This window comes from Schistocerca nitens, chromosome 2 (genome assembly GCF_023898315.1).
Source record: "Schistocerca nitens isolate TAMUIC-IGC-003100 chromosome 2, iqSchNite1.1, whole genome shotgun sequence".
Classification (NCBI taxonomy): Eukaryota; Metazoa; Arthropoda; class Insecta; order Orthoptera; family Acrididae; genus Schistocerca; species Schistocerca nitens.
The window spans coordinates 216,489,493-216,561,581 of record NC_064615.1 but is presented as its reverse complement, the minus strand read 5'-3'; the positions used below and the strand labels follow the sequence as shown (position 1 = coordinate 216,561,581).

At 44.4% G+C, this 72,089-nt stretch overlaps 1 protein-coding gene across 1 annotated transcript; it reads right to left on the bottom strand.

The window, feature by feature from the left end:
* Window positions 1-30,324: 30,324 nt before the first annotated feature.
* On the bottom strand, window positions 30,325-49,777 carry LOC126234934 (uncharacterized). Its single transcript, XM_049943673.1, has 3 exons — window positions 49,729-49,777; window positions 34,734-35,172; window positions 30,325-30,409 (listed from the first exon to the last, which is right to left on the bottom strand). The coding sequence occupies exons 1-3, from the start codon at window positions 49,775-49,777 to the stop codon at window positions 30,325-30,327; spliced, it is 573 nt and encodes a 190-aa protein (XP_049799630.1).
* Between the last annotated feature and the right edge of the window lie 22,312 nt (window positions 49,778-72,089).

The following is a 72,089-nucleotide window of genomic DNA, read 5'->3' as shown; positions in this document are numbered from 1 at the left end:
TATTCAGTGACTCGTTACGGAGTAGCACTGTAATTATGCTCCATTCGGCGTGTACATCAAATTACAACTGTGTCTATGAAAATATATTCATAGTCAGGTAAAGGCCTGTAATATTCCATCGCCGAAACGTACGACACAAAGGAAAAACGGCTGTGTATAGACGCGAAAGCAGTATCATGTTGCTGTCGCCGCTGAGGGAACAGCTCCGCATAGCATCTTTGTGACGTTCTTCCATTACGTTCAGTGAAGTCGTACATGAGGTGCAGAAAATTGTTCAGTACTGTATCACTATCAACGTACAACTGGGAGTGGCGTACAGAAGGTATCGAAATCGAAATCACAGTGATATTTAGATGAAGTTCTACACAGATGTGTTCGACAGTGCCTCTAGTACGCCCGTCGATCACGTCACGTCGCTCATTGCAGTTCTGAGCACACAGAGAGCACGTAAAGATGTCTAGAAAATAGTGTCTATGGTTGGCTGCCGAGAGATTTCGCCTGATGTCATGCAACCCACATGACATATCTGTCATGGATTTCCTTCTTCATGACAATTCACGGCCGTACACTGTAGTGGCAATGAGGACGTTTCTGCAGCGTTTTCGATGATAAGTGTTTGATCACCATCATACAGCCCGTATTTGACTCCCTCTGACTTTCACCTATGATCACATGAACCGCTAGCTATGAAGACGGCAAGCACAGGCGGCTGCCGTCTACGACGAGGGTATTAGAAAGCTGGTGCAACACTACGACAGATGTCTAAGGATGTGGCTAAGTGTTACAAACAAAGCATTTCTGATTTTGGCTATGGTTTCCATTTCACGATCGGAACTTGCTGTCTGAAGACCCCTCGTAATACCGACGGGAAAACAAACTTAAAACAGAACCGAGCAGTACAAAGATAAATATGGGTAAGATATCAAATTAAATGCAATTACTCTGTAAGGAACCGCCGGAGAATACGGCACGCTATCCCAAAATACTCAAAAAATGTTCGTGAACAACCGCCGAAATTTTGTCGGTGGAGTTCGGGCTTACTCTGTATAATCAGTTAACGTCATTAGTAAAATGTTCAAAGGTGTGTGAATTCCTAAGGGACCAAACTGCTGAGGTCATCGGTCCCTAGACTTACACACTACTTAAACTAACTTATGCTAAGAACAACATACACATCCATGCCCGAGGGAGGACTCGAACCTCCGGCGGGAGGGGCCTCGCAGTCCGTGACATGAAGCCTCAAACAGCGCGGCCACTCCGCGCGGCTTAACGTTATTAGTACGACAGCTACTCGCATCCACAGCAAAAGCCACCCGTTAGTTTATTTTTCCTGAATAACCAGATCGCTGAGATAGACGGAGCTGATAATGGTAAGCATCTGTTTGTGACAGCGACTCACTAACAACGGAAACTCCCCATCGTGACGCCCCCCCTCAGTTTTAGCAGTAAGATGGCTCAATGGATAGCCCGTTAAAAACTGAACACAAATCACACATGAAACCAAGAAGGAGATTACTGAAGTGTGGAAAAACAGCAAAATACACTCCTGGAAATTGAAATAAGAACACCGTGAATTCATTGTCCCAGGAAGGGGAAACTTTATTGACACATTCCTGGGGTCAGATACATCACATGATCACACTGACAGAACCACAGGCACATAGACACAGGCAACAGAGCATGCACAATGTCGGCACTAGTACAGTGTATATCCACCTTTCGCAGCAATGCAGGCTGCTATTCTCCCATGGAGACGATCGTAGAGACGCTGGATGTAGTCCTGTGGAACGGCTTGCCATGCCATTTCCACCTGGCGCCTCAGTTGGACCAGCGTTCGTGCCGGACGTGCAGACCGCGTGAGACGACGCTTCATCCAGTCCCAAACATGCTCAATGGGGGACAGATCCGGAGATCTTGCTGGCCAGGGTAGTTGACTTACACCTTCTAGAGCACGTTGGGTGGCACGGGATACATGCGGACGTGCATTGTCCTGTTGGAACAGCAAGTTCCTTTGCCGGTCTAGGAATGGTAGAACGATGGGGTCGATGACGGTTTGGATGTACCGTGCACTATTCAGTGTCCCCTCGACGATCACCAGTGGTGTACGGCCAATGTAGGAGATCGCTCCCCACACCATGATGCCGGGTGTTGGCCCTGTGTGCCTCGGTCGTATGCAGTCCTGAGTGTGGCGCTCACCTGCACGGCGCCAAACACGCATACGACCATCATTGGCACCAAGGCAGAAGCGACTCTCATCGCTGAAGACGACACGTCTCCATTCGTCCCTCCATTCACGCCTGTCGCGACACCACTGGAGGCGGGCTGCACGATGTTGGGGCGTGAGCGGAAGACGGCCTAACGGTGTGCGGGACCGTAGCCCAGCTTCATGGAGACGGTTACGAATGGTCCTCGCCGATACCCCAGGAGCAACAGTGTCCCTAATTTGCTGGGAAGTGGCGGTGCGGTCCCCTACGGCACTGCGTAGGATCCTACGGTCTTGGCGTGCATCCGTGCGTCGCTGCGGTCCGGTCCCAGGTCGACGGGCACGTGCACCTTCCGCCGACCACTGGCGACAACATCGATGTACTGTGGAGGCCTCACGCCCCACGTGTTGAGCAATTCGGCGGTACGTCCACCCGGCCTCCCGCATGCCCACTATACGCCCTCGCTCAAAGTCCGTCAACTGCACATACGGTTCACGTCCACGCTGTCGCGGCATGCTACCAGTGTGAAAGACTGCGATGGAGCTCCGTATGCCACGGCAAACTGGCTGACACTGACGGCGGCGGTGCACAAATGCTGCGCAGCTAGCGCCATTCGACGGCCAACACCGCGGTTCCTGGTGTGTCCGCTGTGCCGTGCGTGTGATCATTGCTTGTACAGCCCTCTCGCAGTGTCCGGAGCAAGTATGGTGGGTCTGACACACCGGTGTCAATGTGTTCTTTTTTCCATTTCCAGGAGTGTAGAAACAGAGCACGGTCCATTCTCAAGATGTACAACATCGAGCGACCTGCAAGAATCACGGCGTCGTGGTTGTGTGGTCACAGTGTTGGATTGCAAAGCGCGACATCCGTATTCAAATCTCCCTCGTGCCCTATATTTTTTCACAAGTCTGTCAAAGCTCTGTCCATCATTGATGTGTCTGTTCTTCTCCTGTAGTCTTGACAATGGTCGCACTATACACTGGTTGTAGAATGTGAGTCATGTGGTAAGAATAGATTACCGTCGCAAGTAAATATGATGAGAAATGAGAACAGACGAGATGCCTCTTAGAAGTCTGACAGAAACCAAAGCAAACGGGTGTGAACTACGTTACAACGAAGTAATTCCAGAGTCAAATTTCCAAAACTGGACGCAAGATGCATAACACGTGGAACTTGTGTAGAATAAGTCTGTGTTGCCAACCGCGACAGAGACACAAATTTCAGTTCAGCGAACAGATACGTCAACGACCGCACGGACCACATTTTTGTGAAAAAAAGTGGCGATTGAGGTAGATTTTAACCCGGATCTCCACCTTCGCTGCCCAACACCGTGACCATATGACCACGACACTATGGTCATTCAAAGTCGCTCTATGATGCACATGCTGATGTTTGACTATGGTCATTCAAAGTCGCTCTATGATGCGCATCCTGATGTTTGACCGTTCATTGTTCCTATTTTGCTTCTTGTTTTCCACAATTAAGTACACATTTTACTTGTTTTCATGCCTGATCTGTGTTCAGTTTTTGTCGGGCTATCGAATGGGCCATCTTACCACTGAATCTGAGGGAGGGTGTGATCGGGAGTTTCGCTTGTAAGGAATACCCGGTCTGTTCGTAACTGCCAACATTAAGCCATCCGACGAAGATCGCACGGTGCTATCACTGCAGTTGCGGTGGTACACCCTCGCCCCCTGACAATTCTTCTAACAAATGTACCCCAAAGAAAGTGATATCGCATCCTCCGTGACCTGAGAAGTGTCTGACTCGATCCTACTTACAGGTATTAATCGAGGATTGAATTTGTACACAGATCAATAAAAGTTTATCATAGAAAGAATAAAGTACAAAATTGTCCACGGAGATTCAGGAATAATAAACGTAAGCGAATTAGGAATGTAATGAACAAGAAGTGCCGGGCAGCTAAGGCGAAATGGCTGCATGGAAAATCTCAAGAAATCAAAAAACGAATGACTATCGGAAGGACTGACTCAACATATAGAAAAATCAAAACAATCTTCGGTGAAATTAAAAGAAAGGATGGTAACATAAGGGATTACATTGGAAATCCTACTGTTCAGCGAGAGAGCGAATGGATGGAAAGAGTGCATTGAAGGCCTCCCTGAGAGGAAAGACTTCTCTGACGAGGTGTTACAAGAAGAAACAGGAGTCGGTCGGAAAACATACGAGATAAAGCACAAGACTCAGAAATCAAAAGAGCTTTGGAAGACTTAAGATCAAATAGGGCATAAAGGATAGATAACATTGCATCAGCATTCCTAAAATTATTGGGGAAAGTGGCAACAAAAAGACTATTATCGTTGGTGTAACTGACTTTCGGAATAATATAATCTAAACAATTCCGAAAACTGCAACAGCTGACAAGTCCGAGAAGTATCGCTCAGTCAGCTCAACAGCTCATGCATTCAAGCTGACAAGAATAATATAGTTTGGCTTTAGGAAAGGTAAAGGCACCGGAGAGGCAATTCTGGCATTGCGTTGATAATGGAAGCGAAACTAAGGAAAAATCAAGACACGTTCATAGGATTTGTCGACCTTGAAGAAGCGTTCGACAATTTAAAATAGTGCAAGACGTTCGAAATTCTGAGAACAATTTGGGTAAACTGTAGGTGGAGACGGGTAATATATGAGGGGTCGTTCAATAAGTAATGCCCCACATTTTTTCTCAGAACATATTTATTATTAAGAGTCAGACTTTGGTGACAATATACATTAACATGTCTTGTCAATGTCTTATTTTTCTACATAGTCTCAATCACGATTCAGCATGTCGGGAGCAGTGGCTGTGACAGGACGTCCCGAGCTCTGCTGATCATGGTGCTTTTTTTCTGCATTTCCTGAGGCTGTAACTTTCTTTACCCATCGCGCAACTGTACTCCTATCAACTGCAGCTCCGCCATACGCTTCACACAAACGTTTATGGATGTTCACCGCGGTTTCTTTTTCTGTACGCAAAAATTCAATAACAGCACGGTGTTTGTAACGTGAGTCGTATGTAGACGTCATTTTGACGCTGTACTACGGCTCTGCCATCTGCTAGAACGGTTCGAAACTTCACAGGCGCACAGAACAAACACCAAACGTAAATCACGAACAAGGACGTTTATATATTTATATTAATGGCTTTTTTTAAAAAGAAATGTAGGGCATTACTTATTTAAGGACCCTTGTATAATGTGTACAAGAGCCATGTGGGAATAATGAGAGAGATCAAGAATGAAGTGCTCGGATTAAAAATGGTGTAAGGTAGGGATGTAATCTTTCGCCCCTGCTGTAAAGTCTGTAATTCGAAGAAGCAATGATGGAAATAAAAGAAAGGTTCAGGAGTGGAATTAAAATTTATGGTGAAAGGATGTTAATGATACGATTCGCTGATGACATTGCTATCCTGAGTGAAAGGGGAGAACAATTACGTGATATGCTGAATGTAATGAACAATATAATGAGTACAGAATATTGATTGGGCGTAAATCAAAGAAAGACGAAAGTAATGAGAAGTAGCAGAAATCAGAACAATGAGAAACTTAACATTAGGATTGATGGTCTCGACAGACTAGCACTGGCAAGAAGAGCATTCGTAGCCGAGAGATATCTATCCGTATCAATCATATCTCTTAATTTTAAGAAGAAATTTGTGAGAATGTACATTTGTAGCACAGCACTGTGTGGCAGTGAAACATGGACTGTGGGGAAACCGGAACAGAAGAGAGTAGAAGCATTTGAGATGTGGTGCCACAGACGGATGTTGAAAATTAGATGGACTGATCAGGTAAGGAAAGGAATGTGGAGCTTCTCCTCAGAATCGGCGAGGAAAGGAATGTAAGGAAAACACTGAGAAGAAGAAAGGACAGTTGTAAAGACATCATGGAATAACCTACGTGGTACTAGAGGGAGCTGTAGAGGGTAAAGTTATAGAGGAAGACAGAGATTGGGATATATCCAGCAAATAATTGAGGACGTAGGTTGTTAGTGCTAGTCTGAGATGAAAAGGCTGGCAGAGGTGGGAAATTTCGAGAGGGCTGATGACTCAAACAAAGAAAAATGAAGGGGATGTAGACGAGCTGGAAGGGCTGTACGATAGTCACAACAACCCCGGAGGCGCCTAAATTTGGCTCGTTAATTCTTGATATAGTCTGTTTTTAAGATTTGTAAGGAAATAGAAAAACGAAATATAAGCACCGAAATCTGGAGGAAAGAGGGTACCAGTTTTACTGTCATGTTTCATGTATGATGAAGCACTAGTGACAATTAAGTTACCAAAAGATGTCAAAGAAGCCACGATACGCTAGACGAGGAGTAACAGCGGAGCATGAAGGCGCGTTGCCTGGCCTGTAGGCGGTAACAGCTTGCCATGTTATGCAGCCGATGGGCGTCTGTTGTCTTCCGATCGCCAGATCATATAAATCTTACGAATAATGAACGACATACTCGATTTCCAAAGGTTGTCAGTGCTTCCAAAGTGCCGGATGTCTTAAAACTATACATTCACCAACATAGCAGCTACCACGTGATCCTTTGTGATAGGCACTTCGTGGACGCTAAGTGGTTACTGTTCCAGGACAACGATGAAAGTGAGGCTGAGTTACCTAGCCAGGTCCTGTTTTAAAACTCCGTCCCAGCGATGAAACAGCGCAGTGAGAGGCCCCAGTTCACCAGCAGGACAGGACAGATAGTTTAAATTGTGGAAAGGGGGCCAAAGCAAGGGGCTGTCAGTTACACTCGAACATACAACTTTATTATTTGATCAAACATTACAGGAGCACAAAAAATTTTTTTTTGAAACACACAGCTTTAATCTTTGGGACGTAATTACTAGCTGAAAGCCACTTAATTCCACTTTAATTTAAAACGGCTGAAGACCAATAACTTAAAACGCAAGAATAATCAGAAATTTAAAAGGGAAGCCTTATCTTACAACAGTTCTTTATTTAGGCTGAAGGCCCAAAGAATCTGAGATTTTCAGAGCAAACAATTTGAATTCAAAATCGCCTGAAAGCCCAACACTTAAGGCTAAACAACATTCATTTTTTAAAAAAACGGAGGCCTTACGTGAAACAGTTCTTGACTTGGCAAAACTCAACCAAAAGAGAAATTTAAAAGGCAAAGCTTTATCTTAAAATATTTCTTTAGTTAGGCTGAAGGCCCAGATAATCAGACACTTCAAGAGCAAACAAGTGAAATTCAAATCGGCTGAAGGCCCAACACTTAAAATTCAACAACATTAAAACCTTTAAAATTACGTGAAACAGTCCTTTGAACTAGGCTGAAGGCCTTAAGAATCTTAGGTCTTAAGGGCAAAACAACCTTAATTTGAAAACAAAAATCGTCTGGAAGCCATACAAGTACAAACAACAAGAACAAATTAGAAAAAGGGTGTATACCCAAGGGCGCTCAGATGTTCGAGGGTCGGCCTGGAATTCAAACACTAACGCTCGCTTAGGTGAGACAGGCAGTCGGGCCAACCATTCACGATCCGACGACGACCCAACCAACCGACAGTCAACGGACCCACCGACAAGATAACTTTCACTTCACCGGATCAGTGCAGAACAGGGAGTTCAACGGAGGAACGTAGTAGGTATTGGCGCCCACAACCAATCATACATGGAACTGTTGAACTACACACCGTGCTGGACAGCAACAACACGAGGAGGAAACTACACTGCCGAAAATTACGTCAACGGCCAGGGCAGGTAACCGGAACGTTAATGGCCACAAGGAAGAAGACTCCGCTGGTGCACTTTAATTCAAATTACCAAATACAGTGAAACTCCACTGGAGGGTGGCTAGAATTTTCCAACTTGAAAACCACATTGTTGCTCGCGGGAACATCCCAACAGCCGACAACGAACTCCAAACGACACAATGTGAACAGTCTTGACTTGCTAGTAGATTAAATCAAAACTCAACTTCCGTGTCCAGAGTCGGTGAGCCACGGACCTGGTAGCAATGGGAACAGCCCCACACACTCAGACACCGTGTAGAGACCGCCAGTGGCCCTGGCCAAACTACGTCCTGCGGAGAATTCCTCACTGCTCCACGCCAACCGAACGACTCCACAGACCCGGAACCGGTGAAAGGACCATATATACGTCGGCCGATAAGACGACCAACCGAACGACCAACCAACGGTCGTCCCGCTCCAATCTCCCTCCGTCGGACAGTTCATGTGTGTCGCCAGCGGCCGGCGAGCACTGGCTGTCGGCTCCTCACCGGCGCTCCGTCCCCGACTTCCTGCGTCCTGACTGCACTGCTGGTCCGTCCCGAACTGACTGCCAGACACACGACGACCCGGAAATACTATCGGTCGCTCCAGAGATGGTACGACAGTGCACTTATCGATACGCGCTGCTGCTGCCGCTCACGGGCAAGTAAGGCACGACGTTAGTGACGCCAGTAAATGGAATAAGAAAACGAGGCGGCTGTACCTTAATAGGAGATGACAAACAATAAACGGGATAAACGCGAGCCGTGCGCGGCCCACGCACTGCTAGGGAGGCACTATTTTCTGTTGCGACCCTAAATGACTGTTCCTACTGACGGCTATGCTCGTCTTACCGGCAAGTTATGAGGGACAAGACATCTGTATCGTGGGAAAACTGGCAGTTGACACTGATCAACTAAAAATGTTTGGTCCTCTGCATGAGTACTAAAAACAATCCTTTAAATTTCGGCTACACGATGAATCACACAAATTTAAAGGTTGAGGATCTAACTAAATAGCTTGAAGCAAATTAAGCGCTGTATTATTGTTAGAGGTACAGAGGCGAGTGGGTGTGCCGGGTCTTACCCCAGGTCACCACTACCAGCGTCACGTCATCAAAAAAAAAAAAAAAAAAAAATGGTTCAAATGGCTCTGAGCACTATGGGACTCAACTGCTGTGGTCATCAGTCCCCTAGAACTTAGAACTACTTAAACCTAACTAACCTAAGGACATCACACACATCCATGCCCGAGGCAGGATTCGAACCTGCGACCGTAGCAGTCGCACGGTTCCGGACTGCGCGCCTAGAACCGCGAGACCACCGCGGCCGGCTGTCACGTCATCATAACGCGCCTGTTCTTAACGTACAAACTACTGCATCATAATCTAAAGGTCAAACTAAGAATTAAAATAGCTTCTCCAACCTCATTCAGGGTAGTTTCAGTATATTAATGTTAACATCGTAAGGTCCCAGAATGATCGAATGAATATGTTACGGTACGTAAAATATCGAACTTAAGCAAAAAATTAGAGGCGCTAAATTATAATTCTAGAGAGCTAAAAATTGGTCAATGTTAAAGTCTCAACCGGATAGGAGCAAATTTTGGTCAAAACCGGCATTTTTATGAAAAGTTGCAGGCGCTGAATATTAAATTCAGAAAGATGGACATACGAATGTAAGCTCACTTCCATGTAATAAACCTATGTCTGTGACACCAATAAGGTACCTCTGTTAGTTTTCAAGTTATTTACTAAAAACCAAATTTGTAATGAAGACTTTCTTATTCGTAATACATTAAGTAACAGTTGTATTTCCCACAGAACGTTCTAATTACAGCTGTACAAGTTTCAAGACTTTATCGTAAATAGCTACGGTTACAAGAAATCTTAAAGACGCGGTTCAGAGGTCATGTTCTGCTTGTCGATTCTATTCTAAAAATTCTATCCGGCGAAGTTTAAATGCAGTCGAGCCAAAACGTTTCCAGTAACTACAGCAATCTTAACTCTATTAATATAAAACTAAGAAGATTGTAAACTGTTAAAAGACAGAAAAAATGGTTCAAATGGCTCTGACCACTATGGGACTTAACATCTGAGATCATCAGTCCCCTAGAACTTAGAACTACTTAAACCTAACTAACCTAAGGACATCACACACATCCATGCCCGAGGCAGGATCCGAACCTGCAACCGTAGCGGTCACGCGGTTCCACACTGAAGCGCCTAGAACCGCTCGGCCACTCCGGCCGTGTAAAAGACAGAGATATTAATTAGTATGTGTCCGAGAAAGGAGCCATTTAGATGCTGCTACCTGTGCTGAAGGTGGTTGATAACAGATGTTTCGTTTGGTGGTCTGCTACGCCCCTATATAAATACAGCTAGAGAGGCAGTGAGAAGAGAGATTTCGCACGGAGATACCAAGCTGTCCGCCCAGTCAAACGTCAGCGTGTGCCGTGCCTCGGATGACGTCAGAACTGAACAGACTTGAAGGCGTTTTCGGTAGAAGTAGGAATTGAACTCGTGAGGACTGTACACCGTCGTGGATCGCTTGGATTTCATGGAAGTGTGCAGCCCGTAATGTTGATAAAACCGCGTGGCAAGTGGTGAGATTATGTTCCACTTTTAAGGTGAGAAATTAACAACGGGTGAGAACAAGCCAGGACGATAAACCGTAAAGGTCGCCTCTGAACTGTGAATACTGCTGTTTCCGAAAGGGATGTTATTATTATTAGGATACTATCATGTTTTGTGGATGTGAACTTTTAAAGGATTAATCAATCAGAATTCAAAACTCTTATTTAGAGTCACAGTTCATGATCGTGCTGAGCAAATGGCAAGTAGGAACATCTTCTTTCATTGAGAAAAAAGAGCAATGTGGACTCGCAGACTGGAAATTGTGGTCAGTATGTTCTCCATCGATTTCTGCCTGACCACAAAAATAGTTTTCAGGCTCTTATAAACAGCGAAGGTATGGGCAAAGCACCCGTAGACAGTTTACCTGCCTATTATAACGAAAAATATTGACCATTTGATTATTTACCCGCCGCCCCACAACCTGGCAATTATAATAACGGACAACATAAACTGGGACCATCACACAGAAAATGTTATGGAGGAGTCGAACCCAAGATTGTGTTACATTGGCAGAACAGTTGAACGATGCAACAATCTGCTAAAGAGGCTGCCTACACTATGCTTACCCATCCTCTACTGATTGCTGCACGGTGTGGGATCCTTACCAAATAGGATTGAAGGAAGGACACCGAAAAAGTTTAAAGAAGGGCAGCTCATTTTGCACTATCCCGAAAGAGAGGAAAGAGTGTCACACATATAGTAAGCGAGTTTGGGTGGGAATCATTGAAACAAAGGTGTTCGCCGTTGTAGCGAGATTTTTGGTGCAATTTCAATCACCACAATTTCTCCTACGAATGCGAAAATATTATTTTGGGTCCCACCTAGATAGAAAGTTAATTAGTTACATGTTTCATAGATCATTTGGACAATTCTTTTATCGAAATGGTGTCTAAAGAGTCAGTTTACAGGATACATATACCTAATTAGTTTTAACATTAATAAATTTATTACTATTTTATTCCGCCTCCGTAAAGCAGTGGTAGCGGCAACGCCTACCACACAAGGGAGGGGGGGTCGGGTTCGATTCCCAGCAAGGGACTGGGTGTTGTGTGTCCTTCATTATCAATAGTCTCTTCATCACTGACACGCAAGTCGCCGAAGTAGCGTCAACTAAAAAGACTTGCAATACGGTGCCGAACCCAGAAGGGTATATCCTGGCCAATAAATGACATACGATCTTTCCATTATTGTTTTTACTACCACTCGTGCAACTACACTTAATTTTTTTATGGCTACCACTTTTTAAGTAAGGATTCGTGAATGGAATAGGAGGAGTTGTCCAGGAGAAATGATTTTAAGTTCGATTTAAAACTGCCTCCGCTACCTGTTAGTCTTTTATCGTCCAAGTAATCAAAAAATTTTATTGCTGCACGCTGAACTCCGTTTTGAGACAATGACAGCTTTAACAATGGGTAATAAAGGTCATTTTTCGCTCTAGTGTTGTACGTATGGACATCACTGTTCCTTTTGTGATGGATTTTGTATGACGAATTTCATTAGCGAATATATGTATTGTGGCGGAGTAGTTCAAATTCTCAGCTACGAACTATGTTAGAAGGCTCGTACGCTTTTTTCCATGATTATCAATTATTGCCAACGGCCTTGCCGTAGTGGTAACACCGGTTCCTGTCAGATTACTGAAGTGAAGCGCTGTCGGGCTGGGCTAGCACTTGGATGGGTGACCATCCGGTCTGCCGAGCGCTGTTGGCAAGCGGAGTGCACTGATCCCTTGAGAGGCAAACTGAGGAGCTACTTGACTGAGAAGTAGCGGCTCCAGTCTCGCAAACTGTACATGTAGAAGTGGATGAATTCTCCAGATCTGTCAGGATGCCGTTACCTGTCTGGTCCTAAGCGCCAACCACCTCTCTGCTCTGCTGACGTCCTTCTGCGAACCAAGGAGAGGCTCTAAAGTCTCCGCCATCTTGATGACGATCAATACACACAGTCAGAAAGCCGGTGTATGACAATCATCCTCACCCAAAGCTACTCACGTGCAGAGGTGATCATGATATGTAATTCCCGACTCGCTCTCGCCCCTTGGGTACAGAAAATCGGAAGAATTTCTTCTCTTTTTTTTTTTTTAATTTATCATTTGTTATCGCTTAGCTCCTTCAGCATCGGGTGATCATAAAGTCAGTATAAATTTGAAAACTGAATAAATCACGGAATAATATAGATAGAGAGGTACAAATTGACACACATGCGTGGAACGACATGGGGTTTTATTAGAACCAAAAAAAAAAATGTTCAAAAATGTCCGACAGATGGCGCTTCATCTGATCAGAATAGAAATAATTAGCATAACAAAGTAAGACAAAGCAAAGATGATGTTCTTTACAGGAAATGCTCAATATGTCCACCATCATTCCTCAAAAATAGCTGTAGTCGAGAAATAATGTTGTGAACAGAACAGTAAAGCATGTCCGGAGTTATGGTGAGGCATTGGCGTCGGCTGTTGTCTTTCAGAATCCATAGAGATGTCGGTCGATCATGATACACTTGCGACTTCAGGTAACCCCAAAGCCAATAATCGCACGGACTGAGGTCTGCGGACCTGGGAGGCCAAGCATGACAAAAGTGGCGGCTGAGCACACGATCATCACCAAACGACGCGCGCAAGAGATCTTTCACGCGTCTAGCAATATGGGGTGGAACGCCATCCTGCATAAACATCGTACGTTCCAGCAGGTGTTTATTAGCGAGGCGATTCTGTAACATATCGGCGTACCTCTCACCCGTCACGGTAGCAGTTAAAAAACCAGAATCACGGTAGATGTGGTAAATACAACCCATACCGTGTCTTTCTCGTCGTGCAATGGAGTTTCCACGACAGTTCTAGGATTTTCGGCAGCCCAAATTCTGCAGTTGTGGGCGTTGACAGACCAATCGTCATCATCCGCCATCTTTTGAAACGCCCACACCGCAAATGCCCTCCTCTTCACTAAATCGCCAGGTAACAGTTCATGATTTACTTTTGGATGCATTATGGGAACAGCAGTGATCAATGTCTTATAAATAATTACTATTAAAAACAGTCTTGATCACGATTTATTTAACAAGGTGACCGGTTTCGACCACTACTGTGGTCATCTTCAGACCATTGAGTAGGAACCTCTTTCTGTTGGAGAATCACTGATTCTCCAACAGAAAGAGGTTCCTACTCAATGGTCTGAAGATGACAACAGTAGTGGTCGAAACCGGTCACCTTGTTAAATAAATCGTGATCAAGACTGTTTTTAATAGTAATTATTAACAGTTCATGATGCCGATGGATTTTGTACTGATAGCATCGGAGGGTACGCCTCAGCGCCAACCAAACAGTAGTGTATGGAATGCCGGTGCGACGTGCGACTGCACGAGCGCTGACTTCCCCGTGCATTGACGAACCCGCTACAGTCTCCATTTCTTCCTGAACTGTCTCAGCAGAATAACGCCTTGTGATCGGTCGGCCACTACGGGGTCTATCATCTAAACAACCCGTGGCTTCGAACTTCGAAATCATTCTCGCCACAGCTGCACTTGTCAACGGACCTTTACCCGTTCGAATCCCCTTCCTATGGCGATAGGATCGTAACGCTGAACTAGCACATTCCCCTTTCTGATTCTCTCTCTCTCATTACGGCTCCTTTCGTACACGATTGTCATGTGCAGTCACTGACGTTTTGCTGTCCAGCACCATCTGTCGGACATTTTGTGAATTTTTTTTGTGGTTCTAATAAAACCCCATGTCATTCCAAGCATGTGAGTCAATTTTTACCTCTCTATCTACATTATTCCGTGGTTTATTAAGTTTTCAAATTTATACTGAGTTTTTGATCACCTGGTATATACATGTATCATCACACGGTGTCGGGTTTAACTGGCAGTGCAGCGTCTCGCTCTGTTTCCCTCTCCCACCCCTGCCTCCTAGCACCAGCAAAATACTGAGACACGTTACGTGCTAGGAGAGTGGTGGGTGGGTTCACGCGTGGGAGCGCGGCCGGCAGAGCCTGAGAAAGTGTCTGCTTCTACTGCCGCTGCCTCTGCTCGGACGGAGACAGGCGGATCGTTACGGTGCCAGATTGCTGCAGCAGCCCACAGGAGGGGCAGGCAAGGCTAGCAGATCACACTGCGGCCGGCCCGCCGTTCTTACAGCTCTGTTTCTCTGCGGCCAAGTTTAATGGCGCTTGCTTCCTGAACAGACAAGTAAATATCTAGTGGTTATAATTAGAGATACTCATGCAAGCCCAGTGTGGGCAGTAACTATCGTATGACAGCGTAGCTTGCTAGATATGTTGTTGTTGTTGTTGTTGTGGTCTTCAGTCCTGAGACTGGTTTGATGCAGCTCTCCATGCTGCTAGATATGCTGATGAGTTGATGCGGACGGTAGCGTTCTCGCTTCCCGCGCCCGGGTTCCCGGGTTCGATTCCCGGCGGGGTCAGGGATTTTCTCTCTGCCTCGTGATGACTGGGTGTTGTGTGATGTCCTTAGGTTAGTTAGGTTTAAGTAGTTCTAAGTTCTAGGGGACTGATGACCATAGATGTTAAGTCCCATAGTGCTCAGAACCATTTGAACCATTTAGTTAATGCGGAACTGATTCACACTGGAAAAAAATTAGTTCCAGTTTTAGCCACCAGGTGTAAATTTGGCGCTGTGCATGTTTATATGGCGGTATTACATCCACATTGTCATTTGAAAAGCTTTAACTTTAGTGAACAGTATGGCTATTGAGAAGAGAGAGAGTGTGCTATTTTATGTTAAAGGCAGTAATTACAGTGCTGCACTGAGAGAGCAATCGCCAAGTGAAAGGTCTGAGGAGAGGCCCGATCTCATTAAACAGTTGAAAAAAGATGATAATGAAATTCAAAAACACGTGTGAGGTTAGTTTGGCAGAAGAGGAAGGCGTCCTACCCCTGTGAAAGTTACTGATGTGGTTGCTGTTGCTGTAGCTGACCACGCTGAATGTGCCCTGCGTAGTGCTAGTGCCTTCGCAGTGCCACGAAAATTTTCCATCCCATGGTAAACTGTACAGAAAGTTTTGGGATCAATTTTACACTGGTATCCATATAAGATCCAGACTGTGTAGTAGCTGACACCTCATGACACGCAGCAACGTTCTCAATTTGCTCTTCGGTTTCTGGCACGGATCGAAGCTAATTATAGTGGCCGGCAGTATTCTATGGAGTGACGAGGCACGTTTAACACTGCAGGGTGCAGTAAATACATAAAAAAGTTTGTATTCTGCCTGACGACAGGTCTGGCCATGGGGGAAGCCTCGTCAAAGAGGTCCACCGTTTGAGCGTCTAGGGAAGTGATTCCAGTGGTGGCTTCCCGTTGCCTGCCATTGATGATGATGAAATGATAATGAGGACAACACAACACCCAGTCCCTGAGCGGAGAAAATCTCCGACCCAGCCGGGAATCGAACCCGGGCCCCTTGGGGTGACAGACCGCCTTGCTGACCACTCAGCGTGTTGTGGACGAAGAGCTGTTGCACTAGCCGTATGTGACTGTGTGGTGAGGGTCCACAAGTACCTTTATTATCGGTCCGTTCTTCTTTGAAGAGAATACGCCCAGAGGACCTGTCACGTATACTGTGACGTCTGCACGTTATCGATACCTCCTTCTACAACGTGTGATTCCTCCTTTTGAAGAGCGAAAGTGTATGGAAATCAATGTTTTCATGCAAGATCGTGCAACACCTCGTGTCGCTCAACCATTGAAAGAACTTCTTAAAGGAACCTTTCTGAAATCTGGTTTCGCAGGACAGAGCGGATCGGGTTGTGGAAAAGGGCCCAAATCAGTTGCTGTTAGTTGCACAAACATACAAACTTTAGTTTGCTATAACACTTAATCACAAATGCCCTTAAAAGAATTCAGAAACAATACGGTTGAAGGCCAGAACACAAGTTATTAAAATTGCCTTAAAGAATACACACGGCTGAAGGCCTTAGTTACCAAATAGAAGAACTGAGGGCTTAAGGCCTGGATAACAAGAACTTCAGTAAGAAAATTTTAAAATGTTTTAAACAAATGTCCTTTCAAATTTTAATTTAAGACGGCTGAAGTCCTTATCTTAAAATATTTCACATAAAGTTCTGCTGAAGACAATATACTGAACATAGAACAACTCAAGGCTTAAGGCTTGGATTACAAATTAAGATAGAGAGGAAAATTTTAAAATTTTAAAAAGATTTTTCAAATTTTAATTTAAGATGGCTGAAGGTCTTGTCTTAAAATATTTCACATAAGGTTCGGCTGAAGGGCATATACTGAACATTAAAACAAACTAAATTAATGCATGGCTAAAGGCCTTGCACAGTACTTGAGATTAAAAGAAAATCACAATCCAAAACAACAGAACTGTGGTGCTCAGAAGAGTTCCAAGCGCCGGCCTGGGAAGGAAACTCTAACATATGTTTAGGTGAGACAGGAAGCCAAGCGTAATACTAAATAATCGGATGGCAACACGACCTAGGGATGGCTGAAGAACCAACCAACAACCTAATCAATTCCCTTCCACCCGACCAACGGCACGACAACCGAAAATATCAGCGAGGACGAAGATAGCAGCAGCATTACGTCTTGACAATTGGCGTCTAAATATAGTCAAGGCACAGTAACTATTCAAAAAAAAAGAACAACGCCTAGGCTGTCAAACTACACACCATGCCGGACAGCATCAACACGGCGAGGAAAACACACGGCCGGAAGACTACACTAATGACCAGGGTAGGTAACCGGGACATTAACGGCCACAAGGCAGAAGATACCGCTGGTGCACTTCACTAATAAGTTTCAATCAATTCAATAGTTAAACACCATACACGAAAAGGTTGCAAAATTTGGCCGACTCCAGCACACCAAACATTGCTGCTTGCGGGAACGGCCCAAGAAGCAACAACCGGCAATGAATGAAGAGCTGTCACAGCAGTTGAGGTTTCATAACGGGTTAACTGATTAGTTTCATAACAGATTAACTGATTTCTGAACTCCAGTGTCCACGTTCGGTGGGCGACGAACTTGGCAGCTCTCATAGCTCTCAAATCCGACCGTGAGTGCACGCCGCCAGTAGCCCCGGCCTGACCTAGCGCCGCGGAGACTTCCTCGCTGCTCTGTCGCAACCGACCGACTGCTTCACACACACCACCATACGGAAATATAGCGGTCACACCAAAGATGGTACAGCAGTACTAGTATCGATAAGTGCTGCTGCTGCCACTGATGGAGGCAAGCTCAGGTAGCAATAAGATGCCACTCGACTGTGAGAAAATGCCAAATAAGAAACGCCATCAACGTGCGCTGGCCATGGCTCACTTTCACGAATGTGTTACCTCCAGAAGTTTTCTAAATGCATGACCAGCAAGATCACCTGATCTGAATTCGTATGACCGTTTTGCCCTGAGGATATCTAAAAGAACTCTTTTTACCAGGGACACATTCGATCTCTATCTTATCTGGACGCAAGTATACAAGAACACATTACCCAGATTCCACCGGAATTTCTCCATGCAACTGTTGATCACGTCGTTGTAAGGATGCAACATCTTGTCAACGTCTCCGGTGATCGTACTGAACAAATTGTATGAGCGGCGGTTTACAATAGAACCAACATTATGCCTTTCTCAGTTGTTTCACCTTCTCTGTACGTGACCTGTTCCTGATCCATTACATATGGAAACATTTCTACACTCCTGGAAATTGAAATAAGAACACCGTGAATTCATTGTCCCAGGAAGGGGAAACTTTATTGACACATTCCTGGGGTCAGATACATCACATGATCACACTGACAGAACCACAGGCACATAGACACAGGCAACAGAGCATGCACAATGTCGGCACTAGTACAGTGTATATCCACCTTTCGCAGCAATGCAGGCTGCTACTCTCCCATGGAGACGATCGTAGAGATGCTGGATGTAGTCCTGTGGAACGGCTTGCCATGCCATTTCCACCTGGCGCCTCAGTTGGACCAGCGTTCGTGCTGGACGTGCAGACCGCGTGAGACGACGCTTCATCCAGTCCCAAACATGCTCAATGGGGGACAGATCCGGAGATCTTGCTGGCCAGGGTAGTTGACTTACACCTTCTAGAGCACGTTGGGTGGCACACGATACATGCGGACGTGCATTGTCCTGTTGGAACAGCAAGTTCCCTTGCCGGTCTAGGAATGGTAGAACGATGGGTTCGATGACGGTTTGGATGTACCGTGCACTATTCAGTGTCCCCTCGACGATCACCAGTGGTGTACGGCCAGTGTAGGAGATCGCTCCCCACACCATGATGCCGGGTGTTGGCCCTGTGTGCCTCGGTCGTATGCAGTCCTGATTGTGGCGCTCACCTGCACGGCGCCAAACACGCATACGACCATCATTCGCACCAAGGCAGAAGCGACTCTCATCGCTGAAGACGACACGTCTCCATTCGTCCCTCCATTCACGCCTGTCGCGACACCACTGGAGGCGGGCTACACGATGTTGGGGCGTGAGCGGAAGACGGCCCAACGGTGTGCGGGACCGTAGCCCAGCTTCATGGAGACGGTTGCGAATGGTCCTCGCCGATACCCCAGGAGCAACAGTGTCCCTAATTAGCTGGGAAGTGGCGGTGCGGTCCCCTACGGCACTGCGTAGGATCCTACGGTCTTGGCGTGCATCCGTGCGTCGCTGCGGTCCGGTCCCAGGTCGACGGGCACGTGCACCTTCCGCCGACCACTGGCGACAACATCGATGTACTGTGGAGACCTCACGCCCCACGTGTTGAGCAATTCGGCGATACGTCCACCCGGCCTCCCGCATGCCCACTATACGCCCTCGCTCAAAGTCCGTCAACTGCACATACGGTTCACGTCCACGCTGTCGCGGCATGCTACCAGTGTTAAAGACTGCGATGGAGCTCCGTATGCCACGGCAAACTGGCTGACACTGACGGCGGCGGTGCACAAATGCTGCGCAGCTAGCGCCATTCGACGGCCAACACCGCGGTTCCTGGTGTGTCCGCTGTGCCGTGCGTGTGATCATTGCTTGTACAGCCCTCTCGCAGTGTCCGGAGCAAGTATGGTGGGTCTGACACACCGGTGTCAATGTGTTCCTTTTTCCATTTCCAGGAGTGTATATGTCCTTCTCGCATATGCAGGTCCAGCTTTTCAACTGGTGGCCAAAATGGCAACTAATTTTTTGCAGGTAAATCAGTTCCGCATTAACATATTAGAATATCTACCAAGCATCTCTACATATGAAAACTACATTGGTGCTGTGTGAGTAGCTGCACTTCAATTATAACCCCCTGGTATTATCCATATCATTCCAACCGCCTGACACTCATACTGGAATCATGCGTCAGAAGAATAAGCATGGATTTAAAGTTATCTGCACAATTCCTTTAAAAAGTTAGAAGGATTACTAAAGTTAGCTATGAAAGACTCAGCTACGACTACGAGATTCATTTAAAAAGAAAAATGGTGAACATGCCTTCATGGCCATCAAATACTAGTGATTTCTCAAACTACATTGTTTTTTTTAATTGAAAATGAAACTCCTCCAGATTTATTTAAGATTTCATATTTATTTGGCTACTAGTTTCGACGTTGAGTCAACGTCACCTTGAGGCCCGTGCACTTTGATGATATCAATCGTGTGTGGTTGAGTACTAGAAGTCTGTGGTGAGACCAATACGTGCTCCACATGGATGGCGGGCAGTAACTAGTTACTACCACCATCCTTGTGGAGAGAGCACCTATGGGTCTCACTGCGGACTTTTAGTACTCAGTGAGTACTAGTACTCAATGACACCAATACATTCTCCACATGAATGGCGGGCAGTAACTAGTTACTGCCACCATCCTTGTGGAGTACGTATTGGTCTCACTGAGTACTAGTACTCACTGAGTACTAAAAGTCCGCAGGGAGACCAATAGGTGCTCTCACCACGGACTTCTAGTACTCAGCCATATACAATTGATATCATCAAAGTGTACTGGCCTGAAGATGACGTTGACGCAACGTCGAAACTAGTAGCCAAATAAATATGAAATCTTAAATACAGCTGGAGGAGTTTCATTTTCAATAAAAAAAATTATACCAGCTGATGTCCCACCATCATCCAATTTAAATATTGATGTAAGAACATTAATTATGTTGTTGTCTTTTGCCTTTTATAACGTGTGGGAGCTTAACGTGGCATATTAGTGGCCGACGTGTTTCAGGCTACAGCGCCGTCTGCATAGTTCACCGTGTTATAGCTAGGCAAAAAGTTTATATCGGTTGTACGTGATAAATGATTATTTTCCTATTTCTGCTTACAAATGTTATGTCATTAACTGTGATGCTGTCCGAAGTAGTAAACTATCAGATCCGCATAACAGTGGAATAGTCCATTGTACTACGCCGACACAAGCAGCGTAAGTCTTTCCTCCACATAAGCAACGAATTTTACAAACTGACGCGTTGTTTTCTTCCTGCAAATGATAATAGAACACTGATGGCTCCAGAAACATTTCTTGTGCCTTTTCTTTACCATACATATCATGCAAGAAGTTGACAAATGTTGCAATAGTATTCCAGATCTACATTACCTGTCGCCTGTGAAAATCATCCACATGTAGTACCCAGAAATGCAGATAATCTTCCTGGAAACTCTATATTCAATACCTGCGTACATGTGTGCAGGAACAGGCACTGTTGCGATCCCCAGCTATATGAAATTTTTCGAAATTAATTCTCCAAATGCAAATTCCTTGACATTAGCTATGTTAGGTATGCTGGGTATAGATTTGCTATCCTATATGAAATATGAATATTTGTGACAGACTGAGACTCGAACCCGGATTTCCCGCGTAACGCGAAAACTCGCCGTAACCACTTCGGCTATCCATACACGCTTCCCAGACTGAGCCAAACTTCCAATGTCACATATTCATGCTTCTTTATGAAGGATAAAACCAGCCAATTGGTTACACAAATTTTATTGCACTGACCAGATTTTGATACCGACTAAGGTTATCTTAATCACAATAAGTTATACTTATCTATAACAAGAATTAATCAACATGGAAGAATAACAAACATTTCAGGAACATTAAGTAGTACAAGATGTATTAAAAACAGAACAGGTATTACTTACATAGGTTCACACTGCATGGAGGGGGAATAAAAACGTATGAGTTTAAGTGCTCAAGTAACGAGGAAAATGAGCTTCAAGTTTTCTTGCAACATATGAACTCCATCCACAATCCATGGAGCTAAAGCAATATGGTCATCTGCCATTCTTTGATGTTCTGGTACGGAGAAAACCGGACAGAACACTGGAACACAGCGTCTATCGGAAGACAACTCACACGGACCACTACCTCCACGCCTCTGTCTGTTATCACGCGTCACAAAGGTAAGGGATGCCAAACAAGCTGGTCCACAGAGCTCGTGTGATCTCCGACGATGGAAACCTCAGGTACGTGTTCGAGAAAAACGGCTATAGAGACCACCAAATTCGAAGCGCTTTCAAGCAAAAGATCACATCACAGCCAACAACCGAACAAGACCAACCGGGAAAGATATTTGATTTGGTTTATTACTCATTTAGAGACATGGTGTCTAACATTTTATAACAGGTCGTTCATTTTACAGCTTTTCATGTGGATTACAAAACACATTCCACATTACAAACAGCGATTATAGGTTTAAGCAGTTACAATGGAAGTAATATTAAATTGAAAATAAATTAGAAATTGGAAGAAAAAACACAAAAATACTCATATTTTAAGAAATGATGATAGATGATAGGCAAGACTTGGGTAGAAAGAGAGAGAAATGTTACCGTATCTGAGACAGACTGGAATTATTTCGAGCCTTGCAGTCCCGGTTCGCTACAGTTTCTTTTACGGATTAATATTTACAAAAACACCATAACTACTATGGAAATTGGGGAGAGCGCAGTGGTGCGTGAGTGTAAAGTATGTTATTTCTTTGGGTTGTTAATTAAACTTCAGTTCCTATATTATGCGTCTTGAATTTTACCTATTATGTCGCTTATATACTAAGTGTTCAGCTACAAGTGTTACACCCCAACAGCAGTGATGACGGCATATTCTTCGCATCCACTGATCTAGGATGTCAGTGAAAATAATGATGGCACGTTAGGCCGTCGAAAATTCGTTCTACAGCGATCAATCAATCCAGCTCCAAGCAATTAAGTGTTGGCCGGCCGCTGCGACCGAGCGGTTATAGGCGCTTCAGTCGGAAACCGCGCTGCTGCTAAGGTCGCAGGTATATCAACAACACCCGTCGGCAGCTGAGGTTGTCAGTTAGTCATCATTTATTCCAGGGAAAAGCTGCACGGTCAGCAACAGTAACTGTTCTTTCGAGAACAAGTTACTGTCTTCGTATATGAAGTGTATTACATATCGTGTGAGGATGGGGAAGCATACGTCGGACGAACCATTTGCACAACTGAAGGAAGGTGAGCGGAACAAAAAAATGGTTCAAATGACTCTGAGCACTATGGGACTTAACTTCTGAGGTCATCAGTCCCCTAGAACTTAGAACTACTTAAGGGGATACGGAATCACCTATCCCCGCAATGTTAATATATGCCTACTATAGGGAACATTTTCTCACAAACTACTGGAGACAGAGAGGTAAAAATTTTACTGTATGTGCATTCATATGTTACAACAATACTGAAACAACAGTTTATTGTCAAAGTATTTTCTTACAGAGATATTGTACATTTATTTTTAAGTAAATTTTTTCCATCACTTTTTACTAGACTATCACCCCTAAGTCTTTTGTAAATCAAGTAATTAAAAAATCGTTGTTTCAGTATGTAATAGGGACCTATGTCACTACGTCATAAAAATTTCAGACTTCTAGGTTGACCAGTACCTGAGATAATGTTCCTAGATGAAGTAAAAAGTAAACTTACGGGAAACGGAGAAAGAAGATTAAAACATTCCTGATCCGTAGCTAATACCCCCTTCACAGTCTTCATAATCATCTTCAAGTCTTCTTTTGGCACCCCTCTGCACCTGTCTTGCTTTTTTCACTAATGTCTTGATTATATTATCAGCATGCCTTAGTCTGTGCTGATCTAAAAAGAACATAGCACGTACCGTACGGGAACCAACACACATACCCAACTTTTGAAGGACCTGGCATTTAGTTATATTTCGAAGATTGAAGGTTGCCACAGCATCATACACACCAAAATGTAGTGTATTAATTCCGACAAACACTGTTTTTGGGAGACGATGCCATATCACACTATTCAAGCACTCGTTGGGGTTCTGCGTTTTTCCGTGAAGACATTTCATCAGAAGACTTCTGTCAGCCAGATCTCTGAAAATGGGCTTTATTTCTGCCATGATGGCTGATGGTAGACTGTGGTGGTGAATGTATTTCTCTCCTGTTGTTAGTCCCCTATTGTATTTACACCAGCTGTTTTCACCTTTGGGGCACAAACCATGTTGTGGATGCTCATCCGTGGATGCGGTGTGGAAATATAAAGCCCATATAGCTCTCCTCATTTCTTCAAGATTGCCTGTATTTTGCCTGATTGCAAGGCCATAGCAGTTCTGAATGTGGTCTATTATGGAATCAGTCAATCTTCCTCTGCCATCCAAGGTTTTCCCATCATCTAGTTTTTTCCCTTTCATAACTGATTTTAACCTTCTCAGCCTGGCACCCATTCTCTTCTGCACATGTCCTATACATTCAAGTTTGCTTATATTTACACTGTTCCCATATGGTTTGCTTTCCAAAACTTCTTTGAATGCTTTAGAGTCACCATCTCCCAGATATTTGACATAGCGAACATTATACCACTGTGAAGAGCGATGAAAAATTTTCTTCACCCCAGCAACCTCCATGCCACCACTACTACCATAATAATTAGCAATACAGTCATCACTGTGTTCATTTTTCAGCCTGCCTGTGCACGTACAGTATTTAGACATTATTGCAACATCAATAACCTTGCCAGTATCAACACTAGTTGCTGTTACAACACCATTGTTGGAGGTGTGGCCCCTTTTCTGCCACGTGCCATCAAACGCCACTGTGAGGTCAAGACTGCCGTCATTATCTACCACTGCTTCTTCCACAGCAACCTGCATTGACTTCTGTGCTACATCTTCAACTGCAGATCCTAGTACATAATTGTAAGCTTCAAACTTTGAAGGTGCACTTGGAAGATTTAGAACACCACATAGCATATCACCAGCTGCTTTGCCCTTACCAATTGCTCGCAATCCATAAACTAACCTAATATTTACACTATAAAGTTCAGTTTTCTTGTATCCATTATTTACAGTTACTGAAACCGAACTTGGAAACTTACAGCTGTATTTACAAACACTGCATATTAAATTAAACTGGGCAGCCAGGCCAACATGGGATTCTACTTTCAGAGAAACGTTTCCATGACATTTTTTGCAGCACAAACTGTTTTCAAGAGCTTCACACAATATATTCGTATCAATGAGTTCAAAAACTTCATTCCCTCTATCAAGTAAATTATATTTCTCTTCCAAATCTCTTAGTTTTTTATGAGAAGCACTGTTTTCATTTGGTGTAAGTTCGTTCGGCAAATCAGTAATAAGTGGATTCACATTTTCCAACAGTGATGATGATGAACTGCTTTGCTTTGCTAATGAATCATTATTTATTTTCTTTTGCCAGTTCACACGCTTTTTAAATACTTTTGCTTTAGCTCTAGGCATTTTCACTGCGAAAAATGAAGCACTAAATACGAAATAACTCAACAACTACTACTTTCTTATATCACACTGTTTACAAAACAGTCCCGCCACAAAGTCAAAGAGTAACTTGAGGAAACCAGAGAGAAACATTTTCGGGCAACTAGTGTATAAATAGTCGCTGGAAACCGGGATATTTGAATTCATGTCACTTTAAAGGTACTGCCAAAAAGTTCATGGTCAGCCACGAGAGACGTGTATAACTAAAGCGCAATACCCGATCTCACAAATATATAAAAATAAAATAGTTCTAATTGTAGTAGAGCTATGTATGATACGTCATTTTAAAGAGGAAACATGGCAGAATATAATACGCCAATAAAAAAAAATTCGATTTTTTAACCCAAAATCCGATTCCGTATCCCCTTAAACATAACTAACCTAAGTACATCACACACATCCATACCCGAGGCAGGATTCGAACCTGCGACCGCAGCGGTCGCACGGTTCCGGACTGTAGCGCCTAGAACCGCTCGGCCACCCCGGCCGGCTGAGCGGAACACAGGCGGCCTACCGACCTCCAGCAACCCACAAAATCAGCAATTGCTGAACGTTGCCTTGAAACCAGCCAAAAAAATGAAATACGAAGACACAAAAATTCTGCAGGACACATTCCACTATTGGTACTGTGTGTATACAAAGAGGCTACCGAAATCTGGCAACAGGAGAACCTCATCAACAAGGACAATGGATTTCAACTTAGTCAAGCGTAGCCTCCGGCACTGAAAATTCTACAAACCCAGCGGAAAAGGAACACCGAGCACGGAGAAGGCAAAGCGCAGATTGAGGACCGCCACTCTAATGCCGGGCTCGAGCTTCCCCCACCACCGCGGGCGGCACCTGGCGCAGTCCATACACGGTGTCACTGTAGGGGGGAGACGACTGGCATATTCTTCGCATCCACTGGTCTACGATGTCAGTCACAATAATGATGGCACGTTAGGCCGTCGAAAATTCGTTCTACAGCGATCAATCAATCCAGCTCCAAGCAATTAAGTGTTGGCCGGCTTCTGCGACCGAGCGGGTCTAGGCGCTTCAGTCGGGAACCGCGCTGCTGCTAAGGTCGCAGGCTCGAATCCTGCCTCAGGCATGAATGTGTATGATGTCCTTCCGTTAGTTACGTTTAAGTAGTTCTAAGTCTAGGGGATTGATGACCTCAGATGTTAAGTGTCATAGTGCTTAGAGCCATTTGAACCAATCAAGTGTTTTCTTGTAAAGTCAACATTAAAACTATAAGCATAGCAAGCCGCTAGGGCTAACTTCAGACTGAAAGATTTGTCGACAGTTTACTAGGTGGAAACCTCACAGTGTGCCCCACCTATGGGGTGCGAATGGCGCAGAGCGGCACAGATTAAGAAAACAGCGTTACTACAAATGAAAACAGTTATTATAACAGACTAACTTAATAACACACTATTAAAACAGGTAATAAAAGAAATATACAGGAAATGTTGTAAAATGAAACAGCAGCTGATACAAGCCATCCATCCAGTGCATAAAGAATTAAAGTGCTCAAAATGAAGAGAATTAACGTAGTAGCAATAACAGCCATTAAGTACAATAAAAACCACTAAAAAAGGAGGAAAAGGGTGACTGAGGACTGTTCAGCCAAAGAACGGCAGTGTGCAAAAAAACTGCAAATAGCTGTTACAAGCCGTTCAAAAAAAAAAAAAAAAGATATTTCGCAGTTGTACCTGTTCATTGAAAATGAGATAACTGGTAACGGACGTAAGAATTTCCAGTTCTTCAAGAATATCAAGTCTATAATCTTTTCTTACTTTGTGGATGATTTTGACTTCATCGACTCCATTCGGTTTGTAGCCTCTAATAAGCAAATGATCCGTATGGGACGAATTATAAGCATTAGTAGCTTTCTTCCTCATAAAAGCTCTTTATGTCTAATACCGATGGCTCTTCCAGTCTGTTCTATGTAATAAACTGGAAAAGTGTCACAGCTTTGTTTTGTAGACCCCCGAATTACGCAAAGGAGTAGTCGAAAACTTGAAATAGTGACTAGATTTTCCTGAAAACTATTACTCGTGGAAAATACGGCTTTGCATGCATCTCCTTTTTTTCTAGATGACAAAGAATTCTGTAGGGAACTGTCCCTGGTCCCTAAGTATAGTACTGCGTAAACGTTTTTGACTTTCGTCGCTGTAATTAGTAGCAATATTACATGCAGCAGTGACTCTGCTGTTAGTTTTTGCTTTGAAGATATTATCGACTAAGACAGGTTTGTAAACAATATTAATTGCTATAGTTTTTATTAAGTTCGTTTCATCTTTAAGTTTTCATGAGATAAAGGAGTTGAAACAACCCGATGAACCGATGAACGGCTCAATAAGAAAAAAGCCTTTCTTTATGAGATTGGGTAACTGTTTAGTTGGAGGGTAAAATTTTTGTCTGTACTAGTTTCCTTACGAAAAACGACAAACAGATCTTATTGTTATAGTTAGAGTAAGATCTAAGTAATGAAGTTGACGACTGTTTTCTAATTCACAGGTGAAGTTAATTTTTTCATGAAGTTCATTGAAAATCTGTGAACAATCCTTTCAGTCTGAGGTCAGCCCTAGCAGCTTACTATACTCGTGGTATTAATGTTGACACTTCAGTTCATATGGTTTTATTACCTCTCCACCCCTCCAACCGATGTGCAACTATGTACTGTGCGACTTAAGGTTTTTGAAATATTTGTTATTCTCCTATGCTGATTAAATTTTTTTATACGTAACTATAGCTTATTATGATGAAGATACCCCAACTATCGAAACAAAGTCAATCCAATAAAATTTTTGCAACCGGATGGCTGTTTTTATCCGTCATTAAAACTTACATAATTTTATTGCAGTCCACTGAATTCATCACCTAAAGCTCGCAACATTACTTGGATTCCCGCAACAGGGAGAATGGGACGACAAGGAATGGTGACCAATGTTGTTATCGTCATGTGCCCGCCTAGGCTAGTGACATAGGAAATTTTGCTCCGTCCACGGTGCTTGCAAGGACAGCCGAAGTGATCAAAAATGGTTCAAATGGCTCTGAGCACTATGGGACCCAACATCTTAGGTCATAAGTCCCCTAGAACTTAGAACTACTTAAACCTAACTAACCTAAGGACATCACATACACCCATGCCCGAGGCAGGATTCGAACCTGCGACCGCAGCAGTCGCGCGGTTCCGGACTGCAGCGCCAGAACCGCTAGACCACCGCGGCCGGCCCGAAGTGGTCGTTGGCGCCTCCGGTGACGCTGCCGGACATCCCAGAACCCTTCTGTCACATCGAACCCTTTTTTTATGCCTCTTTGCCGTATGTGCGCTTGTTATCGATGAACGTGGTCTACACTGAAATGCCACTGGCCCGCGCCTCCAATACACTACAAGTGGCACAATATATGACTGGCCCTGTGCACCCTTTTCTAGGTATTGTTGCCGCTCCGCGTGGTACGTCATCTTCAATGGGAAACAATCAAATAATTCTCGTCTCCATCAAGTTCACTTCGCCGACTCCCCTTTTTGCGTTTCGTGAGGGGTGCCGTACATGGACGATCATCGCTTCGTTTGTGGCCCGGGAGTACACGTCTGGCGCGTAGTCTAGCGAATTCTGGTCTTCCTCACACGTGCCACTCATTACCGAATGTTGTTCCTGGATGATGTGTACTACCCGCAGACTCACTCTGTTAACTGGTTCCGCGGCCTTCTAATTCGCTATTCTTTTGTTACCGGCTAGAAGAGTGTTCTAGATTTTTGGACTTATGCGAACGAAAGACACTGCGTCATTGTCTGCAATCCCTATTGAAGGCAATACTGTTCCAGCTTCCTTTGGAGTGCCTTCTAAGATCCCTGCAATGAGCAGTTGATATGATGCACAATTTTTGATACTATGATCGCCAACAATACTTTCATTTATAGCCGGCCGCTGTGGCCGAGCGGTTCTAGGCACTTCAGTCCGGAACCGCGCTGCTGCTACGGTCACAGGTTCGAATTCTGCCTCGGGCATGGATGTGTGTGATGTCCTTAGGTTAGTTAGGTTTAAGTAGTTCTATGTTTAGGGGACTGATGACCTCAGATGTTAAGTCCCATAGTGCTTAGAGCCATTTGAACCGTTTGAACTCCCATTTATTTCAAAAAGATGTGCATGGATTGCTCTACGGCTACGGGCGAGCCGGCCGAAGTGGCCGTGCGGTTAAAGGCGCTGCAGTCTGGAACCGCAAGACCGCTACGGTCGCAGGTTCGAATCCTACCTCGGGCATGGATGTTTGTGATGTCCTTAGGTTAGTTAGGTTTAACTAGTTCTAAGTTCTAGGGGACTAATGACCTCAGCAGTTGCGTCCCATAGTGCTCAGAGCCATTTGAACCATTTTTGACTACGGGCGGCTTTCATTGACTTCACACCACACGTCCTTTCTTTTCCTCCTTTCTTAGTTTAGGTAGAACTGTTGAGATAGACATGCTTAGGGGCCAACGCCTGAAGTGGTCCAGATACCTTTATAGGGTCAAAATCTCGGTGGCAAGTAAAACCCATTTTTGTAGTTTTCTTTATTAGGGTTTGAGTCCCGCTCGAGCACAAATTTTCGTACCTATTGGATAGTAGATCTGTACCTAATACAGCTGATGTATCAAGGAATACACGCCCAGCTAATTAATTTCGAAATATTTATATTCAATGCCGATCGAAAGAAGTACATAAATCATGGTAAGTATCACTGCACATGCGAAGTATCTACAAATGTATTTCGCTTTCGTGTGGAGAGTAAGTGCCTCTGTACACATTAATTTTATTTTAAACTTAATGAATACTTACCTAGTTCATTAATAATTTGTATCATGTCTGACCTAAGGTTGTCAGTTATGTTGAAGAGGAGCATACAGTTTTTACAACATTTGATTTTACGAAATACCCCTAATTAATAGTTTGTCTAATATTGTGACACGTTTATCGATTCCTACTGCATCTCATGAAGTAATTGTCCAACAAAACAGAATAAATGGGTAAGAGAAATAAAGCAGAATTACCTGTCCGATTGGCGCACATTAAAGTTTTGAATTGTTGTAGCAAAAATGTCGCCGTTTTCTGTACGGATTTTCAAGCAGTGCATTTTTGTACTTCTCCAGATATCTGAAACATTACATTTAATAGACATATGGGGTACAGAATCGAAAAGTACGAGGGTGAGTCAAATGAAAACCTTAAATTTGTAATAACAAATCGAAATTTCGCGCCGTTATCATGTAAGTTGGTAAGATTGCTACAAACAGCGTGCAGAATGGCCTGTAGGTGCAGATGCACACATACCGCCGCAGTATCAGTATAAAGATGGCCGCCCCACTTGCAACTTGCACCAGGGAAGAACAGCTTTCTGTTATTCGGTTTTTCCGTAGTGAAGGTGTGAAACCTCTTGAAATTCATCGACGAATGAAGGTTCAGTACGGTGATGCATGTTTGTCACAGCAGCAAGTCTACGAATGGAGTAGGAAGTTCGTAAATGGTTTGACTTCAATGAAAGACGCTCTTCGTCCAAGTCAGGCACAACGAGTTGTGACTTCACAGAACATGGCAGCAGTTGAAGCCATAGTGACCGCCGAGTGACACTGAATGACATTGCAGCATGTTTACAGATTAGTTATGGGTCAGCACACCACACTGTGCATGATGTGCTCCAGTTTCACAATGTGTCTGCAAGATGGATGCCACGGCAGCTGACTCCTGAAAAGAGAGAACGACGTGTTGATGCTTTTGAAGAACTTCTTCGGTGCTTTGAACGAGAAGGTGATGGCTTATTTGCAAGAATCGTTACTGGGGACGAAACCTGGGTTCACTTCCACCAACCGAAAACGAAGAGAGCGAGCAAGGAATGGCGCCATTCCTCATCATCAAAACCAAAGAAGTTTCGAACAGAACCATCAGCAGGGAAGGTTATGCTGACTCTCCTTTGGAACGAAAAAGGCGTCATTTTGGAGCATTACATGCCTGGAGGGGACCACTGTCCCCAGTGCATCATACACAGATCTCCTAGAAAGTCATCTGCGGCCTGCAATCAAATCAAAGCAACGTGGATTGCTGTCAGCAGGTGTCGTTTTGCAACATGACAATGCAAGGCCTCGACTGCTCTTACAACAGTTGCAACATTCACAGACCTGCATTTTGAGTGTCTTCCTCATCCACCATACTCCCAGGCCTTGACCCAAGTGATTTCCATATGTTTGGACCACTCAAAGATGCAATGGGAGGAAAGAAGTTCCGTTCTAATGAAGAGGTACGCCACGCGGTGCATGAGTGGTTGAGCGGACTACCAAAATAATTTTTTTCTAAAGGGATTTATGCACTTCGTAAGCGCTGGAGGACTTGCATTGAGCGTGGGGGAGATTATGTTGAAAAGTGATACAGCTTTGTACCACTTCCGCACAATAAATAATATTTAAAAAAAACATTTAAAGTTTTCATTTGACTCAACCTCGTATTTTCTTTTGTGTGTCACATCTCTGTGAATTTGCTGTACTTAAAAACGAGTTTGAGTATCTTAAGCCGACTGGTTAAAATAGCTGCTGTTCGGTATCCATACCAAACAGAAATCGCCTAAGAGCTAAGGAATACATAAAAATACTGTGATATCATTCAGCGCTCCCTGCGGTGCTGCGCCATACTAATAGCCGCCATGATACGCGTGGCCATTCAACAGTTGTTCTAAAAACTGACGTTTGCTTTTACGACTACAGAATTACAGAATTTCTCTCCACGTTTGGTAACTGAGCTGTTTTGTGTGTAAACTGATGTATTTGTTTATTTGTGTAATAAAGCTTGTGTCATTCAAGTTTCCCTTGCCTTACACGTTAATCCCTGTGATAAGGAATTTTGTGACCGTTGATAATCTTGACCAAAGCTTGCAGAATACTTAGTAGCATTTCTGAAGGTCAAGGGTGTAAAATACCAATATTTTGCTGTGATTGAAAACGTAGTTGCAGGATGGAAAGTATGATGAATTACGCCTTTTTCGCGTGAATATTATACGATAGCTGACAGCTGCAATAGGCATAACGCAAATAATTCTTTTTGCTGTCTTCTGCTAAATTTTAAGTGGATTATGCTATCACATTAGAAAATATCGATTGCAAACAGAAAGATCCGTAATTTCCCATGGGAAGGTTGTTACTAGATTTAAACTATAACTTCAAATTATAATCGGATCCCTTGGCACTAAAGTAAAAGATAACAAAGTATAAGTCACTTTGAAAAACAATCTTAGCCAAAATATATAATTTTAATAGGCTATATAATGAGAAGATGATAAACAGTTTCAGCGGACAGATTTAACCAGAGATCAGTTAACAACTGGTCTGCATATTTACTGGCTGGACAGGATAGATCGTATTCTACTTGACCCATGAGTGAGAGTTTCAGCATTTGACCGATGCAACACAGTTTATTTCATTTATTGCGAATCCAAATACAAATCTGGGAACATAATACATGCAAGATTTTTGAATTCTAGTGGTAGCTTATTGAAAATGGATGCAACAGTATACTGCACACTTTTCTGCACAATAGTTAAGAAAGTGCGATCCAAATGCATGAACTGCACTATTTTCAACCGAGCCAATGTTGCACAAAACATCATTTACTACCAAGCTAGGGTCATCAGCAAACAGAAATATTTTAGAGTTACCGATAATACTAGAGGGCATATCATTTTTATAAATCAGGACAAGAGTGGCCCCAACACTGATTCCTGAGGCACCCCCACTTGACTGCACCCCAATCACATCACAGCCATTCTCAACACTGTGAAGAATGACCTTTTGCTGTCTATTGCTAAAATGAGAGGTGAACCAATTGTGAATTACTCCCCGTATTCTGTAATGGTCCAACTTCTGGAGCAACTAAATAAAAAAATATGCCTAACGTTCGAAACCTTTTCTTTAACCCATTCAGTACCTCACAGAGAAAACAGAATATAGCATTTTCAGTTGTTAAACGACTTCTAAAGCCGAACCATACATTTGATAGCAAATTGTGTGATATAAAGTGATCAATTATCCTTACATACACAGCCTTTACAATAACTTTAGCATACACCGATGGCATAGAAATAGGTCTAAAATTGTCTACATTATCCATTTTTATAAAGTGGCTTTACTAATGAGTACTTTAATCGTTCATGAAACTGGCCATTCCTTAAGAAAAACTTACAAATATGGCTAACATGTTCAGCACAGTACTTTAATATTCTGCTAGGCACTCCATCATAGCCATGAGGACCCCTAGTCTTCAGTGGTTTAATTATTGACTCAATCTCCCCCTTGTCAGTGTCACAGAGGAGTATTTCAGACATCAATCTCGGAAAGGCATTTGGCAATAAAGTTATATGATTCCCTGCAGAAACCAAATTTTTATTTAATCCACCAGCAATGCTCAGAAAATGATTTTTCAATACTGTTCATCTCTGATTTAGCAGAAACAGAAATATTTTTACTACAAAATAACTTTATATCGTCGATCTTGTGCTGCTGACCAGACACTTCCTTCACAACTGGCCATATGGTTTTAATTTTATCCTGTGAATTAGCTATTCTGTTTGTATACCACATAGTTTTTGCCCTCCTAACATCATTTTAAGCACCTTACAGTACAGTTTGTATGGGCTACTGTAGCTTGATTCTGACTACTTCTAACATTTTGATGTAATTCCTACTTTGTTCTAAATGATACCCTTATCCCACTAGTCATCCACCCAGGCTGTGTTTTAGTGCTAGTATTTTTGTGGCGGCGTTCGTAGCGACAGACAATTCGCTGTAGAAATGGCTTACGAAGTCACCGCCACACTTTTAATAGCGGGCCGACAGGTCCGCTGGAACAGTGAACAGAAAGATGAAAACCCAAACACTCTGATTAAATAAAAGTCGGTGCTTATCTTTATTAACGAAGATACAGGAACACAGTAGTGAACGTGTCTACAGAAATCTGTCTAGTTCGAGTCGGAGCGGCTAGGTCAGCGTCGGCTGACGACAAACAACAACTCTGCTGCGATGAACACACAACTGACTAGCAAGTACACAATTCGGTGGCGAGTATACAACTGAGCGGCGAATACAGAACTGTCCTAGCGCCCGCGACTCCAGCGCTTAAGAAACCAGAAGCCAGCGGTGGCGCGCGCAGACTTGCGGCGATTTCCTCTCTCGCTGGCGCTGCTTATGCGGACGGCGTCCGGACTTTGATGCTGCCAACCTTTTGGCAGCGGGCTCGGGTGGCATTACTGGCTAGGATATAACACTCCTCCCCCCCAAATCGCCGCACCGTCGTTGAGTAATGACGTGGCGAGCGTCGACGGCGGGGGAGGGGTCTGGCCGCAGGCGTAGCAGAAGAGACCGGGGCGGAGACTGTTGTCGGTGGCAGTCCCCGGTCCGCACCCCAGCATTGGCTGCGCGGGGCCTCGGGAAACACCGACTGAAAACCGAGGTCAGGGTGCACGCCTGTGACCACGGGCGCAGCTTCTGGTACTGGACGCGACGGGGCGTCGGGACCCAAGAAGAGAGGCAGCGACTCCTGACGCTGCGTCGACGGCTGCTGAGTGGGCGCCGGACAAGGCACTGCGGTGTCAGACTCCTTGGGGGTGCCCAAGGAAAGCGGCTGCAGGACAGGCTGCACAGCCACCGCTTGGGAAGGCGGCCCGGCTGAGGGGTCGACGTCCATCAGCTCCGAAGGCGGTGGCGACTGAAGAGGGACCGCAGGCGCCGGAGCGACCACCTGGGGCGCTCCCGGATGAAGCTGCGCGGGAGGCAGCAACGGGACGGGCTGTCGACGTGGTAGCGGCGACGGCTGCTGCTGCTGCCCTGGGGGCGGCAGCGAAGTCGGAAGGCGCGGCTGGAACCCGCCGCGGACCAAATCTGGGGACAAAGAACGAGCGGCAGAATCCGGGCGGCCAGCGCGGCGCAACTGGTTCTGATGCCTCCCGTGCACCCCAGTAGCACCTTGAACAGTATAAAAACCGCGATCCTGGACACTTATCACGGTACCACGTTCCCAACGACGGCGACCGTGATAAACTCTGAAAAAAACGGCGTCGTTGCGCTGAAAACGCGTGCGATGGTCAGAAGCGGCGGGTCGATCCGGGGGGTGCAACAACCGTAGTAGGGTGCGATGACGACGGCCATGGAGAAGCTCCGCAGGCGAAGAGCCGTCGCGTGGCGTGGTCCGGTACGACGACAGGAACGTGATGAGGGCCTGCTGACGAGAGTGCGTAGCACGAAGGCGGTCCATATGATCCTTGAATGTGCGTACAAAACGTTCCGCTGCACCATTCGATTGAGGGTGGAACGGCGGAGTAAGAACATGGCGAATGCCATAGGCAGAACAAAAACTTTCAAATTCAGCAGAGGTAAATTGTGGACCATTGTCAGACACTAAAACTTCTGGAAGACCCTCAATACAAAAAACTGAAGTCAACGCCTGTATAGTTTGTGCAGACGTTGTAGACTGCATGGGCACAACAAACGGAAAATTACTAAATGCATCTATCACGATGAGCCAACGAGAATGCCAATATGGACCAGCGAAATCAATATGTACTCGCTGCCAGGGACCGGCAGGGCGTGCCCACTCAAAATAGCGTTGAGGCGGAGCAGCTTGGTGTTCGGCACACGTCGAACAATCTGTAGACATCTGCGTAATCTGCTTATCAATGCCGATCCATGTACAATGACGGCGGGCAAGCTGCTTGGTGCGGACCACTCCCCAATGACCTTGATGCAACAAGTCGAGGACCTTGGATTGGAGCAATTGGGGAACCACTACACGAAGCTGGTCATTCTCGGTGCGTAACAGCAAAACTCCGTGCGAAACAGACAACAGATGACGTTGCGGATAATAGCGACGAACCACAGGATCCGATATGTCCTTTGCCTTGGACGGCCAACCACGTTGAACAAAACGTAATAGTAAACTCAGATGAGGATCCGTAGCTGTCTCACGTGCCACCTGACGATAATCAATCGGAAAATCCCGGAGGGATTGATGCTCATCGGCGTCAATCTGATGGCAAGAGTCGTCAGAGGAATCGAAGACATCATCCGCAGCAATCGGCAATCTAGAAAGCTCGTCAGCGTTTGCATGCTGAGCTGTAGGGCGATACAGTATCTCATACTGGTATTGCGATAACAAAAGAGCCCAACGTTGTAGTCTCTGAGCTGTCCGCTGAGGAACTGGTTTAGACGGATGAAACAGTGACGTCAGGGGCTTGTGATCTGTTACTAAATAGAATGGTCTACCATAGAGGTAGTGATGGAATTTTGTGACACCGAACACAATAGCCAACGCTTCCTTGTCCAATTGGCTATAATTACACTGAGCTTTGTTTAGCAATTTAGATGCGAACGCAATAGGACGTTCGGTGTTACCGACTCGGTGAGACAACACAGCACCGAGGCCGAAAGAAGAGGCATCACAAGCTAACACCAGAGGCTTGTTAGGGTCGTAATGGACCAGACAACGATCATTCAATAAAGCCTCTTTAAGCTGCTGAAAGGCTGATTGGCAATCAGCTGACCACACAAACGGAACATTCTTACGGCGGAGACGATGCAACGGTGCAGCAATCTGTGATGCATTAGGTATAAACCTAATATAATATGTCAATTTGCCAAGAACTGCTTGCAATTCATGCAGATTGCGAGGGGCGGGCAAATCACGAATAGCTGCTAAATGTTGCTGGGAGGGATGAATGCCTTGAGCATTAATAACATGTCCCAGATACTCCATCTCCGTAAGGAAAAATGAACATTTATCGATGTTGCAACGTAGGCCTGCCTGAGACAACACTGTAAACAAACACTCCAAATTACGGAAATGTTCAGCAGGCGTCCGACCGGACACAACAATATCGTCTAAATAGTTGCAACACGATGGCACATTAGCCAGACGTTGTGACAAAAAACGCTGAAAAACAGCTGGAGCTGACGCACAACCAAAAGGCAAACGCAGAAAACGGAACAACCCCAACGACGTGTTTATGACTAAATACTGTTGTGATTGCTCGTCGAGGGGCAATTGCAAATATGCTTCACGGAGATCAATTTTGGAAAAGAAACGAGCTTCCCCTAACTTATCCATCAGCTCGTCCGGCCTAGGCAAAGGAAAAGAATCAATGACAGTCTGAGGATTAACTGTCGACTTAAAATCAGCACACAAACGTAACTTGCCAGACGGTTTCTTTATAATAACTAAGGGAGAAGCCCACTGGCTCGCTGAAACGGGTTGAATAACACCGTTGTTTTGCCAACGACGAAGTTCATCTGCTACAGGTGCCCGGAGGGCGTGAGGCACTGGACGAGCACGAAAAAATCGAGGCTGAGCATTATCTTTTAACGTAATATGAGCGGCAAAGTTCGCAGCACAACCTAGTTCGTCTTTAAATATGTCACTGTATTGTTTACACAAATCGGTTATGCTGTCTTGAGGAACAACAACAGAATTAATTTGCAACACATTGTCTTGGATAGACAGGCCAAACAAGTCAAAACAGTCTAATCCGAAAATGTTTACACTGTCCGTAGCGCGGAGCACTGTGAATGAAACTGTTTTTGTATTGCCACGGAATGTGGCTGGCACGCTACATACACCTAACACAGGAATTTGTTCTCCACTATAAGTAGCCAAAGAATGTTTTGCCGCTGAAAGTTTAGGGCGGCCGATAACCGCATACGTAGCACGATTTATGAGAGTCACAGACGCACCAGTGTCTAATTGAAAATTGAAGGTCTTATCCTGGATGCGTAGCTTCACAAATAGTTTATTACACTGTCTCTGGATCGGTGCAGTGGAGGCGGAAGACACAAAATCAGCGCGTTTAGCGCGTGTTCGCTGCTTACGACAACTCGTGGGTTGGGCGGGTGGAACAACAACTCCCGCTTCACTTGCAGTCTGTACATTACTTTTTACAGCGTTTGAATTACGCCTGGGTCGCATAGCAGAGGGCTGGGTGGGTGGCTTATTGCGAACAAGTTTATTACCCACACGAACCGTGGAAGAGTCTTTAAACGCGACCTTCTGGGCGGGCTGGCTTTGAAGAACATGAATATCCATGGGCTGGGCAGCACTAGAATTGTTCTTGCGTTTACGCAAACAAACAGTCTGGATGTGTCCTTTCCTTTGACAAAAGTGACAAACCGCGTTTCTTAACGGGCAACGGTCACAAGGATGAGCAAGAACACACTTAGGGCAAGACTTAACTCTATCATTTTGCACACGCGGCTGACGAATGTGTTTAACATGACGCGGCCGGCTAGTGTTTACAGTCTGACTCTGCCGGAGGGGCCGCGGGCGTGACATAACTCGCTTAGCACAGGCAATTTGAGAAATACATGGCTGATCAAACTCACACTCAGCATAGTCAAAAGTATCTTGGGCATCAATGATGTTCATCACAGCCTCTAATGACGGGTCAGGCAACTTTAAGATAGCAGCACGAATACGAGAATCTGCAATGTTTTGAGTAATAGCGTCTCGTAACATGACATCACTGTAGGAAGCTCCACACACACAATTAAATCGGCACTGACGGGTGAGGCCCCGTAAATCTGTTAACCACTGTTTATTAGATTGATGTGGCAGTTTCTTTAATCTGAAGAACTTGAATCTGGCTGCTGCCACATGAACTCGCGACTCGAAATACTCAGCAAGCTTGTTAACAACAACGTCATAGTCTAAAGCTTCCGGCTTGGATTCCGGGAACAACTTACAAAGTAGTCGATAGACTTCCACGCCTGCAGTGGAAATTAAATAAAGCTGCCGCTCAGTACCCGTGATTTTGTAGACTATCATGTGCGCCTGCAACTGCGCGAAATATTCTCGCCATTCTTCTCTTGATGCATCAAAAGCACGGAAAGGTGGTGCTGCCTGTGCTTGTTCCTGTTGTGTTGGAGGATTAGCCGCTTGTTTGGCGATTGCTTCCACCAGACTTTGTATTTGCTGACTCTGTAACAAGATCAACTGTTGTAATTCGGCAGACATAGTGAACACAAATTAAACCAGCCCCCAAAAGTTTCTCGCTATAATTAGTATAACCAGAAACAAGCTGAACCAGCCCTGCACACGAGTTCGGAAGCCCTCGTCGCCAGTTTTGTGGCGGCGTTCGTAGCGACAAACAATTCGCTGTAGAAACGGCTTACGAAGTCACCGCCACACTTTTAATAGCGGGCCGACAGGTCCGCTGGAACAGTGAACAGAAAGATGAAAACCCAAACACTCTGATTAAATAAAAGTCGGTACTTATCTTTATTAACGAAGATACAGGAACACAGTAGTGAACTCCGTGTCTACAGAAATCTGTCTAGTTCGAGTCGGAGCGGCTAGGTCAGCGTCGGCTGACGACAAACAACAACTCTGCTGCGATGAACACACAACTGACTAGCAAGTACACAATTCGGTGGCGAGTATACAACTGAGCGGCGAATACAGAACTGTCCTAGCGCCCGCGACTCCAGCGCTTAAGAAACCAGAAGCCAGCGGTGGCGCGCGCAGACTTGCGGCGATTTCCTCTCTCGCTGGCGCTGCTTATGCGGACGGCGTCCGGACTTTGATGCTGCCAACCTTTTGGCAGCGGGCTCGGGTGGCATTACTGGCTAGGATATAACAAGTATCCCGTTTAGAACGTTCCAATGGAAAACAACTCCCAAAGAGCATGAGCAACTTGTTAAGAAAAGCATTGTATTTGTCATCTATCTTATCGGCACTATAAACATGCTGCCTCTCTTGTTCCCTTACGAGGTTTAAAAACCCCTCTATTGCTGGTGGATTAACTTTCCTAAATAGTTTGTAATTGTATGTGACACTTGTTTCAATACAAAACACTTTTAGTGTTAAAATTTATGCATCATGGCCTGAAAGGCCAGTCACCCTTTTACCAAAACAATGCTCATCTAGTAATGAAGAATGGATAAAAATATTGTCAATGGTTGTGCTGTTGTTGCCTTGCACCCTAGTTGGAAAAAAACAGTCTGCATCAGACCACATGAATTTAGGACACCTACCAACATCCTTTTTCTTACACAATCATGTACAAAATTAATATTGAAGTCACCACATGTAACTAATTTATGGTACTTCCTATAAAGTGAATCAAGAAGCCTCTAGCTTGAGCAAAAACTCTTTGAAGTTAGAGTTAGGGGACCTATAAACAACAACAATTAGAAGTTTAGTTTCACTAAATACAACTGCCCCTACACAACATTCTAATATCTGTTCAGTGCTGTGCCGTGATACGTCTATGGACTTAAATGGAATGCTGTTTTTTAGGTACGTGGCTGCTCCCCCATCCCTTAAGGAACTTCTTGAAAAACAGCCAGCTAATATGTATCCTGGTAAAGGAAGCCTCTGAATTGTCAAATTATTTAAGCTGTGCTCCGATATACCAATAATTCCAGAGTCAACATCTAAAGGCAGTTCACTAACTTTATCTCTAATACCTCTTACATTTTGATGAAATACGCTAACTACTTCACTACTTGGAAACATGACGTCCTCCTAAGGTGATTCCTTCAGCAGGTATGTCTATCAGCTGACTTCAGTCTAAAAAAGATGCAGCTCTAACACCAACTACTACAGGAATTTTCAATGAGTGATCCCACCACCACCCGCTACACTGTCACCTGATCTCTGTTAAATCTGTCCGCTGAAACTGTTTATTATCTTTATTATATAGGTTGAAATTTTGCCAAATGACTACCGAACAAAAGGATGCCAAGATTTTTTTACAAAGTGAGTTATACTTCGGTATCTTTTACTTGGGTACCAAGGGATCCGATTATAATTTGATGCAATTTACACAGGATGTTTCGGGAATTCCATTACAGACTTCTAGAACATGTAGTGGGGAGTGAGTACATAATATTCTGAATACGAACCGATATCAGGAAACGTATCGTTTTCGTGTTACAACCATTTGAAAGTTTGTTGGTCACGCAACCACTTTTACAAATAATTCATTAATAGAGACCCAGTACATGACCTGTTTTACAATTCCACTCGTTAATAATCAAAGAAACAAAAAGGGAACTTAACCAGTTTTCTCAAAGACTGTTGTGTACAATGGCGTATTCTTGAAGCTTCACAGTCACACCTGCTAACGATGAAGGTACCCCTTACTCGAACCTATTGGGTAATTGTGGCAAAAAGGATATGTGTTGGAGTCGGAAGTTGTGGATAACGATCTAGATAAAGGCGACGAGCAGCTCTTCCGTTACCATGAGCTTCACTATGTAGGGAAGCAGCCTACTCACGCTGTAGTAAATTCACATCAGTCTTTCCATTGTGTGCCAGCCAGTCTGCTGTAACTAGCTCTGATGTCATAAATATTGCGCAATACTTTAAAAATCAAGCAAATAACCTAAAACATTTCTAGCATGTCAGGAATAATGCTAAATTAATGTGTGTTGAATATCAGTTCGATAACTTAAGCCAGTTTCGAAATTTGGACGTTTTTCTGTAAAAATCATTGGCGCAACAGAAAAGAGCTAGAGACTTCAAAATTTAGATTTAGATTCATCTTTCATAATAATTTAATAAAAACAGTACTTTGGATTTCACAAATTAAAATTTTAGTGGAAATTCATGATTTTCTGGTTTTCATCTCAAAACTTAAGGAAGCAAGATAGATTAAGTAGGCTAATAAATAGGGCTAGGATGTTTAGATTTAAATAGGTTGGAGATCCGCTATGACTATGAAGATGTGAAAAGTTTCATTTGAATACCTATAAAATTATAGCGATAGCGTATCTCAAAAGGGCCAGTTCAGAGCTCATCTACTGCGTGCAGTGCAATTAAATTAATTCTCTCGCCCAAAATATTTAACTTAGCCACGTCAAAATTTTATTATCAATACTTAACTGCGTGCTGAATGCACATTTAAATTAAGAGCTTCATCGGCCATCAGCAAGAGAAGCTATGATTTATTAGGTAACTTAAAGTGGTGCCTTACTAGCCCAGCGGCTAGTCGGGAGAGCCGATTTGATCAGGCGTTCCCTCAGCCGTCCGCACCGCGGCTTTATATATAAGAGCGCTGCGCGAGGAAGAAAGGCCCCAGTTCTCTCCAGACGCTGAATAACACGCCATCTGTGTCGGGAGCCGCGTCGCGTCGGTATCACAGCTACAAACAGCCTCGGATGCCGTATTCAGTTACTCGAGATGCGCGTAACCATGAAATCATTTCAAGTGATTTTTATTATCTAGCTTCAGTTTGCGTATTGTCGTATTTTCACGTGCCGTCGCGGGACAGACATTCTACCAATTATTTAGCGTGGCGTTTGATGAAATATTCTCATCAAATTATGGCGAGCATTCTTTTTAACATTTAATTCGGACATTTATAGTTGCATCAGCGCATTAGACTCTGAACTGCTCTGTTAGTTAGGTTGTAGGGATACTTGTGTTTTTTATCAGTGACTTTCAGAATATACTCAACTATTTTGGAATATCGTTTTTGATTATAAATCCCGGACAATCTCCTAATTCCTCAGAGCTATAAGCTGCAGCTATAATTGTATTCTCAGATGAAGTGGGCACTAGGAATTCTAATTACAGGCTTCACGTTTTGTTAAATCACTTTCTGGGTGCTAAAAGTAATTAGAGAGCCAGTGTTGAGAACGGCGAAAGACAGCATTAGTAACATTCTAAAAGCCAGAAACTAATTTAACATTGAAACATTTATGCAACAGCAATTATATTTTCAATCCTAACAAACTCGCAGGCCCACAAGTATACATTAGGATCGTGACGGTGTATTCTGCAAACGTGTACTCAGCCATGTTTCTCTAACACGTACAAAGACGTGAATCCTCTCCAATCTCGCCAGAGAGCTAGGATAGACCTTAAATGACTTCAGCCGATCCGACGTAAGCATCCCTCACTGTTGTTCACCTAACTAGCAAACATACTTTCAAACGACTGTAGCAGGGAAATGTAACGTTTCCGGACATGGGTTCCAGTTCAGAACATTGTCTACTCGCTCCAATCTACTAGTCCTTGAAATTTGTAATGGCAATTTTCGAGCACCCTGTATAAAATCAAATTTTTCGTAGAACTTTTGTCTGTGAAATCTCTGCTCCTCCCAACTTGTGGGTTACAGATATCTCCTAGTGATACCGGAATTTTTCTGTAATGGATACGTTTTATTTGTAGCAAAGGGCGTATTAAGCCATACGATGATTGATCCTAAACTCAAGTATCAATACTGTGTCTTCTGTTCCTGAATGTCACGCAATCCATCGTCTAGTATGCATGTGTTATGCTGAAGGACAATGTACGTCAAGTGTCCGTCCGCTATAAATACGGGTAATATCGATCGTCGCAGTAACTGTTGAACAGCATTGGTTGGACGTTATTTCGGTCTTACGTGATGCATTATCTAAGAATATTCTACTCCACACCTATTTGTTTTGATAAGATAAAACCTGACTTAGACGTAATCAGTTTGCTACACTGTCGTCGCGTTACTGTCACTCTACGGTATTTTTTCTCTCTGTGGAACACTGTGCGTAAGCGATCACCAGAGATAACCTATCCATGACGTTATTCTCGCATCAAAGAACATAGTGAATTAGCGCTACAACCTTGTGGACCTACCAACTTTTTCTGAAAGAACAAAACCTATGGCGCCACAACTGATGTACGACAGCAGTTTGTGAGGAATGGCGAAAGGAGGGAAAAATAGGAGAGGCTTTTAATAAGTAATGAAACTTTTTTTTCTTCTAGGTAAATTCCAGTTGCAAAAATGCGGCATTTTCTGTGGGATATAGTGGACTACACCCTCTTCAGCCCCTATAGTTTTATGAAGTTTCGATTGGTGGCTTCGCAATACATATCCTTCGGAGGTACGTTTTAAGCAGAGAACTGTCATAGAGTTTCTTTTGGCGGAAAACCAGAACATCGCAGATGTTATTAGGCGCTTGTAGAATGTCTACGGAGACCTACCTGGAGGCGAACAAAAGCAGGGAGAGTTGGGCGAGGCGTCTGTCCATCACAACTACGTCGCGCAAACCTTGCCGGCCGCCCACAGCTGTGACTCCTGCAGTGTTGGAATGTGCTGACACTCTCATTAGAGGTTATCGATGGTTCACAATCAAACACCTCGCTGTTCAACTGGATGTCTTTGTTAGTAGTGCTGGCACATTCGTCAACCAGTTGGGATACTCAAAGGCGTGTTCCCGCTAGGTTTCTCGCTGCCTAACAGAAGACCATAAAGAACAACCGAGGACCATCTCTGCGGAATTGCTTGCGTGCTACGAAGCCGATCGTGACAATTTTTGTCGAACATCGTCAAAGGCAATGAAACATGTGTTCACAACTTCGAACCGGTAGCAATACGGCAATCCATGGATTGGCACCTCACCGTATTTCCTACGACGCTCAAAACCGTACCCTCAGCAGACGAAGTCATGGCAACGGGCTTCTGGAACTGTGAAGAGGTCATTCGGATGTCCTCCCTCATGATGCAACGATCAACTCGCAAGTCTCTTGGAAATTGAACAGACGACTTCAGCGTATTCATCATCACAAAAATGCAAACGAACTTCTCCTTCTCCATGCTAATGCAAGGCCTCGCCGAAGTCTGCGCACCATAAAACTAGGGGACTGAGGAAAGAATTTCAGCGTGTCGTCACGACAAAAATGCAAAGGAACTTCTCCTTCTCCATAACAACGCAAGGCCTCTGCGCACCATAGAGAAGGCCACGAAACTCGGAAATTGAAGAAACGATTTCAGCATTCTCGTCGACCCAAAAATGCAAACGAACTTCTCCTTCTCCAAAACAACGCATGGCCACACACAAGTCTGCGCTGTCGTCTCCGCATTGGCCATACCAGGCTGACCCATTGTTTTCTTTTGCGTGATGAGCCACCCCCACTTTGTGGTTGTGGAGCCTTCCAGCCAGTAGCCCACATTTTAGTTGAATGCCCCCATCTTTTGCCTCTGCGTGCTAAGTACAGACTCCCCCACACTTTACCTTTGATGTTGACTGACGATTCCCGGATGGTCGACCTGGTTCTCGGTTTCCTCCGGGAAAGTGGTTTTTATTCTCAGTTTTAAGGTTTTTAATCTCTCTCTGGTGTTGGGGCAGACCGGTGAGTGTTGGGGTATCTAGTGGTCTAGGGGTAGCGTCTTTGATACATAACCAAAACGTCTTCGGTCCCGGGTTCGATCCCCGCCACTGTCTAAATTTTGATAAATAATCAGCATTGGCGGCCGAAGACTTCCGGCATAAGAAGTCAGCCTCATTCTGCCAACGGCCTTGTCAAAGAGGGCGGAGGAGCGGATAGAGGTTCAGGGCACTCTCTTGACCTAGGGGTGGGAAATTGCCCCTAAAGGCGGAAGAATCAGCAATTATCAACGACATGAGGATGCAGAAGGCAATGGAAACCAATGCATTAAAGACACGTAACGTGTATCCACAGGACATGTGGCCTGTAATTGAAGAAGTATCATGATGATCTCTCCATTGGCAAAAGATTCCTGAATAGTCCCCCATTCGGATCTCTGGGAGGGGACTGCCAAGGGGGAGGTTACCATGAGAAAAAGATTGAATAATCAACGAAAGGATAACGTTCTACGAGTCGGGGCGTGGAATGTCAGAAACTTGAACGTGGTAGGGAAACCAGAAAATCTGAAAAGGGAAATGCAAAGGCTCAATCTAGATATAGTAGGGGTCAGTGAAGTGAAGTGGAAGGAAGACAAGGATTTCTGGTCAGATGAGTATCGGGTAATATCAACAGCAGCAGAAAATGGTATAACAGGTGTAGGATTCGTTATGAATAGGAAGGTAGGGCAGAGGGTGTGTTACTGTGAACAGTTCAGTGACCGGGTTGTTCTAATCAGAATCGACAGCAGACCAACACCGACAACGATAGTTCAGGTATACATGCCGACGTCGCAAGCTGAAGATGAACAGATAGAGAAAGTGTATGAGGATGTTGAAAGGTTAATGCAGTACGTAAAGGGGGACGAAAATCTAATAGTCATGGGCGACTGGAATGCAGTTGTAGGGGAAGGAGTAGAAGAAATGGTTACAGAAGAATATGGGCTTGGGACGAGGAATGAAAGAGGAGAAAGACTAATTGAGTTCTGTAACAAGTTTCAGCTAGTAATAGCGAATACCCTGTTCAAGAATCACAAGAGGAGGAGGTATACTTGGAAAAGGCCGGGAGATACGGAAAGATTTCAATTAGATTACATCATGGTCAGACAGAGATTCCGAAATCAGATACTGGATTGTAAGGCGTACCCAGGAGCAGATATAGACTCGGATCACAATATAGTAGTGATGAAGAGTAGGCTGAAGTTCAAGACATTAGTCAGGAAGAATCAATACGCAAAGAAGTGGGATACGGAAGTACTAAGGAATGACGAGATACGTTTGAAGTTCTCTAACGCTATAGATACAGCAATAAGGAATAGCGCAGTAGGCAGTACAGTTGAAGAGGAATGGACATCTCTAAAAAGGGTCATCACAGAAGTTGGGAAGGAAAACATAGGTACAAAGAAGGTAGCTGCGAAGAAATAATGGGTAACAGAAGAAATACTTCAGTTGATTGATGAAAGGAGGAAGTACAAACATGTTCCGGGAAAATCAGGAATACAGAAATACAAGTCGCTGAGGAATGAAATAAATAGGAAGTGCAGGGAAGCTAAGACGAAATGGCTGCAGGAAAAATGTGAAGACATCGAAAAAGATATGATTGTCGGAAGGACAGACTCAGCATACAGGAAAGTCAAAACAACCTTTGGTGTCATTAAAAGCAACGGTGGTAACATTAAGAGTGCAACGGGAATTCCACTGTTAAATGCAGAGGAGAGAGCAGATAGGTGGAAAGAATACATTGAAAGCCTCTATGAGGGTGAAGATTTGTCTGATGTGATAGAAGAAGAAACAGGATTTGATTTAGAAGAGATAGGGGATCCAGTATTAGAATCGGAATTTAAAAGAGCTTTGGAGGACTTACGGTCAAATAAGGTAGAAGGGATAGATAACATTCCATCAGAATTTCTAAAATCATTGGGGGAAGTGGCAACAAAACGACTATTCACGTTGGTGTGTAGAATATATGAGTCTGGCGACATACCATCTGACTTTCGGAAAAGCATCATCCACACAATTCCGAAGACGGCAAGAGCTGACAAGTGCGAGAATTATCGCACAATCAGCTTAACAGCTCATGCATCGAAGCTGCTTACAAGAATAATATACAGAAGAATGGAAAAGAAAATTGAGAATGCGCTAGGTGACGATTAGTATGGCTTTAGGAAAAGTAAAGGGACGAGAGGGGCAATTCTGACGTTACGGCTAATAATGGAAGCAAGGCTAAAGAAAAATCAAGACACTTTCATAGGATTTGTCGACCTGGAAAAAGCGTTCGACAATATAAAATGGAGCAAGCTGTTCGAGATTCTGAAAAAAGTAGGGGTAAGCTAGAGGGAGAGACGGGTCATATACAATATGTACAACAACCAAGAGGGAATAATATGAGTGGGCGATCAAGAACAAAGTGCTCGTATTAAGAAGGGTGTAAATGGCTGTAGCCTTTCGCCCCTACTCTTCAATCTGTACATCGAGGAAGCAATGATGGAAATAAAAGAAAGATTCAGGAGTGGAATTAAAATACAAGATGAAAGGATATCAATGATACGATTCGCTGATGACATTGCTCTCCTGAGTGAAAGTGAAGAAGAATTAAATGATCTGCTGAACGGAATGAACAGTCTAATGAGTACACAGTATGGATTGAGAGTAAATCGGAGAAAGACGTAGGTAATGAGAAGTAGTAGAAATGAGAATAGCGAGAAACTTAACATCAGGATTGATAGACACGAAGTCAATGAAGTTAAGGAATTCTGCTACCTAGGCAGTAAAATAACCAATGACGGACGGTGCAAGGAGGACATCAAAAGCAGACTCGCTATGGCAAAAAAGGCATTTCTGGCCAAGAGAAGTCTACTAATATCAAATACCGGCCTTAATTTGAGGAAGAAATTTCTGAGGATGTACGTCAGGAGTACAGCATTGTATGGTAGTGAAACATGGACTGTGGGAAAACCGGAACAGAGGAGAATCGAAGCATTTGAGATGTGGTGCTATAGACGAATGTTGAAAATTAGGTGCACTGATAAGGTAAGGAATGAGGAGGTTCTACACAGAGTCGGAGAGGAAAGGAATATGTAGAAAACACTTATAAGGAGAAGGGACAGGATGATAGGACATCTGCTAAGACATGAGGGAATGAGTTCCATGGTACAAGAGGGAGCTGTAGAGGGCAAAAACTGTAGAGGAAGACAGAGATTGGAATACGTCAAGCAAATAATTGAGGACGTAGGTTGCTAGTGCTACTCTGAGATGAAGAGGTTAGCACAGGAAAGGAATTCGTGGCGGGCCGCATCAAACCAGTCAGTGACTGATGACCAAAAAGAAAAGCCGTGTTTGGAGATTCCCGACTCCCCTCCCTGACTGAGATCCTCTTTTCTTCCCCTTTTACTCTGTTTTTATCATTTTTTTTTAAGGATTGGTTAGTCTCCTTTTCCCCTACGCACTTCTTCATTCTAGCGGTTGGACCTTTTACGTCGCAAGTGGTCTTGCCTCTGCTGCTTCAGCATAGCGCTGGGTTCGCTCCTCTTGCTGACTTACCTCATTTTGTTTTTACCAGTGACAACATGACTTTACATTTTTTAGCCTTTTCCCTTTTATTGTTCTGATATTTCTGACATGTCACACTATCGGAATGGACCACATTTAAAACAAGGGACTGATGACCTTGCTGGTTGGTCCCTTAAACCCCAACCAACAACAACACCCGAGAGTGGATCGCAAAACTTCATTAGACTGCTCATCGTCATCTCGCGCCTTCCGATTTCCACATGTCTGGCCCAATGAAGGTTGCACCCTGTGCGAAGCAGTGAGTGAATAATGGAGAGGTTGGTGATGTAGCAAGACGTTGGCTTCGACGCCGTCGCAATGAACGGAGATTATGTCAAAAAATACGGTTTTGTAGCCGAAAGAGTGGGGATTATAACGGTGAATTGGAATTCTGAATAAATTCAACCTGCTTTCAGAACCAAATGAGTCGCATTGCTTATTGAACACCCCTGGTAAAAAAGACTCTTCCCGACAGGAGTGAGCTGGTCACCTGGGCCCGTTCGCTGCGCTTCCAGATGCCCTGGCTGCTGAACCCTGCAGCGGCCATCAGCTCTTGGCACGACCCCTCACCTGCAAATGGCTCTGAGCGCTATGGGACTTAACTTCTGAGGTCATCAGTCCCCTAGAACTTAGAACTACTTAAACCTAACTAACCTAAGGACATCACACACACCCATGCCCGAGGCAGGATTCGAACCTGCGACCGTAGCGGTCTCGCGGTTCCAGACTGTAGCGCCTAGAACCGCTCGGCCACTCCGGCCGGCCCCTCACCTGCAGGAGCCGGCTTGCCGGTCCTTGGCTCCAGTCCACGGCGCTCCATCCATCACGACCTGGCGGGCAAGCCGTGGCCGGCGCCACGAGGCACTGTGCCATCAGTTATTCATTTGTCTCCACAATGGCGCCCTCTCCAGCCGTGAAATATTAGCGCGGCACGGCCGCCTGCCCAAGCGCTGGAAAAGAGCTCTGTCTCCCCCCCGAGTTATTCTATCAACCTCCCCTTCCCTCCTCCCCTCCCACCCCTCCCCACCAACCCGCCCCACAGAGTCACCATCGCAAAATCACACGCTCTGCGACGAATTTACGCCTCGCTGGGCCAAATATAAATATTATTGATGGGCCGGCACGTATTTCACGGCATCGCCCGACACAGACATACCCACACATTGCCTACTACCATCTCTCCTTTCTCGCCTGTCAGACGTCGAGTGCAAAAGCCCGGCAATTCCTCTGGGGCCGTTGAAAATTTTCGGCGTAGCCGGCCCGTTGGGCGTGATTTACACCGCCGATGCTTTACTGGCAGGAATCGTTCGTCCTGACGCACCCGGAGCGACCCTGCATTTGCGAATCCAGAGCTGGAGAAGTGTGTCAGCGAGTAGGCTCCAGACAGCCGCTCGCAGAGTGTTGACGTACACTGGACAGCCGACACACACCACTCATAAGGCGCGCTGTTAATTTCCGCAGGTACTTGCGTGTCGCGCTCTGCTTACACACATCCTCACCTCTCTGTGTGAAATGTGATCGTGGAGACAATACTCACAGTTTCCAAAGCTATAGATGAACACAAAACATAATAAAATTGCTGTATTACTGTTTATGTCTTTTAAAGTTCAGTTTTACTCTTACACCATAAGATAGAACTGAAGAGAACAATTTATTTCACAAAATACCTTCACCTAATCTCCATTGTTGCTTATGACAGCTTCTCAACTTTTTGTGATCTTCTCTATTCCATATAGGACCCCTTCATTGCCGACCTGTCTGATTACTCGGGTCACCTCACTGGAAGCTTCATCAGTTGTATCAAAACGTTTTCCACGGAGTAGTTCCTTCAGTTGGGAAACAAAGTCTGGTGGGCTCATAGCAGGACTCTATGGTGGGCAGGGAATTACTTCGCATCCATGTAGACATAACGTTATCGAGCCTCACTGGAAGGGCAATATTGGGTGTTGCATTACCGTGCAAAATGAAGACACCAGCTGCAATCATGTCAGGCATTCTTTGACGGATTTCCAGGCTCAAAATAGTTTGTAGCACGCACCCGTTATAAAAATCCTCTGCAGCACTCGGTAGATATGACGCCATTCATATCAAACTAAAAGATCTTCATCAGTTTCACCTTTGCTTGTTGACGCAGAGTTTTTTTGAACATGGAGAGTCAGGACTTTTCCATTTTCTGGCTCAAAATCTCGTTTCCAGGCTTCATCAAGTGCTACATTGCTTTTCAGAAACTGTTTTCCTTCTTTCGATATAGCTGAAATAACTCATCTGCAATTTTTCTGCGACCTGCTAGCTTCAGTTCACTCATATCATGCCCAATCCATCTCGCAGCATCTTTTCTTATCTCTAACCTTTCAGTTATCATGCTGTAAACTGAAGTGACAGCTATTCTGGCGTCATATGGAACTTCCCCACATGTTTTTCGTCGATCCTCTCTCAAAATGTATTGACAATAATCTGAGAGGTGTAGACTGTTGCAGTCGATGGATGGTCTTCCACTTCTTGGGTTGTCCTTAGTGCTTACCCGACCTTCACGGATGCGAGCGGACCAAAGTGATACTGTGCTACGATCCACTACACTATTCCCATAGATATAAATCAACGCCTTACACATTTCCGTTGCGTTCTTTCCACGTAGGGATTCGATTTTGATGTAGGAACTCTTTTCACTATGTGCAAACCGACCTGACTCAATTTCCGCTTCCAGCTGAAAACTGAATTACTCTCGATAGAGCCAGGCGAACCAGCACCCATATAAATGACAGTCATGCTTAATGTCTCACTCACCACTGACACGAATTTCACTGAAAAGGGTTTTATCAGGGGGGAGGTAAATGCCAGCACAAATACTGTGGTGTGGAAGGGGATCTCAAGGGTATCACAACAACAAAACCACTCACAGTATTAAATTTTTAATAGGAAATTTATTTAACAACTGGAAAGCTTAATTTCATATTCACTGAAGAGACAAAGAAACTGGTATAGGCAAGTGCACTGAAGTACAGAGGCATGTAAACAGGCAGAATACGGCGCTGCTGTCGGCAACGCCTATATAGGGCAACAAGGGTGTTGCGCAGTTGTTCGACCGATTACTGCTGCTACAATGGCAGGTTATCGTAATCCAATAGACTTTGAACGTTGTATTATAGTCGGTACTAAAAGGTATCAGATAGATTATATAATGGTAAGACAGAGATTTAGGAACCAGGTTTTAAATTGTAAGACATTTCCAGGGACAGATGTGGATTCTGACCACAATCTATTGGTTATGAACTGCAGATTGAAACTGAAGAAACTGCAAAAAGGTGGGAATTTAAGGAGATGGGACCTGGATAAACTGAAAGAACCAGAGGTTGTAGAGAGTTTCAGGGAGAGCATAAGGGAACAATTGACAGGAATGGAGGAAAGAAATACAGTAGAAGAAGAATGGGTACCTCTGAGGGATGAAGTAGTAAAGGCAGCAGACGATCAAGTAGGTAAAAAGATGAGGGCTAATAGAAATCCTTGGGTAACAGAAGAAATATTGAATTTAATTGATGAAAGGAGAAAATATAAAAATGCAGTAATTGAAGCAGGCAAAAAGGAATACAAACATCTCAAAAATGAGATTGACAGAAAGTGCAAAATAGCAAAGCAGGGATGGCTAGAGGACAAATGTAAGGATGTAGAGGCTTGTCTCACTAGGGGTAAGATAGATACTGCCTACAGAAGAATTAAAGAGACCTTTGGAGAGAAGAGAACCACTTGTATGAATATTAAGAGCTCAGATGGCAACCCAGATCTAAGCAAAGAAGGGAAGGCAGAAAGGTGGAAGGAGTACATAGAGGGTTTATACAAGGGCAATGTACTTGAGGACAATATTATGGAAATGGAAGAGGATGTAGATGAAGACGAAATGGGAGATAAGATACTGCGTGATGAGTTTGACAGAGCACTGAAAGACCTGAGTCGAAACAAGGCCCCGCGAGTAGAAAACATTCCATTAGAACTACTGATGGCCTTGGGAGAGCCAGTCATGACAAAACTCTACCATCTGGTGAGCAAGATGTATGAGATAGGCGAAATACCCTCAGACTTCAAGAAGAATATAATAATTCCAATCCCAAAGAAAGCAGGTGTTGACAGATATGAAAATTACCGAACTATCTTTTTAATAAGCCACGGCTGCAAAATACTAACGCGAATTCTTTACAGACGAATGGAAAAACTGGTAGAAGCGAACCTCGGGGAAGATCAGTTTGGATTCCGTAGAAATGTTGGAACACGTGAGGCAATACTAACCTTACGACTTATCTTAGAAGAAAGATTAAGAAAAGGCAAACCTACGTTTCTAGCATTTGTAGACTTAGAGAAAGCTTTTGACAATGTTAACTGGAATACTCTCTTTCAAATTCTGAAGGTGGCAGGGTAAAATACAGGGAGCGAAAGGCTATTTACAATTTGTACAGAAACCAGATGGCAGTTATAAGAGTCGAGGGGCATGAAAGGGAAGCAGTGGTTGCGAAAGGAGTGAGACAGGGTTGTAGCCTCTCCCCGATGTTATTCAATCTGTATATTGAGCAGGCAGTAAAGGAAACAAAAGAAAAATTCGGAGTAGGTATTAAAATTCATGGAGAAGAAGTAAAAACTTTGAGGTTCGCCGATGACATTGTAATTCTGTCAGAGACAGAAAAGGACTTGGAAGACCAATTGAACGGAATGGACGGTGTCTTGAAAGGAGGATATAAGATGAACATCAACAAAAGCAAAACGAGGATAATGGAATGTAGTAAAATTAAATCGGGTGATGCTGAGGGAATTAGATTAGGAAATGAGACACTTAAAGTAGTAAAGGAGTTTTGCTATTTAGGGAGTAAAATAACTGATGATGGTCGAAGTAAAGAGGATATAAAATGTAGACTGGCAATGGCAAGGAAAGCGTGTCTGAAGAAGAGAAATTTGTTAACATCGAGTATAGATTTAAGTGTCAGGAAGTCGTTTCTGAAAGTATTTGTATGGAGTGTAGCCATGTATGGAAGTTAAACATGGACGATAACTAGTTTGGACAAGAAGAGAATAGAAGCTTTCGAAATGTGGTGCGACAGAAGAATGCTGAAGATTAGATGGGTAGATCACATAACTAATGAGGAGGTACTGAATAGGATTGGGGAGAAGAGGAGTTTGTGGCACAACTTGACTAGAAGAAGGGATCGGTTGGTAGGACATGTTTTGGGGCATCAAGGGATCACAAATTTAGCGTTGGAGGGCAGCGTGGAGGGTAAAAATCGTAGAGGGAGACCAAGAGATGAATACACTAAGCAGATTCAGAAGGATGTAGGTTGAAGTAGGTACTGGGAGATGAAGAAGCTTGCACAGGATAGAGTAGTATGGAGAGCTGCATCAAACCAGTCTCAGGACTGAAGACCACAACAAGAACAACAACAATTATAGTCGGCGCACGAGCGATGGGACACAGCATCTCCGAGGTGGCGATGAAGCGGGGATTTTCCCGTATGACCATTTCACGAGTGTGCCGTGAATATCAGGTATCCGGTAAAACATCAAATCTCCGACATCGCTGCGGCAGGAGAAAGATCCTGCAAGAACGGGACCAACGACGGCTGAAAAGAATCGTTCACTGTGACAGAAAAAGGGCAATCCTTCCGCAAATTGCTGCAGATTTCAATGCTAGGCCATCAGCAAGTATCAGCTCTAGAACCATTCAACGAAACATCAACGATGTGGGGTTACGGTGCCGAAGGCCCACTTGTGTACCCTTGATGACTGCACGACACAAAGCTTTATGCCCCGCCTGGGCCCATCGACACCGACAATGGACTGTTGATGACTGGAAACTTGTTGCCTGGTCGGACGAGTCCCATTTCAAAATGTATCGAGCGGACGGACGTGTATGGGTATGGAGACAACCGCATGGATCTATGAATCTTGCGTGTCAGCGAGGGATTGTTCAAGCTCTGTAATGGTGTGGAATGTGTACAGTTGGAGTGATATGGAACCTCTGATAGTCTAGATACGACTCCGACAGGTGACGCGTACGTAAGAATCCTGCATCCATTCATGTCCATTGTGCATTTCGACGGATTTGGGGATTTCTAGCAGGACAACGCTACACCCCACATGTCCAGAATAGCTACAGAGTGGCCCTTCTGAGTTTAAAAACTTTCGCTTGAGCATATCTGGGTAGCCTTGCAACCTGTTGTTCAGAAGAGGTCTCCACCTCGTACTCTTACGGATTCATGGGCAGCCCTGCAGGATTCATAATATCAATTCCCTCCAGCACTGCTTCAAACTTTAGTCGAGTCCATGCTACGTCGTGTTGTGGCACTTCTGCGTGCTCGCGGGGACCCTACACGACATTAGGTAGGTGTACCAGTTTCTTTGGCTCTTCAGTGTCTCTCTGCTTCAACAGCCCCATATGTATTTGAAATAACTAACTCTTACCAAAAAAATTAAAATTAGCTGTAACATGCCTCAAGAAAATGATATTTTAAGTACCATGTTTGATGTATATATTTAGCAATTAATAAGGGAATCAGCACCCCTGCTCTGGGTCAAAACGTCATTGGTCCCGGGTTAGAAATCCGCCACCGCTTAAACTTTCACCGCTTTGGTAATCAATTGGCATAAGATGCCATGCTCATTCTGCCAAAGGCCCTGTTAAAGAGGACGGAGGAGTGGACAGAGGTTCAGGACACCCTCTTGTCCTGAGGGTGAGAAACTGCCCCTAAAGGCAAAAGAAACAGCAATCATCAGGCGGGTGAGGATTCATAATGGAAACCAATGCATTACAGACACATAACGTGTATCTACCTGACATGTGCTCCGTAACTGAAAAAATTGTCATGATGATCTCTCCATTGGAAAAAATTCCAAACTAGTGCCCCATTCGGATGTCCGGGAGGGTACTGCCAAAGGAAAAGTAAAGACTGAATAACTAACGAAAGCATAACGTTCTACGAGTCGGGGTGTGGTATGTCAGCAGGTTAAACGTGGTAGGGAAGCTAGAAAATCTGAAAAGGGAAATGTAAAGGCTCAATCTAGATATAGTGGGGGTCAGTGAAATGAAATGGAAAGAAGGCAAGGATTTCTGGTAAGATGAAAATAGGGTAATATCAACAGCAGCAGAAAATAGCAGAACGAGAGTAGGATTCGTTATGAATAAGAAGGTAGGACAGAGAGTGTTGCTGTTAACAGTTCAGTGATAGAATTGATCTGATCAGAATCGACAGCAAACCAACACCGACAACGATAGTGCAGATATATATGCCGACGTCGCGTGCTGAAGATGAAGAGAGAAAGTATATGAGAATGTTAAAAGGGTAATACTGTACGTCGAGTAAGATGAAAATCTAATAGTGATGGGGGACTGAAATGCAGCTGCAGGGGAAGAAATAGAAGAAATGGTTAGAGAAGAATATGGGCTCGGGACAAGGAGTGAGAGAGGAGAAAGACTAATTGAGTTCTGTAATAAAGTTCAGCTAGTAATAACGAATACTCTGTTCAAGAATCACAAGAAAAAATTGGAATGATGGTATGGCGTCAGTGGCCGGAAGTTCCCAGGCAGGAAGTTCGGCCGCCAAGTGGAAGTCTTACTGGGTGCGGCACCACATTGGTCTAATTGCGCGTCGACAATGGGGATGAAATGATAATGAGGGCAGCACAACACCCAGTCCCTGAGGAGAGAAAATCTCCCACCCCAGCCAGGAATCGAACCTGGGCCCCCGTTCGTGGCATTCCAACGCGCTGACCGTTCAGCTATTGGGGCAGACAGAATCACAAAAGGAGGAGGTGTATTTGGAAGACGGCGGGTGATACGGGAAGATTTCTGTTAGATTTCGTCTTGGTCAGATTGATTCCGAAATCAGTTACTGGATTGTAAGGCTTTCCAAGGAGCAGATATAGACACAGATCGCAATGTAGCAGTGATGAAGACTATGTGTGTGAATTCCTAAGGGACCAAACTGCTTAGGTCGTCGGTCCCTAGACTTACACACTACTTAAGCTACCTTAAACTAAGTTGTGTTAAGAACAACACACACACCCTTGCCCGAGGGCTGTAGATACAGCAATAAAGAATAGCCCAGTAGGTAGTACAGTTGAGATGTTTAAAATGGGCAATGACAGAAGATAAAAAGATAAACATAGGTACAAAGAAGGTAATCGTTGAAAGGAGAAACCACAAAAAGTTCAGTGAAATTGAGGAACAGAAATAAAAGTCACTGAGGAATGAAATAAGTGGGAAGAGCAGGGAAGCTAAGACGAAATGGCTGCATGAAAAATTTGAAGAAATCGAAAAAGAAATGATTCTTGGAAAGACTGATTCAGCATATTGGAAAGTCAAAACAACCTTCGGTGAAATTAAAAGTAAGGCTGGTAACATTATGAGTGCAACGGGAATTCCACTTGAAACCTTCCCGTCTCCTCTATATCTCTTCTGTTCCGCAGCCTTCCCTTCTACAGTAACCTATGAAACCTTCCCTTAGCATTTCTATCTCTTGCTTAATAATGGTTCAAATGGCTCTGAGCACTATGGGACTTAACATCTGAGGTCATCAGTCCCCTAGAACTTAGAACTACTTAAACCTAACTAACCTAAGGACATCACACACATCCATGCCCGAGGCAGGATTCGAACCTGCGACCGTAGCAGTCGCGTGGTTCCGGACTGAAGCGCCTAGAACCGCTCGGCCACCACGGCCAGCGCTCTTGCTTAATAATAACAAATGACATCTTCCCTTCGAAATTAATTCTCTTTCTCAATCTTCGCATACAAATTTAAATGCTGCTTATTAAAAGTGATTTTCTGATTATTTCGACGAAACATAGAATGTGTCGTCGTCGTGGCCCTCAGTCGTTACCTGCAATAACCCAAAACTGTTCCTTACCTCTTTTACTGTTACTGGATCGCCATCTGACAGCTACATCGAACTGCTACATGAATATACTTACTCTGTTTTACTATATTAGCTGTTGGTGGGCGGTCATAATAAGTGGCTATATTTATTACCAAAGCTGACGTTATTCTTTAATAGCAAAACTGGCGTCATTCTTTAATTAATTTGACTGAAGTTACGTTATTCATAGTTAAACTTTTTCTTGACAACAATAAAATTTTGCAAAGTTTTACGTTGATGGTTTCTAGGATGGATCATAATCAGTAATGCAATATTACTGGCAAAAAATAATTATATTCTGAATGAAATGATTTTACAAACTTTCAAATGGGACTAACTTTTAGCATTGCGCAAACATACCTTCAGTATTCTTGAGTTTCTCAAAAAAATAATTCAATAATATTAGTTCCTCTTATGATAATAGTTAGCTGATGTCTCTGTACATCCGTTATAATCTCTTGTAAATCATAGCTGGTGGCTGGCAGGCACACCGCTCCTCTCAACGTCTCGCTTCAGACCTGCTACCGACTCGCTTCACTTCTCGCTTACTACTGACTTCCTAATAACCTCGTTCCAACAATGCTTTCTGGTGCAGACAATCCCTGCTACCATTACAAAATGTATCAATGCGCGGTCTTTCCCGCTCTTTTCTTAAAATGTACCCATACACGGTCTCTCCCGACCTTTTTTAAAATTATGTCAATTTGCGGTCTTTCTTGCCAACAATACTTTGGTGCAGACATTCCCTGCTACCACAATTATTTCCAACATGACAAATATTAATTATTCCTACTTAATCCTATTAATAACATATAAACATCTTTCATAAATGGTGGTTTGACAATAGACAATAGAAATATACACGTCTTACGCACTGTTAAATGCAGAGGAGAGAGCGGATAGGTGGAAAGAGCCACTGAAGGCCTCTGTGAGAGGAAGATTTATCTGATGTAATAGAAGAAGAAACAGAAGAGATAGGGGATCCGTTATTAGAATCAGAATTTTGGAGGACTTTAGATCAAATAAGGCAGAAGGGATAGATAACATTCCAACAGAATTTCTAAAATCATTGGGGGAAGCGGCAACAAAATGGGCTATTCACGTTGATGTGTAGAATGTATGAGTCTGGCGACATATCGTCTGACTTTCGGAAAAATGTCATCCACACAATTCCGAAGAATGCAAGAGACGACAAGTGCGGGAATTATCGCGTAATCAATTTAACTCCTCATGCATCTAGTTGCTTACAAGAACAATATGCAGAAGAATGGAAAAGAAAATTGAAGATGTGTTAGATGATGATCAGTTCCGCTTTAGGAAAGGTAAAGGCACCAGAGAGGCAACTGTGACGATGAAGTCGATAATGGAAGGAAAACTAAAGAGAAATTAGGCCATGTTCATAGGTCTTGTTGACATAGAAAAAGCGTTCGACAATGTAAAATGATGCAAGGATCTCGAAATTCTGGACAAAATAGGGATACGCTGTAGGCAGAGACGGGAGATAAACAATATGTACAAAAGCAAAAAGTGAATAATACGAGTCTGATTGGACGACCAAGGACGAAGGGATGTAGTCTTTCGCCCCTATTATTCAGTACGTACATCGAAGAATCAATGGTGGAAATAAAAGGAAGATTCAGGAATGGAATTAAAATTCAAGGTGAAGGGATATCAATGATACGATTCGCTGATGACATTGATATCCTGAATGAAAGTGAAGAACAGTTACATGATCTGCTGAATAGGATGGACAGTATACTAAGTACAGAATATGGATCAAGAGTGAATTGAAGAAAGACGAAACTAATAAGAAGTAGCAGAAATGAGAACAGCGGGAAACTTAATGTCAGGACTGATGTTCACGAAGTAGTGAAGTTAAGGAATTCAGCTACGTAGAGAGCAAAATAACCACTGACGAACGGAACAAGAAGGACATCAAAAGCAGACTAGCAATGGCAAAAAGGGCATTCCTGGCCAAGAGAAATCTACTAATATCAAATATCAGCCTTAATTTGAGGAAGAAATTTCTGGGAATGTACGTCTGGAGTACAGCATTGTTTGGTAGTGAAACATGGGCTGTGGGAAAACCGGAACACAAGAGAATCGAAGCATTTGAGATGTGGTGCTATACACGAGCGTTGAAATTAGATAGACTGATAAGGTAAGGAATGAGGAGGTTCTGCGCAGAATCGGAGAGGAAAGGAGCTGACAAGGAGAAGGGACAATAGGACATATGTTAAGACATCAGGGAATGACTTCCATGGTACTGGAGGGAGCTGTAAAGGGCAAAAAATGTAGAGGAAGACAGAGATTGGAATACATCCAGCAAATAATTGACGACGTAGGTTGCAAGTGCTACTCTGAGATGAAAAGGTTAGCACAGAGAGAAATTCGTGGCTAGCCGCATCAAACCAGTCATAAGACTGATGACTAAAAAAAAATAGCAGTCAACATCTTGAACTACTAGCAATTCCCTGAATTCGTGCCTAAACTTCAGGCTAACAAATAATGATGTTAAGAAAATGATTCCTTGCATAACATAAAAAATTCCAGCACAAATAAGACCGCTAGTCAATTAACTTCAGAAACAAATATTTCACAAGACACACAACTGGCTAAAATCGTAAAACCCACTTTTAGTAACTGGCTAGTAATAATTTACAAAGATTAAAACGCTATAAAATGAATTTCGTGCACTCACAAAGAACGTAAGTAAATGCTGCTAGGACACATTTAAAGCAAGCAAATTAAGCGAGAGACTTTAAGAGTAACCTTTAAACATAAAAACTTTAACACAGCTATCATGTACATAATTTAGTTCATAATTGAGGCAAAGGCGCCAATTCGATCTCCTTTGTCAGAGCAATATTACAAATATAGCTACTGCACTGGGCAGTTTGCTTCCTCCACCAACTGATCGACCCTGACTATTAGGACCGGCATAAACAACTTGATTTGCTTGCCCAATAACATGGAGGAGTAGTGGACTAAAACTGACTAAGTTTATAACATTACTAGGGAGAAACAGTTGGCCACATCGAAAGCTTACATTGCTTAAAGGGGCACTTGGCACATGAGCGTTGACACAAGGATAAACTCTGTTATTTGACAGGAATGAAAACAATGTACCAAATTACTGCCAGTCCGCACTAATAATGTTTACTGTATGTAATTACAGCAAGCACGACACGGCAATGAAGCGTTTACAGTTGTGCTAATAGACCAGATCATGTAATTCAGCTGACCAAGCTATACCACAAAGTCACGAGAAAACGTGTGCCTGAGCCTATTACTCTTGAGACACTAGACCAGTATACAGTGTTCCAAGCATTAAGCTCGACTGATAATAAATAGTCACAACCAGCTTTAACATTAACCTTTAAACATAAAAACTTTAACACAACTATAATGTACTTAACTTAGTCCATAATTGAGGCAAACGCGCCTATCCGATGTCCTTTGTCACAGCAATATTACAAATATCCGACATGACTCAATTGCCGCTTCCAGCTGAAAACTGAATTACTCTCGACAGAGCCACGCGAACCAGCAACCAAATAGATGTTAACTCTGAAATTATTGGTATATCAGAGCACCACTTAAATAATTAGATAATTCAGAGGCTTCCTTTACCAGGCTACAGATTAGCTGGCTGTTTCTCAAGGAGTTCCTAGCGGGGTGGGGGAGTGGCTCTGTACGTAAAAACAGTATTTCATTTGAGTCCATAGGCGTATCACGACACTGCACTGATCAGATATTTGAAAATTGTGCAGCGTTAGTTGAATTTAGTGAAACTAAACTTCTAATTGCTGTTGTTTATAGGTCCCCTAACTCCGACTTCAGAGCATTTTTGCTTAAGCTAGAGAGGGTTCTTGATTCACTTTGTAGGAAGTACCAGAAAGTAATTATATGTGGTGACTTCAATATTAATTTTGTATATGATTGTGGAAGAAAATGGATGTTGGTAGATCTCCTAAATTCGTATGATCTGATGCAAACTGTGTTTTTTTCCAACTAGGCTGCAGGGGAACAGTAGCACAGTAATAGACAATATTTTTATTCATTCTTCATTACTAGATGGGCATTCTGTTAATAAAAGGGTGAATGGCCTTTCAGACCATGATGCACAAATTTTAACACTAAAAGGTTTTTGTACCCAAACCAATGTCATATTTAATAACAAACTACGTAGGAAAGTTAATCCAACAGCAATAGAGAGTTTTTTAAAACTTGTCAAGGAACAAGAGTGGCAAGATGTTTATAGTGCCGATAATATAGATGATGTATGTTGTACCGTCCATCCGTACTGTACAACATACAGCAGCCTTAAGAAGGAAGCAATGGATCGCAGAAAATGGTGAGGCAAAGGACCTGCTAATATAGCAGGTAACTGATGATGATGAATATAGATGATAAATACAACGCTTTCCATAACACATTTCTCATTCTCTATTAGAGTTGCTTTCCATTAGAACATTCTAAACGGGGTACTAGCAGTAATGGACAGCCCAGTTGGCTGACTAGTGGGATAAGAACAAAGCGGGAATTATATCAAAATGTTAGAAGTAGTCACATTCAAGCTTCAGTAGCCCATTACAAACAGTATTGTAAGGAGCTTAAAAATGTTATGATGGAGTGCCTAGCAGAATATTAAAGTACTGTGCTGCACATGTTAGCCCTGTATTTAGCGATATTTGTAATTTTGCCTTCAGGAATGGTCAGTTTCCTGAGCGATTAAAGCACTCAGTAGTAAAGCCGCTTTATAAAAAGGGAGAAAGGGATAATGTAGATAATTTTAGACCTATTTCTATGCCATCAGTGTCTGCAAAAGTTATCGAAAAGGCTGTGCATTTAAGGTTAATTGATCATTTTATATCACATAATTTGCTATCAAATGTGCAGTTCGGCTTTAGAAGTCGTTTGACAACTGAAAATGCTATATTCTCTTTTCTGTTTGAGGTACTGGACGGGCTAAAGAAAACGTTTCGAACGCTTGTCGTATTTTTTGATTTAACAAAGGCATTTGACTGTGTTGATCTCACAATATTGCTCTAGAAGTTGGACCATTACGGAAAAGGGGAGTAGCTCACAATTGGTTCACCTCTCACTTAAGCAACAGGCAGCAAAAGGTCATTATTCACAATGTTGATAACGGCTGTGATGTGGGATCTGAGTGGGGTACTATCAAGTGGGGGGTGCCCCAGGGATCAGTGTTGGGGCCGCTCGTGTTCCTTATTTGTATAAATGATATGCCCTCTAGTATTATGGGTAACTCTAAAATATTTCTGTTTGCTGGTGACACTAGCTTAGTAGTAAAGGATGTTGTGTGCAACATTGACTCGGTTTCAAGTAGTGCAGTACATGACCTCATTTCATGGCTTGTAGAAAATAAACTAACGTTAAATCACAGTAAGACTCAGTTTTTACAATTTCTAACACACAACTCAACAAAAGTTGACATTTTGATTTCACAGAGTGGGCATATGATTAGTGAAACTGAACAGTTCAAATTCCTAGGTGTTCAGATAGATAGTAAGCTGTCGTGGAAAGCCCACGTTCAGGATCTTGTTTAAAGACTTAATACTGCCATTTTCACTATTCGAACGGTATCAAAAGTGAGTGATACTTCGACACGTAAATTGATCTACTTTGCTTATTTTCATTCACTTATATCGTCTGGTATTATGTTTTGGGGTAACTCTTCCCATTCTAGAAGGATATTTTTGGCTCAGAAACGGGTGGTTCGGGCAATAAGTGGTGTGGGTTCACGAACCTCTTGTCGACCTCTGTTCACGAGTCTGGGTATTTTGACACTGGACTCTCAATATGTATATTCCTTATTGTCGTTTCTTGTTACCAATATTAGTTTATTTCCAAGAATAAGCTGCTTTCACTCGGTTAATACTCGGCAGAAATCAAACCTCCATTTGGATCGGACTTCCTTAACTCTTGTGGAAAAAGGTGTGCAGTATACAGCTTCCATTTTCAATAAGCTGCCACTCGAATTCAAAAATCTTAGCAGTAATCCACGCGCTTTCAAATCGAAACTGAAGAGTTTCCTCGTGGGTCACTCCTTCTATTCTGCCGAGGAGTTCCTTGAAAAATTAAGCTGATTCTTATTGTATTGCTGATAGCGTTTACTTAAACTTATGGACTGACTTTTTTTCAGGTTCATGAACATTTATTCTTATGTGTTATTACTTTTATGTTGTAAGTTCATGTACTGACACGTTCCATGACCTTGGAGATTTGCTCCTCAATTTGGTCCTACGGAACTTGACGTGTAAATAAAAATAAAAAATAAAATCCAACTCGTCACTTTATAACCTGCCGTTGCTCTCAAGTGTGTCCGATGCGCAGCAAGGCTCGTCGTTCACTTCAGCGGAGGGCAACCGTGGCGACCAAGGCAGCAGCGGCCTGCCGACTCCGGGACGGTCTCCACACACCGTGCGGGCCCACAGCACTCCTCTCAAACACCTCCCGCGACTGCTGTCCGCACGCGTCTCATCTTTCGCGCTTTCTCTACTCGACCTCTCGAACTTCCCACAAAGAGCTTCTTGCCGAAGGAAAGCGTACCCTCGCCTTGAGCGCCACGTCTCAGTCACACCATCCTAACAGCCGCTCATGCGCAGTGTGCACGACTTTTGAAACGATCCTCGTGTAATCTCACTGCAAAACGAAGTGATAATGAAAGAGTCTGCCACAAGTAATATTCGTGTTTGAGCACTGAATTTCTCGTTCACCTCTGTAGTTTATAACACTATTTGTTTATGGCTCATCTATTTTTTTAAATTTTTTCTTTAAAATTTTCGTATATTTGTACTATATTTTCTGTATATGTAAAATAAAGTATACTATACAGGAGATTGACGTTCTTTGCATTGTATATGAATAACGTATGTAAAATACTATATAAATTGTTTATTACGCTACATAATTTCCTGATTGCATTTTTGTGTTTAAAAATATTTGTGTGTACAAACTGTTCATGTTGATGTAAATTTGACAGTTGTAAGAAATGGTCACAATTCTGAACAATGTAATAAATAGGTGTTATGTAAAAGCCAGTGTGCTTTTGTTTCAAACGAAAGTAGTTCTGGGGAGTGGAAAAGGTGGCTAGGGCGTATTGGCGCGCTACCTGGAGCAACCGTGGGAAGTAAGTCACACAGTCTGTAGGCAACAGAGATTGAGGTAACATCTTTGTGGAGCAGGAGAAGCTTTGCCTGCAAATCTGCACAAAAATGCCTGGGATAGAGACTGCAAACGGCTTACGGTATAGCTGCGATTTGTTGGGTTACTGTATGTAAAATTGAACGACGCCAAGAAGAGAAACTGAGCCCATACAGCAAGATACTTGCAGGCCGTACTGTGGGTAGTGTAGCCGTCATAATTGTTCGCCACATCCATGCCTACAGCAACCAGATAAGATTTATTTGTATTTGATTTTCGTACAGCGCGAATGATTAATTTCAACTGTGTTTTAAGTATCATTCTTGAACTTTAAAGAAACTGGTTCACCCTTTTATATCATCCTAATCATACATCTATATAGGTTTCCTACCTGGTGTTTGATTAATCCGAGTATCCTGTTTTACAGACTTATAAAGTGCCAAGTTAATATAAAGAGGCATCATTTAAATTGTTTTTGTGTAAATAATGAGAAAGTTTTCAGAACTATTGCAAACTGTAATAGTAAAATTTGCTTACGTAAAATTCAATCAGAGTGAAGCCAAGTTACTAGAATCTGTTAAATGAATATACATAGTTAGTTCAAAGAATAATAGCTTTTGAAAGTAAATTCCAGTAAGAAAAAGGTTTTCTTGAATTGAAATGTTCAGCATAAACAGTATGTGCTTTGAAACTTCCTGGCAGATTAAAACTGTGTGCCCGACCGAGACTCGAATTCGGGACCTTTGCCTTTCGCGGTCGGGCACACAGTTTTAATCTGCCAGGAAGTTTCATATCAGCGCACACTCCGCTGCAGAGTGAAAATCTCATTCTGGAAACATCCCCCAGGCTGTGGCTAAGCCATGTCTCCGCAATATCCTTTCTTTCAGGAGTGCTAGTTCTGCAAGGTTCGCAGGAGAGCTGTAAAGTTTGGAAGGTAGGAGACGAGGTACTGGCAGAAGTAAAGCTGTGAGTACCGGCCGTGAGTCGTGCTTCGGTTGCTCAGTCGGCAGTCTGCCGCCGGCAGTGCTGCGAGGCGGTCACGCGCCAGAGCGCTGCGGGCGAGGCGCGCACCGTGTGTTTGTGTTTACTTCGGCCGCTGTAAGTGCCGTTTTCCCTTCTAGACCACCATAGCGCACAACTATCGGAAGAAGACCTTACGTTTCAACTTTTGTTCCGACTTCGCCCGACCCAAGGCCCTGGAGGTAGAACGATTTATACGCGATGAAGTTAAAATACCACCAACGGATCTAATTGGTATCCACTTGTCCATAGTTAGCAGTACCGTCTACGTCAAAATTATCAACGATGCGGCGTGCGACAAGGTGCTTCAAGAGGCAAAACGTGGACTGCGCTTCTGTCATTCCGACGACAACGTCGGACCCGTTACCGTCGATCACGCAGGTCTCGGCACACGGACGATAAGGATCTTCGAACTGCCGTCCGAACTACCTGCAGACGTCGTCATCGAGGCGCTCCGTCCCTATGGCAACGTTCTGGAACATGTTGCCGAACGATGGGTCCAATTTCAGACCTATCCAGTTTTAAACGGTGTTAGACAGGTCCGTATCGAGTTGCAGAAACACGTGCCATCCTATCTACGTATCGAAGGCTGCCGTGCCATTATAATGTACGACGGCCAACCTCGGACCTGTTCCGGTTGCGGAAAAGAAGGTCACCTACGGTCTGAATGCATTCAACGACGTGTCGCGCAGCTCCCGTTGTCGGAAGCGTGCGTCACACCCACGATGACCGCCCTACTTACGCAGCGGCTCTTGCCACGTCTACAGTTTCGTCCAGTCCGTCGCCCGGTCCTTCCGATCGGCACGTCCCACCGTCCCAGTCACCAACGGACGGTGCAGACGTCCCACCTGACAACCTTGCCGCAGAACAGGCTCCCGCCCCGGACGCTGAGGAGACCAGTACATCTTCACAACACCTGTTTGACAATTTCATTGTACCCACCGGCGCCTTCGAACCAGGTCGACGCTCCTCCTTGCCGTCGTCCGACACTGAGGAACACGTGCGCAAACAACACTCGCCACGTAGGCGCAAACGCCGTCACCGTTCACCCACGGGCTCTCAGAGCGTTGCCACCCGCGACGACGAAGACGACACCCAAGCAGCCGACATTTCCACGCAGAGGTCGGCGGACAACTTTCACGATGAACAAGACGTTTCGCAGGACGGGACCACTATGGAGGTCGCTACGCACAATGTAACGATCGGTGCGCCGGTTGAGACGCCTGTCTCCCCGCCGACAACTCCAGATCTCTCTCACCACGACGCGATTCCCATGGACATTGGACAGACCCACAGCACAGGAGCATGGGCCGACGACATTGAGGAAGGTACGCCCCCCTCCTCCGGATGAGTTGCCTCCGCCGGACGAGGCTGCCTGTTAACATCAAAAGCGAGGCTTTGCAGCTGATGGGACGGGACTTCCTGTCGGTGCCCTCCTCTTACTTCCCTTGGTGATGGTAGATGCGCGTCCACCACCACTGAAACAAACATACCGGTTTGCCACACTGAACATCAACATGATCGGCACTGCACCCAAGCTGCAACTCCTGTGTGACATGCTTCGGGCCTCTGACGTCGACGTCGCCCTTCTTCAGGAAGTACGCGTTGCCACACTACCACCAGTCTACGGCTACGACTCCTACACGTCCACATGTGATCAATCAGGGCGTGGAGTGGCTTTCTACATACGCGAAGGAATCCCACTCACGGACACGACAATCCTTCCCTGTGGAAGAGGCATGGCTGTTACCATCTTCGACACGCGCGTCATCAATATCTACGCACCGTCTGGCTCCACGAACCGTCGGCAGCGGTCCACTTTCTTCGGACATGACGTGGCGCCCCTGTTTTCTGGACGCTATGATCGCCTTATCATGGGAGGCGATTTCAACTGTGTCCTCCATCCGCAGGACCAAGTGCCTGGTTATTCGCCATGCCCGGCGCTGCTCACCTTAATCGAAGATTTTCATCTAGTGGACGTTTGGGAGAAAATTCATGGCAATACCCCCGGTTTTACCCATTATACAGCACATTCTGCGAGCAGACTGGACCGGTTTTATGTTTCTGCTCACCTCGGCAATGAAGTCGCCCAAGCTGAACGATGGCCCCTTGCATTTTCGGACCATTGCGCCGTCATTTGCTCCCTGGCTCTGCCACCTCAGTCAGTGTGGCGCAGCAGAGGTTACTGGAAGCTTAATACCTCCCTCCTTAATGATCCACACTGCCGACAATGTATTGCCACTACATGGGCATCTTGCGAAAGACGCCTTCCGCAGTACACATCCACGTTCCATTGGTGGCTCAAATGTGCCAAACCTGCGATCAGAAAGGCCTTCATACAATGTGGCAAGGAAGCAGCAGCATGGCATCGAGACACCACAAATTTTCACTACGCCGTCCTCCGTGAGCTCGATGCGCTCCCACCATCACCTGACGCCCACAGGGAACGACAACGTACTAAAGCTCGTCTCCTCTCTCTTCAACGTACACGACTGCATGGTGTCGTGGTGCGTTCCCGACGACAAGACCTCCACGACGAAACCCCATCCACAATCCATGCCGCATCCGACCATAGTCGTCGACGTCGGCTTTTCGTCCCCAACATCACGACCTCCGATGGTGTTCACCACACAACACAGGCGGCAGTCGTGTCCGCCTTTGCTGAACATTATCGCCAATTTTATTATGATGAACCGATGGCGACGCCCATTCCTGATGATCTCCGTCCTTCCCCTGATCGGACCCTCACCGTAGCGGAGTCAACGTCCATGATGTCTGCAATCACCGCAGAAGAGGTGGTAGATGCGATCCACAAAGGGGCCAAGAACAAATCACCCGGACCAGATGGTCTCCCAGTGGAGTTTTACCGGGCGTTCACCACGTTAATGCTTCCTCGCTGGACGGAGATGATTCAGGAACTCTTTACTCCGTCCTTCCCAATTCCACCTGAATTCGTCACTGGCATTCTTCTACCTGTGCCTAAACCGAAGGGAGGGTCTCATGTCTCTGCATATCGCCCCCTTACACTACTGAATGCAGACTAAAAAATCTATGCACGCCTCTTAGCAGCGCGCATACGCACCGTCTTACCTACGGTCCTTCCACCTGAGCAGACTGCACGTGGTTGTGGGGCCACCTTACAAACAGCCCTAGGAGAATGCCGTGACCTCATTGCACTGGCGTCGGTTTGTCGCCTTCGTGCAACACTGGTATCCGTCGATTTCACGAGTGCCTTTGATCGCGTTCGACACCCATTCCTCCTCATGGTGGCGACACGTATGGGGTTCCCATTGCTTTTTGTCGATGCCATTCGCCGGTTACTACTTCCCGCGGTCTCGATGGTACAAGTCAATGGGAGGCTTGTAGGACCGATTCCTATACGCCGCTCTGTGCGTCAAGGATGCCCTATGTCTACTTTACTATATGCCATTGCACTTGAGCCCCTCATCACTGGACTTACATCTAGACTGCAGGGCCTCACTTTGCGTGACCACACCTTTCACTGTAGGGCTTATGCGGACGACCTCCTCTTTCTCACCTGCTCCTCCACAGAACTCAATGACGCCATCCAATGGATCCACCAGTATGGACGTCTTTCTGGTGGCATTCTTAATGTCCGTAAATCGGCTATGATGCACATTGGGCGCGGCCTCCCGGCTATGGTGCCGACCCCACTCCCAGTCAGTGCCACCCTTCGTTACTTGGGTATCGACTTTACGAGCGCCACACACCGCACAGTGGCCCTGGCTTACCGGCGGCTTTTGCAGTCGATTCGGCACCATGTCCGCGGTCAAGCGCACCGTAACTTAAACCAACTCCAACGTGTGTCCTATGTCAACATCTATGTCGCCCCTAAACTGGTACACGTCGCCCAGATCCTCCCAATGCCGTTACTCCTTGGCCGCCGCATCCAATCAGCCTTTGGATATTTCGTGTCAGCAGGGGCACTTTTCAAAGTCCGCTACAACACTCTAACACTGCCTCCTGCAAAAGGTGGCCTCGGACTCATCAACGTGCGGGCACGCTCTTCTGCACTCTTTGTCCACACTCTGTTGCGGCATTGGCAGGGGCCGGTCCCGTCCATAACACGCAGTCTCTTAGATGTCCTCCGACCAGCTTCTCTCGATCCACCGATCAATGTGGCACCTATTTCCCCATTATTGTACTACGTCGCCAATTGTTTCATAGAACTCAGCTACGTTCGGGCCGATCTTCCAGTCACCCGTCCTCCCCGTACAAAAGATTACTATCGTTTGTTTATGCTGTCCAACCCTTGCGACCCCATGGTGCTACAGCATCCTGACATTAACTGCCGCACGGTTTGGGGGTGTGTGCATGCATCCTTTTTACCGTCGTCTGTGTCTGCACTCTGGTATGTTTTAGTCTATGGAAAATTCCCGACTAATAGTCGACTTTATCGCATAGGACTGGCCACCTCCCCACTCTGCCCTGACTGTCAGCTCGAAGACACCGACGAGCACCGTCTTACGTGCCCCCTGAAACAAAACGTATGGCTCCTCATCCAACGAATCGTGGGCTTTTACCTCCGTGCCCCGCCAACGACGGTAACCCCGGATTTCCTGTTGTTGCCCCAGACATTTCACTACCCTCTTGCTAAGCACCATACCCTAATCTGGTTTCGAGGACAGGCTTTAGAATATCTCTTTCAGAGTGGTCCGCATACAGTCCTTGACTTCTGGTACAAAGTTGTGACCGCGCATAGCACCCTCACCCGACAACCATCTTACCGACAAACTTTTGCCGGTTATCTCCGCAGCGTCTTCCTGGACCCCCCTCAAAGTTGGGGTGTGCCATGCCTACCTGTCACATGATGCAACACCCTTATCCACGTTCTCATGCATCGACCAAAAACAAACACAAAATTAAAAAAAAAAAAAAAAAAAGGAAAAAAAAGTGGTAGAGCACTTGCCCGCGAAAGGCAAAGGTCCCGAGTTCGAGTCTCGGTCGGGCACATAGTTTTTATCTGCCAGGAAGTTTCAGATCAGCGCACACTCCGCTGCAGAGTGAAAATCTCATTCTAGTATGTGCTTTAGTATCTAAGTACTTTTTTATTTAAGTTTGTTGACTGTGGAAAGTGCTTTTCTAAAGGTCCCCCCGTGGCTAAATTTTATTTAGATCCCTTGAAGTTATCTACTGGGCATTTTCCCTCTTAAAAACATAATGTATAACGGTATAATAGTCAAAAAGAAATTCCAGTGTCTACACCAACATTGTTTACGTGGAAGAATGTTTATTTGAAGAAGCAACTTAAACAGTAGCAAGAAAGTGGACAAAATTCATACTTCAGCTTTTCCAAAAGTTCACAGTTTCCTTGCCTGGACAGGCTGGCGACCGTTAGTACATATTTTAAACCACTAAATCAACTTGGAACTGAGTTGTCTTAGCTTCAATGTAATACTACTCATTCTGCGTTTCTTTCTAGCCGTTGGGTAAGGTCTTAGGAAAAGAATTGAATAGTCTGATTAACTTATCCATTAGACACAACACACTATTAAATTTTAGTGACAGGGTTATACGTGGCATATCGACCACCGGGGTTTCGTTTTCCGAAAGTGCCAGGTATTCTTCCTTGTCAAGAGGACAGGTGCGGGATGCACTCAGCCTCGTGGGGATAACTGAGGCTCTACTTGACCGCGTAGTAGCAACTCCAAGGTCCAGAGACCCGACAACGGCCGGAAGAGCTGTGTGCTGACCACATGTCGCTCCACACCACAGGATGACATGGCGCTCGGTCGGTACTGTTCGGGCCATCAGAAAGTCGAACATTACTTCCTGAATTCCAAAATTTTACATTCAATGTGCGGTGCCCTAAATTTCTAGAAAAGTCCTCTAGAGTAGACGTTCGCAAAGTGAAGGAGCTGGGGGGAGGGGGGGGGGCAATTACCAGAAGATCCTATCAGGAAGAATGCTGAAGAAAGTCACGAGTAATATTATTACATCACTCGGCCCCTGTCGCCGATCACCCGCACTGCCAGACACTTACCAGATATTTCACAACCACCAATGACAACAGGTACACATTTTCCGCGA

Bases quoted from the DNA above. Each gene is read 5' to 3' on its own strand.
- LOC126234934 (XM_049943673.1), bottom strand. From the start codon at position 49,777: ATGGAGCGCCGTGGACTGGAGCCAAGGACCGGCAAGCCGGCTCCTGCA. The intron at 35,173-49,728 runs GTGAGGGGCCGG...CTTTGTCCCCAG, and splicing joins CGGCAAGCCGGCTCCTGCAG to ATTTGGTCCGCGGCGGGTTC. The intron at 30,410-34,733 runs GTCGGTGTTTCC...GTAATGTTTCAG, and splicing joins CACCCTGACCTCGGTTTTCA to ATATCTGGAGAAGTACAAAA.